Genomic DNA, 60,950 nt, shown 5'->3' on the forward strand with positions numbered 1-60,950 from the left:
TAGTTGACTCAGATTGTTAAGTTGTCAAATTGACTCATTTTCTTTGAATCTGAATTTTGTTTTCTAAATTTCAGTTTCTAGTGCAAAGTGTGACTCAATTTTTAGCATACAGTTTTGTTTCAGTTTTAGATATATTTTTTTAGTTTCTGAGAAACAGTGTGTATCATAAACGCTTTTCGGAAGAATGATTTAGTATTGAATCGCTTTCTCGGAGGGTAGTTAATGAATTGCTTTCTCAAAGAGCTATTCATATATTCATTTAACCAAAGAGTGATTCACTAATAGCTCTAACTTGATTGGAGTAGTTTAACAATAACTTAGAGTTATTTATGAATCGTTTTCTCATAGAGTGATTCATTAATCATTTTTCTCAATTACTTAGGGATAAGACTTAGTTGATTAGGCAAACGAGAGTCGCTATATGAGAAAGTGATTTTCTTATTGTACTACTTTGAAAAATACTTTGAATAATATTATAGTTTGAGAAATATATTTTACTGTACGAGTACTTTGGTCAAAAACTAGCCTAATGCATATTTAAATTATATTGGATCCCTAAAGAATAATTATATACAATTTATCTCTTAACTATTAAAAATTTAACAATTCCAACCCAACAACGGAAAGAATACAAAATTTATTGTAATCATAAAAAAAATTTATTCTATTAGTTAAATATAATTAATCATAATTAAATCTAAACTTAAACTTTGAGAAGACTATTTTGCCCTTGCAACATTGGTCCAAATAGTTTAAAAATTATCTAATATTACCCAATGTCATTTTATAGAAAGAACATCTTTTTAATAAAACAACCAATCATTGGTAAATATTTTACGACCAACTCCCGAGAAACTTTTGTATGGATTTAGTCTACCAACTAAACTTATCACCAAAGAGAGCATGAATATAAACCACTAAAAAGTTAAATATTTTTACGAACGATGAAATCGTTGAACAGTTTGACGGCTTATTTTTAGTCTCCATATAAGTGAAAAAAAAATATTTCTCACATTTCTATCTTAGTTACTCAAGAGAAACACTTTGTTTAGTGCTTTCATTACCTTCTATATAACCAACTAAGCAGTGTGAATTTCAGTTTAGCTAGCTAAAATAAACCTCTTTATAATAAGTTTAGGTGGTAGACTAGAATGACAAATAATTTGTTAAGGAGGCCAATTTTGGTCAAAAACGACTACATTTTACACTTTAAATGTTAAGAAAGAAGATTATTTTAGTTATTTATATGTCTTTATTAATTTTAACGCTAACTGCTAAGGATATTTTGTTAAAAGCTAACCTATATGTGACAATTATGATAGTTTAAAAAATATTGTAGCAATTATGATATTTTATAACTTTTAGTAGCTATTATGTCAAAAACCCTATAATATTAGGACACAGTGCATAAATGTAAAAGAATGTAATTAATATTATAACTAAGATAAAAACAATAAACTATTTTATCAAGTGGTTGTGTAGCAGATACAGTAAAATATGAGCAAAACCAATAGCATAGGTTAATGCTTGCAATCTCAAACATTTCTATACCATCAAAAGTTTTTTCTTTTCCCCTCCATTAACCACAACAGTTTGAATAATGTCATACTGTATATTTTAGAAGTCAACGTCAACCAATATTATTTCTGTTAAAGAAGATGATATATATTGTTAATCTTCTAAAAAGATGGACATGAACCTCGTTAAGCCCCATTTAATCTCTATCTTTGGAGATGCGGCGTGTCATCTTATCTATCACACTAAAGGCATGATAAAAAAGGGTACTGAATAAAGGAGTCTAGCAATCCAAACAGAACACATACATCATATGATCATAACCATTAATTATTTTATTGGTAGAAAAGGAGTCAGTCTGTGTGATACATCATACAATGCCATAGCAGCACTCCAATTTCTACTGAAGATCGAAATCTACATACTACACTCTTCCTTCACTCTTTCAGCATGTCCTGGAAGCTAGATATTAAACATCACCTTGATGGCATCACCGCCACGGGCGCTGACCTCAAAAGCTTCCTCCACCTCCTTCTGAGAGAACCCAAACCTGTGAGTTATTAATGGCTTTACGTCGATCTTTCCAGATCTGAGGAACTCAAGGCACAAAGGCCAAGTGTCTTTGTAGCGAAAGATGCCAACGATATCAACCTCTCTGTCCAAGAGAATAACAAGAGGATTCTCTAAATTATTGCATTACATCAAGATAAAAAAATTTAACTTGAAGATCAGAAAGAGAAGGTATGAAAGTAATAGAAACTTAATACCTTGCTGCAGCTGGAGTAAGGGGAACTGTCATCTCGTTGTGGCCCATTCCTACGAGGCAAACTTTACCACCAGGACTAGTAGCATTGAGAGCAGTTGACATGGTTTTGCTAAAACCAGCACAATCAAAGCTCACATCAATCTCAGCATCCATTGCTTTTTGTATATGAATGACATCCTCATCAATGTCCTACAGAATGAACTACTAAATCAACCATAATAGAATTATGTCTCTAACGATAAAGATCATCAGTGGACTAAAATAATGCAATGTTCAAGAAAAGCAGATGGACTCAGAAGTCAGAAAACAAGAATTGACCAAAGAAATTAGTACTTAATCTTGTGGGGAAAGCTTCGCCTATCACATATTTTAAACGCAAAATATTTCTGTGTGAACTTTGTAGTACTTGAATATATCTTCAGCTCTTCTGGCATACACTACCAGAGAGTTTATATATTTACATGTTGTATAGTATTTTGATTGTCTCTGATGGCTCCCAATTCTCATGAATAAACGCCAATGTCTTTTAGAATAGCACAAGTGTGTTATGCTAGTTTGAGATTTAGTTCCAATACCAAGATATGTAGTTAGACATTCCTCATACCAAAGTAATTAAGGATCTGCAGAGATATGAGGCTTAAAGTACTCATAATCAACCCAATGGCCACTTCAGCATGGATCATGCTAGAAGGCCTAAAGGTTCTGGCGTATGTACCAAAGAAATTTAAGAGGGTACGCCAAATTTTTTGTGATTCATAGAAAAGTATACTACCAAACCCAAAAGGAAAATTTACAACCTCATAAGTAGTCCAATATCATAAATTGCCTTAGCTTCTACTTAAATTGCATATGTCAAACCCTAAAACATAGAACTAAGTTAGGGAAACAATAGTTGCAAGAGATGAGGAGATCAGCATAAAGGATGCATACAGCATGCTTGGTAAGACCCCCTTGAAAGATATTTGCTGAAGATATTTCTTCACAAGGATAATTCAAAGTGAAAAAGAGAATAACTTAAATGACTTAGTAGCATGCATAATATGATAAAGCTGATTCATTTTCTTATGTTTCCTTTCTGTGACTCGCATCTCATCAAGAGAAATTTTAGTCCGATAATTTCCTTTTCACACCTAATAATTGATAGCTTCTGCAATGAGTCCATTAAAATATCCCAATAATCATTAAAAGATTGAAATGCCAGATTATTATAAACTTGGGAAGTTCCATATACAAACTAAAGAAGAAAATTGTACGCCCAAAACTTTTCATCCCTCCTGCACAACTTTGTTTAACAACAATCCTCCTTCCATGAAAATCTCTTTAGGTAATCATATTTAACAAAATGAGAGCACAAAAGGTGAGCTCCTATCCACATCTTGCATCTTTCAATGGCTTCCAATCTAGGCATAATGCTGTGCATTTTCCTTCCTATAGATTTTAATTGAACTGATTATGACCACTTTCTTTGGTTGTCTAAGATTCTACATTGGGTCTCATATCTTCTTTTGTACAGATGGCCTCATTGATTAAGTCACAAAAATGGTCAGCCTATGTGGCTACCTATATTTCTTTTGTTTATTAACATTGTCTTGACAAAAAACGAAAGTTAATATCTTCAACCCTATTCAGTCTTCCAAGCATAGAAACTCTTGAAAAGTTCACTCACAATTCCACATGCGAGTACTATGCATAAGAACAACTTCCACACCACCCCAAACACCCCCATGACCATGTCTAACCCCAAACATCCAAGTATCAGTTTCCAGTATTAATTTCTTCAATTCATAACAAATTTATGAAAAATGTAAAGATCCTGATTTACTTCTGCAAACATAAACTAATTAATTTGATGAATGTTTCAGAATAAACTTATTACTAATATTGAAATATGATTAGCCAAGGAGAGAAACATGTCCATGAGATCGTACAGGCTCACATATTTGGTTTAATTTCATTTCAAACTTTAAGTTCAAAAAGTAATTTAATGAAAAAAAGGGTTGTAGAAGTAGAACAGATAAAGTGAGGCAGTATGAAAGATGTCCCCCATTTACTGTGACAATGCATGACGTTAAAATATTAAACAGATATCTTCTGTGATAAAGCATGATGTTACAAAATTAGACAAAAGTAACTATTGATAACTAGAAGTAGTAGAACCTGCATGCTCGTGGAAACTTTAACGATGTCATCTGCACCAAGAGATTTTGCAACTGACAGTCGATACTCATCCACATCCACAATAATAATTCTCGGGGAACCAAAGGCCCGAGCTGCTAGCAGTGTGACTAAGCCTATCGGCCCAGCACCCATAATTAGCACATTCTTCTCCGGGCCAATATCAGCACGACGGCAAGCATGGATTCCAACACTAAGAGGCTCACACATCGCACCTTCCTCCAAGCTCACATTATTAGGAAGCTTAAAACATAAATCAGCAGGATGAACCACCTAGCAAAAGGAACCTACCATTAACACTCATAATGACAGGAGTATCTAAAGTTTGCCAAAATAACAGAGAGCTCTGTTGAAGTCTGAACCTATAGCAAGGTTACATCTCATTTTGGAACAATCATAAATATCATAGGCGTATGAATGAGTATCAGAAAAGAAAAGCTTAAAGTTTAAGCCTGTTAAAACCTTATACAAAATGAGACATTAAGAATGAAAGAAACAGATCTAGGAGATTATCAAGCTTGCTCTATAATTATTCAATAAACAGGTCTTGAGAAAAAAAGATGTACGAATGCAGGGTTTGATAGTTGAGCAGTGATTAAATGCATACCAAATATTAGTTGAAAAAAAAAATCCTATTTGTTGATAAACCAAAGGGTATAACAAACAACTTTTTAGGGGGACTTGATTAATCGGTTAGTAATCCAAAATTTGAGCACTTTTTCAGGGCTAATCTAGGCAATCTAGAGCTTATGATTTAAATACAATATAAATTGAAATAAGACGATATATTACATTCTTGCGGGAAGATCTGATAGAGACATCAAGATTAGGCAGCGTGGGTGAAATTGAACTCCACATAAACAAAAGTTTAAGTGAAGATATAACTCACTGCAGAGGAAATGAAGAACTTAATGAAAACACTAATGGCGTTGTAGGAAATTAGCATGGATAGTTTGTTTTAATTCACGGGATGAGGGATCCATGTGAGGTACGAGAATAGACTATCTTACCTTAGAAAGATAAGGGATAAACGGTACTTCCGGTCATATATCTAGTGTATTATAGAATCTCAATCATTGTCTTGTTAGAAAACAAAACAAGACGCTTTCTCCTTTACATTGAAAGATGATGGGTGTTTTCCTGTTCAAATTCCTTTTTGTTTTCTTCTAAAAGAGTAGCAAGATAGTAATGCCACCTAAAACAAGATAGATGCATACCAAGATGGGACGAGTTAGTAAATTGCATCTGAATTTGAAATCATGACCTGCCTTAGTTACTATATCTAGTGACCATGATATTCTGGCAAATAAAAAAAGCAAAGATTAACTAGAGAAGAAAAAATCTATATTTTCAGAAACCTGATTTGCAAGGGAACCATGAACAGGAGGAGTGGCAAAAAACTTCATCTCAGAGCAGAGGTTGTAGCGGCCACCCTTGCAGTACTTGCAGCGCCAGCAGCTGATCCCGGGTTCTAGTGCTACACGATCACCCACAACCAGTGACTTTACTTCGATGCCCACCTCTTCTACAACTCCAGCGCATTCATGCCCAATGACCATGGGCTCTTTGACGACAAAGTGGGCACACCTCATTGTCTGTCATATTAGAAAAAAGGGTTAGCCACTGAATCCAAATGAAATATCCATTGAACTATTATTGGAGAAGCAAAATGGAAAATTGATAAACAAGGAAACAACGAATAACCACTGAAAGGGGTAACAGTAGTTATTTCCCTGATCAATAATATGATCTGCACTTGATGATAGCCAAAGGTGGTGGTTACTGGCTAAGAGTATGCAGGAGAAGAAAGATAGAACCTTGAGGTAATGAACATCACTGCCGCAAATGCCAACAGCCTTCATCCTCACTCTAACGTCATGAGGGCCTACATAGAATTTAATTTCGTTCACAAGGGGTGAGTCATCAATTATGCAGAACTGAGTTGCTATAAGAAGAGTATCTAACAAATCAAGAATGCTATCATGTATGAATCCAAAAGTACGAACAGCATAGCAAATCAAATAATTCTTGATTTGAACCAAAAAAGTACAATTTTCCAAGATCTTATCTTAGCCTTAAACAGATTAAAGGGCATCAAAATCTAATCGCAGCATCTTCATCATCCTTTAAAAATCAGTTATATAAGAATAAATTTTAGAACAATATAAAAGGAGGAGGTGGTGGAGGAAAAGGGGAAGTACCAAGGGGTGGGAGTTCAAAAGGTTGGATCTTGAGGGTGTTAACGGACACCAGCCAAGCTGCCATGTTCACCTCTTTGCCATCCATTCCTCCTTCGCCACCTTTCCCCATTTCTCTGCTTCTGTAAGTGTGTGTGTGTGGGATTCTTAGGTATGGATGGCTATAGTAATATAGAAATGGAAGGGGACGGGAAGGCACTGGAACGGAGCCAAAGAAATTTATCAAGAAAATACACACAACTTGCTTTTATTATTATTTACACCCTAACGTTTCCATTCGGTTATTTCTCGTTCGACCCCCTGTGTGCTCGAAAACATTTAGTTATTTTATCCTAAGGATAGATAATATTCTATTACTTTTAAAAATAAAAAATAAAAAATAACTTAAAATACACCTTATTTTACTTTAAAAAATCTAGCTCTCCAATTTTTTTGCCCTAACCTCGAAAAACTTATTCGAGAATATTAAGAACATTTCTGAAATGTTTTAAGCAAAACACTGGGTCCAATAATAAATATCATGAAGGTAAGGGTGTGAATGATAATCAGAGAAAATGTATGGTGTTTTTTTATGAAATTTCCAAAAGAATTATTCCCCTTATCCGTGAGAGTAGATTATGTGGAGCACGATAGGAACTAGGAGGAACTTCCTAACCGTAGCTTCAAATGATGGAGAAGCATCCAATTACACCAAGCACTTAGCTAAAATTCGTGCAACCGTGGTTGTAGGTTAAGGATACAAGGTCTAAATGTCGAAAAATGATACCAGGACAAATAGTACCAACCATAAAATTAGTAGGTACCTTCCTCACGACTAAGGAGGTCATAGATTTGACTCCAACCTCAAATAATATTATGGAGAAATTGTTTAATGATTTGGTAGCTTGGCTTGCTTCATTTAATGGCTCAGCAGTACGGTTAACTTAAAAAAAAACAGTTCGGCAGTGCGACGGCTTGAAATAAATTTCGGCGACATTTGATTCAAAGTAATTGTTTCACGACGCATATGACTTGAAACCTAAACTAAATAGCTAAAAATTTAGTAGAGTCTAAATATCTTTGTATCTAAATAGGGTTGACTCTTTATCTAGCCCATATCTAATATTTAGGCTCATGAATAATAAAGAAAAAAAAAAACGAGGACAAAGGTTTTTGAAATGGAACCATGAATTTTTTTTTTTTTGTTGAAATGAACCTTTTTGTCCTAGACTTTTTTTTATTATATATATATATTAAAAAACGAGAACAAACGATTCCATTGAAAAAAAGAAAATAAAAGAGACAGGACATATGACTCATAATAAAACTTCATAATAAAATAAGAAATCTTAAAGTATTGAAAGAAATATAAAAGATGAAATATGTCTTTATTGATGGAAGCAATGACTCATCCAGCTTTGTGGATGCCCATAAGTATAATTGTAAGGATGAGTCATTGATTCTATCCAGATAGTGTACAATGTGGTTGCAAAGGGTTTGTAGATCTTTTTTTTTTTTAATTTTTTTTTATCGCTAATCTCAGTGATGCTTTGAGAGTTGCCACGCCAACCCCTGGCAAGGCAAGGCACTCTGTCAAGATGTTGGACCGACCATGAAGCCAACTCCTCTTGGTTCATTCTATTTAGTAAAGGAGTTTCTGTGTTGACTTTTAGCCATTTCAATGGTAATGACTCCCATCTAACCAGAACATTAGAGTGCAGTGATCCATAGGCATCACATACATCTCCTCAAAGTAATCATACATTAGATACAAGGCTTTGTCCCAAACCTACCATAAGAGCTCTCAAGAGAGTCCTCTTGCTGTTAGGGAGGGTACTGTCGACTTGAATCCAATTAAACAGAGCCTATTTATCGACTACGAGTGGTGACAAAACTACTCGTTGGTGACACCACATACTGGAGAGAGTGAGTTAGAACCATTGTGAAAGCTAGAGAGAACCAACATACCTTCTAATGGAACAATATGATTTTGGGCTCCACACATCCTCATCATCTATTGATTGCATGATATTTCGTCTAAGGTAATAGAATACCATTTTGGCAAAGGTAATGATGACACCACTAATTTTGGTTTATAATTAATTAAACACTCATGGCTTGTTTGGTTAGATGCGCTTCTAGGTGTTGCATCAATAGTTAACTCAAAATTATTATTTGGCTTGGTATACCCTACTCAAAAAGCAACGTCTTAAAATCTAATCTCACTTAGATGCAGCATTTTGACACTCAATTAAAGTGGATGTAAAAAGACTTCATCCGGCTAAGCTTTTACCAAAACCTAGCGGTTTTTGTCCCCAAGCCAAACCCAAAACCAAACCCATCTCCCTTCTCATCTTTTCTCATCTAGTCTCTTCTTATAACCTCCTCTTCTCTCCTCCATCATCGCGGCTCTGAGTGCTCGCCTTCTCCTCTTCACCGTCGTATCGCCGAGGTAACTGATCTCACTCTCACCCTCTATTAATAGCTTCTGTCCTTGGGTTTTTTGTTTGATTAATGATTAGGAAGGGATTTGGGCGTTTGAATTTTACTTTGTTTTCTTTTATTTGCTTCACTTGCTCTTATAATCTCTATCAACTTTGGTGGTGGTGGTAGTGGTAATGGAGGGCAATGGGTTTGATGGGATTAGTGCTAGTGGTGGTGGTGGAAAGCAATGGGTTTGGTGGTAGTGGTGGTGAGCAGTGAGATATTTGCTTGGTTAAAAATGGGATTTGGGTATTTGATTCTTGTTTTATTTTCTTTAAATTGCTCTTCTTTTCTCGTAATGTTGCTCCGACTTTGATAGAGCTGAGGTGTTTGCTTTTACTCTGCACAGCCTGTGTAGGTCAACATCTGATTAACAATATCTATCTGCTCAGACTTAGTTGAAGCTCCAATCTCTACTTTTGGATCTAATTTGGGTCAAAAACTAAAAAAGTCCAAATTCTATTGACCAACCTTGGAATCGTTGCTTAAGTTTTCTCTTGATTGCTCGATGGAGGAGGAAGAGGAAGAGTATCGGTCACCAAGAGGAAGAAGAAGAACTAGTGATCTTTTTTTTTTCTTTCTGAACCGTTGGTTATTTGAAGAGGGTTAGCGTGTAAAGAGAGTAGTGTTTGGAATTCGTGGTCGATGAAAATGGTGTATTTATGAGGGTAGGTCGATTGTATTGAGAGAAATGAGTAATGGAGGGTATAATTTGTATTAATGAGGGTGACTCCCATGAGTCATGTACTCATGTGTTCAACATTTAAGAGGGTTTTTGTACTATATATATACTTTTGAGCTTATGGAGCCTAGGCTAATGAGCTAGCTTCGGCTTAGGCTTATCTCGAAATTAATTTTGAACCCTATTTCTTACTTAGGCTCAGCTCAGCTCAATATGAGCCAAGCTTGGGCTGAGCCTCAACTGAGCCGAGCTTGACCCGAACTTAAGTAGCTCATTTATTTTGATAGTCCTAAATTTAAGTAATGTCAAGAGTAAAATTGGAATCATCTTGAATTTATATTGAAATCTTTATTCTATTTTCTTTTTATTTATAGAGGAGCAAACTTGTTTAAAAGTAAAAAAATGATAAAAAGATGTTTAGTTACTTGGCTAGGAGTCCCTCCCCTCAACTCAAAGCAAACAAGGTTAAAGAGATTGAGCAAGTACTTGGAGGAAGCTCTCTACAAGCGTCTTGTTAACGGTTGGAGACTAGGAGCTTCAAGCATGGAAGCCAAATGTAGACACGGTGAGGTCCCACATTTGATCCTTTCTATTTTTGAAATCACTCTTGAATAAAGGAACAAAGAGTTGGAATTTGACGAGATTTGCTTTTACCTTGCCAGGTATGTCAGCTTCCCTCGTTCTTCATATCGTTTCGTCTCATGATTTTGGACATTTATCATCTATCTAGAGAATGACATCTCACTTGAGCCTGTGATGCCATGACAACTTCTGAGGTATCTTTGCTTGATCATTGGAAAAGATTGGTTCCCTAGACAAAGTCCACCTCATTGATCTAGTAGATGAAACCCATATGAATTCGAATTAATATTAAATATGACTAGTTTGACTTGAGGGAGGTGTTGGCAGAGTTGTTTAGATAGTGGAGAAATTGGAATTTCAATTGTGGGTTGTAGTCTCTGACCTCAGTCTCAAGGGTTATCTTAATCTTGAACTTTCACTTGGTGAGTGGAATGTGATTACAATATATATTGCTCCTTTATCCCTAATTTCTGCAAAAAGATTGCTGCCACTTCTCTCTCGAGGAATCTCAATAAGTTTTTATAAATCGAAGAACATTTCTTATGCTATATTTTGCAGTGATTTTCATTATTTAAATATCTGACTTTTATATCTTTTTTTGGGAGCATGTTATAGAAATGCCAACCCATTCAACTAAATTAGAAACCATTGGAACCTCCAAAATTTTCAATTGTACAGAAGCTAAAACTGAAATGCTGAACATTGGAAATAGGCTAAAACTGATATATTACAAATGGAAACCAATCAGAAAAAAACTTCACTTTTGGGGATATCAATCTATTTGATGAGTTTGAGTGGGTTTTGGTTGATAATAATGAGTTTTCTTTGAGTCTCAGTAAATATTCTTGAACTTCTATGCATTATCTGAAGTAGTTTTTGTTGCGATTTGAGAATTATGCTGTCCTTTGTGAGTTTTAATTTGTGACTGTGGATGTGCAGAAATGCACTTCTCTAGCTGAAAACTATTGATGCATATTTACAACATTTCAATCCATACCTCTTACTCTGATTAAACACTTGATTTTTTGTTCTCTTTGTTTTTAAGTTACCTGTAGTTTTCCCCTCTATTCCAAATGTTCTCGAAAGTTATGTATATATGGCATGTTTCTTAGCCATTGTACCACACAAGTGTCAGAATTGAATGCAAATGCTTATTCTATTCTCTGTTTGGTTAGAGGAAGAAACCAGAATAACATGCCATATAGAATTTTATGTCAGAGTTGACTTCCTTTTGCTTTTACTATGATACAGTGTACAATTGGGGAAGATGAAATTTGATGAACTTTTGCTTCATCTACATAATTAGCAAGTTAATTCTTTCAATATTAAATGCAATTTGACTGACTTGATTCTGTGTTCAGAAGGTTGTGCTATGAGCCTATGAGCATGCAAATTTTACAGTGACATGATTTTTAACATAGACTATGGAAGCATCATATTTTTAGTTGGATTTGATTACTTCAAAAGCAAAGTTGTTATCAGAATCATATCTTATTAATGAATAAGCTAGCATATTTTTCAAAATCATATATCACATTCTGTTGTTTTTTTTATTCCTCCAACCATTTTAGATGTTATTATTGACAGTTTATTGTGGCACCTTACCCATAGTTTTGATCCATCATAAGTGTCCACACATGGGTAGCACTCAAGTGGCACTTTGGTGTTATTATGTGACAAATCCTCCATCAGATTATTCTGAGGGAAGAAAATTGGTTTTGAGTGCTCTTTCTATTACACCTGCATTGCAAGTAAACTGCATGATCTACTTTCCTTGGCTTCTCTTGATCATTCTAACTAAGGCAATTTAAGAATGTCTTGTATATAGAGAATTCACTCACCAATACATGCATGCTTTCATTTACATGCAATTGTACAATATGGGGCTCAAGATTCTCTATTACAACCTGCTATTTTCTCTCTGGCATGATTTTGAGAAACTCTAAAGTAGAATTGATTTACAAAATTTGCTGGTATTGGGGAATTTCCCAACAGGCTTAACTGTATGTGGTGCTAGAGTTGCTTCAAGTGTTCAGTAACCACATATCCATTGGTTTAAAAGTTTCTATGCAACTTCTGCTCATTGTCAAATCAAATATTGTGATGTTGAAGTGCTATGTACTGTTGATATTTAATGTTATTACAAGATCCAAGTCTACATCTGGGCAATATTTCCACAGACTTGAGTTTAAGCTTGTAACACTTATAATTTACCTTGCAGATTTCCGTAAGGAGGGCTTTGATTTTACTCTGAGCTATGCTAAGTGAGTTCATTTCAGTAAATAGCTATAGTCAACAACATAATATACTGAAAAATACCAATGGATCAACTAGGATAAGAGACTAGGGTGGTTCTTGGACTTAAAACCAATGTAGACATTGTCTAGACATGGGTGATGGTTCTTCCATTTTGACAACTGAATTTGATCAGTATACGGTACCTTCTTGTTGCATTTCTTCAGTTATTCTGTTTTTATCTCACAAGTTTGTACTTGCTTTTTGATATTAGGGTTGTCTATTACTTCTGTTGTTTCACATTGCTGGTAGTGTTGTCTATTTATTGTTTTCTTATCCACTATATCACCATAATTCATGGTGTTATATACAATTCTACCTCCTGTTGGCCATGTAGGTAAAATGCAAAAAATTGTAAGTAGATCATTAACTAATAGATTAAGATGGAATGTTTGAACTACAGCAGAATGTACTACCATGTCTTCATGTAATTACTGTAGGCTTTTTCTTTCCTCTCTCTTATTTGAAGTTATCTGGTAACAAGTCTTCTTGGCCTAATGACTATCTTTTTCACTATAGCTTTCAGAAATTATGGCCAGAAGAGACATGAGTCCAACAGTGAGTGAAGATATGATAAACCGAGTGACAAAGACAACAAAATTAAATCCCACGTTTGTTTAGCAAACATACAATGCATGAAGATATGATAAATATCGTCCACATCCTCACCACGAATATCACATATTGGGCCATTACATAAGCCAATAGTTAATAAACAATATTTAGTAGGGAGCTTATCTATCATAATATCATGAACTTAACGTTTTTGAGCATTTTGACAAGTTTGCGACACTTTAACTTCTTTACAAGATGAAGTAAGTCTCGAAGTAAAGTAAAAAATGGAGAAAGTTTTCACTAGAGAAAGTAAAAAGAGAAATTTTTCACTAACACTTAGAGAGACAATATTGATGAAGATAAACTTCTATTTCATTTACTCAAATTTTAAATAAAATACAAATAATGGTTTAAGTCCATTATATAGGTAAAAAAATTTAGCTACTAACTTACACTAATAAATATCTTTCATAGATATTTAGAAGGGAAAAGATAAGATCGATGAGGTGTCATCCTTTTGTCTTTATATATCCAGCAGTGGATAAACTTGAGGCATGCCTAGTAATGAGATAAGATTGAGTTGCTGAATTACTGTAGTGTCCATGGGGTCTAGTTTAACCATTTGTATTGCATATGCCTTTAGCACTGCAATTTCGACCAACTTTGATGGGGCATAACAAGGAGCTTCCATAAAAAATATTTTATACGAGAGGCAATATAGAGGCCCCAAATCATATTCCACTTCTTATCCACAATCGAGAGATCCTTGAGTTGCCTTCCAAAATAAAATTATAGGCAGACTTCACAGTAATCTTACCATTAGGATCATACCTCCATGCCCAGCTGTCCTTCACCTCACACATAGGCAGGTAAATTTCAGCAATTTGCTCTTCTAAGTTAGGCCCAAATCCAAGAACAAGTTCATCATCATTTCAATTTCCGTCTTTTATCAATCTAGCCACTTTCTTGGTTCCCATCCTAATTTCCATGTTGAGATAAGTGGGTTTCCAAGACAAAGTCATGGTGAAAATCCATGGGTCATTAATGACCTAGTTATCTCTATTTCAAACTGTTTACCTATTTACTACAGTTTTTTTGCCACGTTAGTAATCACGTAATTTCTTAAATAAATTGCTTCAGAAACTGGCTTATGGAGTCAGCCCACTCGACAGCCCACTCAATTTTCTTTTAAGGACTATGAAATATTCTTATTAAAATGACTGTTTTCTAAGATATACTACTGCATTAGTATTTGACTATCCCACTTGTATGTGATTGTTATATAATGCAATTATGGTACGTTGATAAAATAATTTAAAATTATAGTAAAATAATTAATTAACTTTTAGCAAGCTTAATTGGTACCGAATCCCCTTTTTTAAAATAAATAAAAAAATAATCTTTTATCATGATATTATTGGTAGGAACACACGCAGGTGGGCATAGCAAATGAGTTTTTTTCTAGATCTTTGCACTAAATATTATACAAATAAGTGTTATGATCTGACTACATGTGTTAAGTCGACTCAAGTTAATTAGTTAGCTTTATCTTATTGTTTAAATTTTAAATTAATCGGATAATTCGCTTGTGGATCTGATCTGTTAGAAATTTTTACTTCTATAAATAAGAGTGGATATCATTGAATGGAAATTTGTATTTAGCTAAGTTATTATTTTCGTCTTTATCTTTTATCATAACCGTTAGATCATCGTTATCTTTCTAGAAATAGATCATAACCATAAAAGCATCGCAACCTTTTAAACTCTAGCCATCTTCCTCCTCTAGCAGCCACCCTACCATATGACTATCCACCACCACCCTTAGTCGTACGCCACCCTCCGACGACCACCGCAATATTGAATATTTACCATTCTGATATTGCTCCATTATTTTAACCATAACTTTTCATTTAGATCTCTGATCGACTCCATTCCAAATCCATTAGAACCTTAACTTTAGATATTACTATCCCTTAAAATCTTAGGATCATCCAACGGACGAATCATTCCAAATCTGGTACATAATATTAGTATTGGAGCCAACATTCCTCGGATGATAGTTAACATGCGATCCAAGACGAACGAGAAAGGAGTGACCAAGGAGGGTCAGGAACTCATCTCCGTTCCTATAAGAGTATCTCTGACATCCCCTCCACCGTGAGCAACTATCGACGATGAGTCACTGGTGTGGGCAAAAGTATTTTTTTTAATAATTTTTGGCTGAGTCGAAGGAGAACGCGAAGGAGATCCAAACTGCCCTCAAGGACTCTATCTAGGCCTTGACAAAGGCCTTACTAGCCGCCCTCCACCGACTTGTGCCACCGGTGTCGCTGGCCACAATGGAATCCGGCCAACCGCGGCTAGAAAACTCAAACTGTGAGGGTGGTCGAGGAGCCCCAAACCGCGGCAACCACGACTCCTTTGACCGCGAGGGAGGCCCATCCATCATTGCAAGCACCCACTGCCTCCGGTGTCATGTTAGATATGCCGCTAGTGCAAGGGCCGCGGTCATCTTCCTCGCATGCGGTGGAAGCTAGGGCTGAAAACCCTAGCTTCCCACCATCGGAGATCCAGCCCCCACCGGCCCCAACTGCCACGTCTACTCGCTTCATCAGACCAACCGCACTCGAGACGTGGCCTCCATTCACGCCAACAGCTGCCGGAAGATCGCCGACAATAACGACTATCGCTGTAGCAAACTTGCGGCCGGTGGTTGTGGGTTTGACACTCCCACGACCATCGGCGGCCACGACTGGCTTCCTTGGGCCGACCGCCAGCCAGCGGTGGCCACCGTAGCCGCCGCCGACCATCGAGTGGTCGAACCCGACAACCAGGACCGTAGGAAGCTACCCTTATGTCGGGGTTGCTTCGCTGCGACTACACCCATGTAGTGGGGCCACGGGCTCCTTCCGTAGCCGCCGGGGGTCGGTGGACCCACCGACAATATGCCATGGCCACCATTGCAGCCACTTGAACCCAAGCTTGATAATTGGTTTCCACTATCGCTTGCAACTATTTTGCCGTCGCGAGGACCAACCAAGAGCCGACTGCTGGCGACCTACGACTGAACCCAACCGTCGCCACGCCATATGTAACCTATGGCGGCACCCCTAAGCTAAATTTTAAATTTAGCCCTAGGGTTAGGATTACGTTATTTGAATGAAGGTGATGAAGTGCACGATTTCTGAGGCATGCCAAATTTTCGCGAACCGGTTCAACCACCTTATGTGAACTAGTTTGGAACATATGAACATGACTCCAAGCACGAGTACGAGCCCGAGGATGAATAATGGAATGATTCGGTGGGCCCGTGTCAATAGACTAAGCCGAACCCTTGTACAGCTTGGGTGCGACATGAGCCAAACTCGTGGGCCTATGACCCACGAGACCAGCCTCTACCTTGAGGTCACTTCGTCTGCGATGACAGATTACATTTTGGGATCCAAGCTTGGACCGTCAAGCTTGATTTTCCAAAATTATTTAAAGGAGACTTGCTAGATTGGACCTATCTAGTGGAGCAGTTTTTCACATACCATGGCACGCCCGACAACCAGAAGGTCCAGCTAGTCTCATTCCACTTGGAGGGCATGGCGATTAGGTAATACCAGTTGGCTGAGCGGAATTGACCATTCGAGTCTTGGCAGAACTTTGCAGATGCGATTTGTGCTCGATTCGGTTCGACCCATTACGAGGACTTTCGGGCTATGTTGACTAAGCTGACCCAGTCAACCACAGTTCGAGCTTACCAAAAGGAGTACAAGCGGATATGCAACCGACTCACTAACTGGTCTGGCTCGGCCTTGAAGAGTACCTTTATTAGTGGGTTTAGGCTTGACATTCAGGCTAAGGTCAAGGCTTTGAGGCCCACTACTTTTGACGATACCTTCTCCTTAGCTGTTCTGATGGAATCTAAGTTGGATCAGTTGAACCAGATCTGCAAGGAGAGAAGAAAGACGATCCAAGCCCACGGTCCACTAGAGACAGCATTTGCCTCGACTCAACCTGCACCTTCGGCTTAGCCTAACCGACAGATGATCACGCGCCGCTTTGTATCCAAGAAAAGACTTGTGTTTTTATTGTGATGACCGATTTACCCCCGATCATAAATGCAAGCACCAACCAACCCACGTCATGTTTCTAGGTAGACTCGAGGAAGACGAACTTGAATCCACTGATTGGCACGACAAGTTGTATAAGGACATGAAAGACTAGTCACCTTGAGGACAATGTGTCAAAAACGTGGTAGATTGTTACGATTCGACTACATGGGTTAAGTCGAGTCAAGTTGAGTCAAGTCGAGTCAAATTAGTTAGTTAGTTTTATCTTATTGTTTGAATTTCAAATAAATCGAATAATCCGCATATGGATCTGATTCGCTAGGAATTTTTACTCCTATAAATAGGAGTGGACATATGTCAATAATTATCATTGAAGGGAATCCGAGTTTAGCCAATATCATATCCATTAGATTGTCGTTATCTTTCTAGGAGTAGATTATAATCGTAGAAGCATCTCAACCTTCTAAACTCTAGCCTCCAGCAGCCACCCTACCCTATGGCCGTCCACCACCACTCTGTCACTCTCTGATGACTGCCGCAATATCGAATATTTATCGTTCTGCTTCGTTCTGACATTGCTCTACTATTTTAATCATAACTTTTCATTTGAATATCTAATTGATTTCATTCCAAATCCATTAGAACCTTAATTTTCGAGATTACTTAAAATCTTAGGATCATCCAACAGACGGATTGTTCGAGATGGGGTACAATAACAATAGGCAAGTTATAAATTTATTTATTTGATTAAATGACTTTTAATCCATATAAGAAGAATCGATTTTTGAGATAGTATTTTTGTTCAATAAAATTTGTTAACTCGATGAGTGATCTTTTATGATCCTAGCAAGTTAAAGATTTTCTTTTGGAAGTAAAAATTAAAGATTAGTAGCTAATCCGTGAAGCGATTTACTATCTTTCTATCTATGCATATCTAATCCATGGAGCGATTAACTCAGCCAATGGTTTTTGCACACGTGTATTATTATCTTACCCACCGTACGTACACTATCAAAACTTAATTAATTCCTATAAATTGGCTCAATTTCACAAAACTAGTAATTAACCGTATTGACTAAAGGTACAATTTATTATTATTTTATTATATTTAATTAAATTAGATATTATATTTAAATATCCTCGTTAGAGATAAAATTAGAGAGACATCTAAAATAAATTCAAATCATATTTTATTTATTAAATTTTGTTAATAGATATAATTTTAAATACGTTTATAATCCTCTGTAACTTTGTATCCAGTTATTTAAATTCGACCTCTAATTTAATTAAATATAATAAAAAATTTTGTTTTACAAATTATATTTTATATTCTATAGAATTTATAATTCGACTTCTTATTTTTTCTATAATTCTAATTTAACACTCTAATATTATTTTTAACTAACGTCAACTAAATTATTAAAATATTATTATAATTTTTTCTCATTTGTTATATCAATCTATTATTTTTTTTTCATCTATCTTCTCTATCGTTGCGGAGAATAAAAAAAAAAGGATGAACTAAAAATTGAGTTACAATTACCTACGAAACTTTTTGTAAAATATAGTTTTATTAAAAAAATAAAAAATTCTCCTCAATGCAAATCCCGATGCAGAGCATGAGGACGAGTAGCATGTCAGAGTGGAAGCATAAGGCGACGACACCGAGGGAGACGTATGACAGCGAGGGTAAGAGATTTGACATCAACATGTGGGCCCACCAGTCAATCCAGATTACATCATGAGTCTTTGACCAAAATAGCCTCCTCACAAACTTATATACCCCAAGTAGTCCATCACCAAAAGGTGCGACACGTCACCTGCCACCTGGTAGTCTTCGATTTTTTTTTTTTAAAATAATTCAACAGTGTGTTATTTCATTAATAATTTGTGCTCAAGTACATTGACTCGCTCCTTATTTTACGATATTTCCCTCAATTATTGGATGAGCAAAAGGAGAGGGAAAGAAAGAAATCCACACTAGAAGAATTAGTTATAAGAATGTCATTCTCGTACCATTGCTATCAACCTCTTTAAAACCCACTATTAATAGATTTAGTCCATAAATTTTTTGACCAAAGTTTGTGATACGGATTGGCACGAAATTCCTGTCAAAGAGGGTCGAATTTGGCCACTAAGGCTTATTTTGATTGGCGGACAACTGACGTTATGTTTATCCCCAAGTTCAAGTTCATAGTTTGTTGAGATATGAATAATTCAAAAAAATAATATATTTTATTTTTATATATACTTGTATATTATTTTTAATGTATTTTAAAATGATGGTGTAATAATTAACTTTGATGTAATATAAAATGAAGGGAAAGATTTGAAAAAGATATATTATATGGATGTCTTTGGAGATAGATATCAAGGGTAAATTAGTAATTTAGTTGATATGCAGTATAAAATATAATTGCGATGAATAATATTTGTATTATAGAAATAGATTATTATGATGTAGATGTATCTCGGAAAAAAAAATTATTTCTAAAAACACAGTGAGAATAGTTCTATTAAAGAATTAGTTACAATACTTAAATTCTTGTTAATATCCTTAAAAAAGTTCTAATGCCAAGGGAACATAAAATCAGAATCATATTTTAAGATAAGGAAGGATTATTTTAGGTATTTAAATTTTTTATTTGCAAGAGTAATTAAGAGAATAGGTTAACTAAATGAGAGTGTTTTGAGATATTAAAAATAAAATATATTTATATGTATTTAATACATTTCCCTAAAAATTTTCCTTATATTAAAAGGGAGATTGTTTGGCTATATGTTTAATGTTTGTTGACCCTAATTGTTGATAAAATTATAAAAATTTAGTCCTAAAGGCAAAAGAATGGGGTAGGTGCAGGTTCCATTTCCCTCCTTCCTCACAATATACTCATGTAATATGTGATACTAATTGTTCATATGAATATTACATTCATATTTGACTATTTAACTAGAATCATAAGACATGCTACATAAAATATATAACTAGGTGTTACCTGATAAAATACTGAACTGATCAGGGTTTTACTTTGAGCTAAGTTAGAGCAGATAAAAATGCTTAACAGTTTAGTATTTTATTTAGAGCTATAGTAAAATAGAGATATACCTTTTAATATTAAGTTTAGAGTCCAAGCCATTTTGGTAAAAAAAAAAAAAAAAGATAATAAAAAACTGGGATAGTTTGGTTAAAAAATAAAAACTCGCACTGGAGAAATCCAAAACTGGGATGAAGGATTGATTAACCAGCAAAGCCTCCAAAATAGAACAGAAAAAGAAGCACTTGCACGACAACTACTAAGTAGCAACAAATCTGGATCAAAACGCGAGGATATAAATAGAGACACCCAAAGCCACCGCCTCTCTCCTAGCCCAACGTTCTCACCTATTTTTGTGGCTCTCTCTCTCTCTCTCTCTTGTTCACGGGTGGATTTTGCGAATCAATTCGTTCCGGTTCTTGCTTTCGTATCTCTCGGTAGTTTTGGTTCAGTCCAATCGGAAGATATTTTGGCCTTCTCACTTATCTCTCTCATTGATCCGACGAGAGAAGCGAGCGGGGAGAAGCATCAAGAGCTCGGGCTACTAAGGATTCCTCGCCGGTAAGGACTCCTCTTCTTCATAGGTTATGTAGATGGATGCTTGTGTATTTTCTTTTGGCGTGAGAACTGGTTACTAGACCGGATTTGGTTTGTTAGGGAGCAATTCTTTTTTTTTTTTATAGCTTTTCTAATGTTTATGAAGGATTTGTGCCTTCATACTCGATATATCGTTTGAGTAGGCAATGTGGGAGTTTGATCACTGACGTCGTTTTGGTTGGCCGATTTGGGTGTTCTATAGTTCTACTAATTATCTGCTGACATAGTTTTATGTTTTTTGTCTGCTGCTCTTGCCGATGGGATGATAGAAATATATTTACATAAATTTCCGAATTGTAATCTCATTTTATTGTCTAGTGGGCAAGTTGGATAATTTTTCTACAAAAATTGGATCTGTGCATACCTTCACTAGAGATTAAAAGACTACACGTGCTTTTTTATCCTTGACATTTTTTTATTCCTCGATAGCAAGAAGGGGAGTTGTGTATGGTGGACAATTTTTTAATGTTGGAGCGTTCTTAGGATGGTCTCTGTTTTGCAATAGGCCTAACGCTACCTTTGTAGCGCAAGAGGATAATTGTATCAGCCTGAAGAAGTGATGGAAAGATTCTTAATTTTCAATATTTCTTCAGGTGCTTCTTCTAGCTGTCCTGCATGGACTCTAGTTGCATGTAGATAAATCTTTTTTATTCTATTATGAGGGAGACATATGAGATTGAATGTCACCTGAACTTGAGATGGTGAAGCAATTACCTATTATTTTCTTCACTTGTGAAGTTGGATGCTGCATAAGTTTCATGAGAAAGTGGGCATCCATTGTATGTGCAATATGAAGTAGCAGTTCTGATAGTTTGATACTGGTCATGTATGTATATTCTTGTAACTTAATGCCGGCAGGAAAATGGTTGACCACATGACTGACTGATATAATTTTATGTCACGTCTTTCGAATCCAATTGATCCTACACTATTATTTTATAAAATAATTTAACTTATCTCTAACTACTGCAGAATTCTCCTGTTCGTTGAATTCATTAGCATACTGAATTCTTTCCTTTGAGATTACTGACAAAAAATTCCAGTGATAGGATTGTCATTGTAGCCTCCATTGGGAATTACCTATTAACCAAGTTATTGGAATCATTTTAGTCCAGATGCTCTATCATCTAGTTTAGGAGTTCATGGAATAGAAAGAGATCTTCTATTGTGCTAGTGATATATTTTGCATTTCAATACACTTTTTATGCTTTGTCATGCTTTATTATCTCTGATGTAACTTTGCATCAACTTGATATCAAAATGATTTGCATCTAAAGCATTTTAGAAAGAAATGATTCTGAGGAATGATGATAATGTTGTATGCTGCATCATGCTGTCTATTGCTCCACTAGTTTCTTGCATCCACCTGCTCTTCTACCTAAACCGATAATGCATTAGACATAAATATTTTGCACAATGATTAGCTCTTGTTCAAAACTAATATATTTTTATTGTTTGTTTTGCAGAAAATATTCAAAGCCAAGATGGTTAATTTTGGAAAGAAGTTAATGGCCGACCAGGTTCAAGAATGGAAAGGGTATGCTTTTTTCGTACTTCCAGAAGTTATATTATATAATTTAGAGTACAATTTACATTAGCAACTCTTTTAGCCAAAATAATTACCTCAAATCCAAATTACTTACTATGGATCTATATATATGTATATAGGTATGGTATATACTCCCCATTCTTTTGCACCATTCCGTGCTTTTCAAGATCTGCCTTATTCATATTTCTGTATCATGTTCTATCCATATGCCATATCTATGTCCTTGCTTCATAGATAATAACCTTCTACATATATCTGTCATTAGTGGATCTGTCTGACTTTGTTTTTCCAAAATATTCCATGGCCCTTTGAGAAGAAATAGAACATAAAGAAAATAAGAAAGAAGAAATATGAATATCTTTAGTAAAGAATGGGACATGAAGGCAGAGAAAGGGAAAACAATTTGACAATGTGGGAATTTGTACGGTTAGAATATGTAACCAATCATGCCAAACTGTAATTGATAGCTTAGTTAGAATATGTAGAGTTGGAACTTGGAAGAGGAAACTACAGTTAGAATAAGCGAAAATGGTCAAAGATACCCTAACAATTGATAGCTTAGTTATTACATTACCGTAGTGAATTTAGACTGGTTAGGGATCATAGAATTGATTCAAATTGCATCAGTAAAACTGTGACTGACTGCATCTCATCATGTTCATTAACAGCATGTTGATCATTGCTGGTTTGGGATTTTGTACAATTTCATAGGAAGGCAACATTTATACAAATATTTAAGCCTCAGGTATCATGTTAAAGAGTAAAGACCCATTTTATGCTCCTTCATTCATTATTTTCATACTTAAAATTTTGAAAACTTCCTTGATTTCTGTTTTCCACACTTGATCAATTCTTTTGTCCAAACTCCAAATATTATGGATCAATGTTAGGTTTTAAGGTTGTCTCTTATTTATGTACACTTGTTGAAGGAGGATTCTTTCAGTGAACAATTGCCCGTCCTAACCCCTCCTTGAGGAGAATTTCCTCTGATTCATATTTTTGGGGCAACAAACAATTTTCAATTTTCTGTGAGTCTGAATTTCCTATCCACAAATTGCTTTTCAGGTTTCATAATGAAAGTCCTCTCTTGCCTTATTTTTTCCTATGGTTAAAAATTAAAAGATCTTTAAGATAATTTATAAAGACCAAAGGGTTGTTTTTTTTATTGTGCCCTATCATTTCAAGTCTTCTAAACTAAAAAGATTATATCGGGTAGCTTCAATCAACATAAGACCTATTAATTATGATGTTGCTTAGATTGATAGAAGACCTTTCTTTATCTTGTTTGGTGTCCGGGGGATAGAGAGCTTGGGTTAGATTTGCTACTTGAAGATGCAGATTTTATCTTCATCCAAGGGTGAATTTCTTTACGAAAAAAATGTAAGGTAGTAAGGTCATAGAGTGAACAGAGGAAATGGATTGATGTATAGGAATCAAATACTTGGGAATTAAGCTTGCTTATGGTTATCACTTTTGCGACTTTGATTTTGAGCCTTTATGATGATGGATTGATGGTACTATCAACTGTTTGGTTATTCATGCGTTTGCTATTATATGGTGGTCATAACAGACGTTCAAGTTGGACAGTTGGCTTTTGGGATGTTTATTGTTGTTCTTTACTACTCTCAGTTTTCATGCAAGTAATCTTTTCTTGTCTTTATATACAGTTACTATATTAACTACAAACTGATGAAGAAGAGAGTAAGGCAATATGCCCAACAAATTCAACAAGGTGTAAAAGATCGGCGTCAAGTTCTCAAAGACTTTTCAAAAATGCTTGATGACCAGGTACTTCGAAATATTCCTTCAATTTGATATAAGATAGATGATGATGGTGATTTAATCCTGTGCAAGCTTATAGCTGCTTGCATGCATGCATGGGTTGAGCTGCTTAATTTGCTGTCGTGTTCATTCATTTTTATGATATGTAAGAGTAGTAAGAAATAGTTGATATATGTTTGTTTCCATGTGTACACATACAAAGTCTCTTGCTTTCAGTTATAGTCAGATCTTAGAGCTCACATAAATTCTGGTTTAGCAATTTCTTTTCTAATTAGCAAAATGTTGATGAGTTAATAATTTAATATATATTCAACATAACTCTCAAATATTTTTAGGTGGTATTTCATAAAAGTTATGCCTTATATAGAGTTATAGACTACTGTCTACTGGTTTCCTTCAACTAAATCTTGTCGTGTTTTAAAGTTTTATTAAAATAAATTAATTTCAGCCTAAATACATCATTTTCAGTCAGAAGGCTGTTCTAAATCAAGACCAAGAACAGTCTTGTTGGTTTCAATCTTGAATAGCGAGTTTCAGCCATAAGAGTACCATTTTGCGCCAATATATGGGCAAAATAGACCCAAAACTTGAAGTGGTTTTTCCATGTTCCTGGATATACATAACCTGGTCACTTGCCTGCTAAACCTTCAGATGCTGATTATATAGTCCACCATCTAGTCTCCAACATAAAGGCATACATCCAATGTTGCAATGCTAATCTCTCTCTTTCACACATGCATATAAACATGATTATTCCCATTTGATCTCCATTCACTGATCGATTACCAATATTTGTATCATCCATTATTGGTTTGGCTATCTGGAATTTCCTACTGTTGTTACTGTGTTTATTAAACCTTCACTTTTCTGGTATTGTCTGGATTTTTTTTTAATATTAAAAAAGGCTAAAGCCAAAGCTGAAATAGGGAAAATGTCAGGAACTCGAAAATAATTTTTCTTTTTTTACCTAGGATTGAAATCAAAATCCAAACCAAACTTTGTATCATTGTTCCAATTTGTTGACTTTTACTGTCAGCCTCAGTTAATGATCCCACTAGCAAAGAGCTTTTACATTCTTAATTGTTTATGGTTTAGGGAAATGAAGAGGGAGATGTGAATGGGTTTTGCCTAGCACACCTCGTGCCTCTTGGCACACCTTGTGCTGTGACAAGGGAGAGAGATGTGAAAGGGAAGTGGAAGAGAGGTGGATCTGAAGGGGAAGTCAAAAGGAGAGGGGCAGATTACTGCGAAGGCGGAGAGAGAAGGCAACTTGAGAGGGATAGACAAGGGTGATGGCGTTTAGACGGCAGTAGAGAAGTATAGGTTGAAACATGTGGAAATAAGCAGAGAAGCAAACTTTTAGATGGATTTGGTCTAAGTATGTGTGATTTTCAGCCTACTAAAGGCATTTTTTATTAAGATATAAGCTGTAAGCTGTACCTGAAATAATCTATTTGATTCTGGAATTTTTCAACAAGATAATTAAATATTTGTTTCTCTTTTTCTAAAGCCTTCACAAAATTAGACTCTTATTTGACACAGATATTTGAAGAACAATACCCGCTTCAATATAATAAACAATAGTTGTTAGTGAGTTTTCGACATATTACCCTGTTGCTACTTGTTAGAAGCAATACTGGGTTCATTTTCATTTGAATGGATAAGAGTATTAAGGTGCCCCTCTTAATGCTGGAAGCCTCCTCCCACTCTTTCTTTTTCTTTGCTTCCGACATAATTCTTGTTCTATTTTAGCCTGCGATACTGTTAATCACACTGTTTCATTCTTCTCTTTCATCCTTATTGAAACTTAATTGCTAACTACATTGACCCACATTATTGCTGTCATTGTTGTCTTTTCTTGCTGCTCCTGTCATCAGCATCCTATATTCCTTAATCAGCCACATTGAATTCTACGTCTGGGAATGGGCTTACGCCCACTTGCATACATTCCTACGTCTCAAATGTTTCAGTGTTGCCAGCCAACATTTCTGTCTTTCCTCTGTGCTTCCTCAATTCTATTTATCTTACTATTTCTAGTCTATCAAAAATCTTTGACCTATTATGTAGGTCCTTATAATGACTACATAATTTTGCCCCTCCCTCTCCTACTTCTTCCATGCTGTCGGGAGGAACAACAAGTTCACAATGACTAATGTCCTGATTGTTGACTTGATTTTGATGATATGTTATATTTTAATCAGCTCTTTCCAAGAAGCAGCTCAAGATCCTTATTGGCCGCCATGTGATCTCGAGTTTGCCTCCGTGTTTTCAATGTTTACTACTGTGTGCCCTCTGAGATTGGAAAGTCTATGATCTTCCTTGTTATTTCGTAAACCTTGAAGGAATTGCTTTTGATCAAGAATTGCTGTGTCAGTCGATACACATCCGATTGGCACGATGCATGTTGATATGGTATCGACACATGGCACAAGGTGTGCTATACCCCCTACCATTAATTATTGAACTTGAATTGAGAAAAAAATAATGAAAGAAATGGAGCTTAATTATCATCAGATATTAGTAGATTTGATCTCGACCAATTGCAATTATAAATTGAAATTTTACCAGTAAATGCAAATTTTGGGTTTTCCAAAATTTCTGCCCTAATTTTAATGTTTTGTAATGAGAAAAATAGGAAGATAATCAAATTGGATTCTAAATGATGTAGAATCTAAAATGATCTTCTCCATATGGGTTATTTTCAACTACAGATATGTGGTTAAAATTTCAGTATAACTAACAAAATAAATGTTTTCCCTAGTGTTTTGCCACAACTTAGACAAATCTTAGAAAGAAATTTAAAGAAAACCATCAAATTGAACACTAATTAGTAATTATTATATGATACAAGTATATCTGCCTTCAAGCCATTTACCTACATCAAATTTTAATAATTTTGTCCTCTAACTTGAATTAAGCATGTATGCCGTTTATTCTAATTTTTACACATTGGATGTTTGATGGCAATATCTAGGGCTGGAAGATTTCCTTTTAGCTATTAAAAGTCATTTTATTCTAAAAAACCTAATTATCTATATGTGAGGTGAGCTTATACTCGAATGTGTCATCGGCATGACAATTCTTGGTACTTTTGATGAGTTTGTTGTCCTTAAAGTTCTTAACAACTTTTGATTAGGGATTGAAGGGGAGAGTAAAGGGTTTTTTGCAGCAGCTATAGGTTGATGAGAATTATAGAGAAAGTGACGAGGATTAGAAAAATAAACATGTTATATCAACAAGAAATTATCAGTAGTTATTTCAGGTACTATGGAATTCCAGAGGGAGGATGGTGATGTTAAATAGGATGCAGAAAGGGGGAGGATTGATAGCATGAGTGGTAGCTAAAGATGGAGAAATGGAGGTGAGATTCCCAGTGGGTGAAAAGAGAGAAGGTATATTATTGGATTGTTTTCCTTTCCTTTTTCTTCTCCTGTGTTGTGGGGGGGTGGGGGTGGTGGTGGTGGTGGTGGTGGTGGTGGTGGTGGTGGTGGTGGTGTGTGTGTGTGTGTGTGTTGATTAAACATAATTAATTAATGTCTTGAAAAGGATTAAAGGTAAAATGGATCATAAAAAATTGAAACAACTTTATGACAGGTAATGCAGTTGAGACTAATATGTAGGAGGTTTCGCTTTGAGGAGTATTTACAATGGGGAAATATGAATTTACCTACTTCTACAGGGGTTAAATGCAGAAGAATGCAGAAGGCAATAAAGTATTATATTTCTTTCTGGATCTGGATTTGCAAGAAATATAATACTCCACAAGAAATATCTTACTGGATTCGGATTCACAAGAAATATTAGGCAAAAAGAAACTTAAGTTCTGAATCCGCAACTTAAGTTTTATTCAAAATCGACCTGACTTGACCCACTCGAGTTATCTTCGTCCTCGAGCCAAGGGCTAGGGCATCCACGTGAGAGCGATCTATGCATTCATCGGCGACCTTAGGCCTGCAAGTGACGGGCGATGATGAGGTCGACGGTGATAGCGAGCGGCAACGACGACGATAAAGAGTGAAACGCTGCTAGTCTCCCTTTTCTTTTTCTTTCTCCCTCTTGCGCATGGCCAGTAAATGCTGTGGCACGTGTCATGCCGTGCCGGCCGGTAGTTGGCATGGGCCGTTGCATGGGACGACCATTCTTGGTTAGATATCTATAACTTAATGTTAATGCTTTGCATTGAATATCTGATAGACACACTTTTTAATTGTTGAGAAATTTTTATATGTTTGAAATGGCTATGAATTTAGGTTCATAACTTCATATATTGTGATATCTTTTTGAAAGATGCTTTCCTTACTAGAATTCATCTATGATCTATCGGAATTGGATGATTTTAGTCTCCCCTTTTAAAACTAAAATAAACTATACTTGTGATTTTAATGACATGTGGTTTTAAGGTAGAAAGAGGAATTCCTTTAGGTGTTCTTTTAAGGCCAATCATGTTGAACTGGATTCCTAGTGTTGATATTACAGATATATTGTTAACTACTTGTTAAGAAGATTTCATTCTTGTTCTCTGTTTTAGTTCAGATCGAGAAGATTGTCCTTTTTCTTTTGGAGCAACAAGGGCTTCTGGCAAGCAAGATAGAGAAGTTGGGAAAGCAGCGTGCGATTCTTTCAGAGCAACCGGATATATCTCGCATATCAGAGCTGCGAGAAGCTTATAGGGCAGTTGGGCAGGATCTTGTAAAGCTACTTAGATTCGTCGATCTAAATGCCACTGCTATTCGGAAGATTTTGAAGAAGTTTGATAAACGCTTCGGATATAGGTTTACTGATTATTATGTTACTAGTAGATCCAATCATCCATATTCTCAGCTGCAGCAGGTCTTCAAACATGTGGTAATGTGATTTCCATCGTGGTGTAAATGTCAGATGTTTTTACAGATTTAGGATTATAAAGGCTTGTTTAGTGTCTTCTCTTTGTTTCTATTTGTGGTCATATTTTTTGGTTCATATTTATTTTCATTCTTCTGTATGGATATTTGGTCACTCAGATTAACTTCATATTCTAAGACATTTTCTTTCCACAAACAGGGACTAGGGGCTGTTGTTGGGGCCTTGTCGCGCAACCTTGCAGATCTTCAAGAACGTCAAGGGAGCTATTTTTCCATTTATGATCAGCCATCTGCTGCTCCAAAGGTCTTATTTTGTTCATCATTAATTTTTCTGTTGGTTAACCTAAGACATCTATGAAGAATTTTCTGTCAACTATATTGTTTTGCATCTATTGCAGGACCCTGTTATTGAAATGATAAATGCTTCAATAGACAAGTTAACACATTCAACAAACTTCCTTCAATTTTTAGGACAACATGCCCTCATTACCCAAGAAGAGGTTCCAAGTGCTGTAGAGGAACAAATACAGGAGGAAAGATACCATTTTATGTCTCTGATTTTGAACTTGGTAAATACATTCCTATATATGGTCAACACGTACATTGTTGTGCCAACTGCGGATGACTACTCAGTGAGTCTTGGGGCTGCTGCCACAGTTTGTGGTGTTATTATTGGATCAATGGCTGTTGCACAAGTGTTCTCTTCAGTTTATTTTAGTGCATGGTCAAATAAGTCATACTTCAGACCACTTGTATTTAGTAGTGTTGCGCTTTTCTTGGGCAACATCTTATATGCTTCGGCGTATGATCTTAACTCCATTGCAGTTCTTCTTATTGGTCGTCTATTATGTGGGTAAGTCTTAATGACATTTCTAATATTTGGCATATTTTTTTAGTCGCCAACTCATGTTCCATTTCTGTTATTTTGTTTTGAATATCTTGTCATATTTTTATATACAAGTATCATATATACCTTTTCTTGTGCAGGAGGTCCATTATAGAACATTGTCCTTCTGGATCCATTAACAGTTATCATTAATAATTTTTTAACATATATCTGAAAGTTTCCATTGTACAAGTTACAAATGCCATACGATTGTCCTTCTGGATCCATGCAAAATTGTAATGTAAATGCACCACAAACCAGATGAATTAACGAGATCAGATGTTAGTTACTGTAATTGTTGGTTGTGACAGTGCTTGTTAAAATTCTTATTTTTGGATAAAATCTTAATTGTTTATTAAACATTTTGGTAAAACTGGTATACAATAGGAGACTTCTGTTATTGGCGATTGCTGTACTTGTTGGTATCTTCGATATTATAGAACAGCTTACTGATGAATGATTGGTTGTGAAATCTCAAGCAAGACGCATTCAATGGATAAAGAAGTGTTAAATCTACAAAAAAATTAGCATAATGTTTGGAGTCTTTTGTTGTGGTTATACTTAGTGAAAACTGGTGGCTGTATTGGTAGTGAAATAATGGAGGACAAATCCAAGATGCTTTTTTGAGCTTTTCATTATATCAATGTGTGATAGATGTATCACAAAGAGAGAAATAGTTCATATGCGATGTTTTCTATTTGCATCCCTAAATGAAAATTTAAGGGTTAAACTCTATTTGACTCTCTGCTTAACTGTGGTTCTAAGACAAAATCCTTGAAAGAATAAGTATCATGCTTTCTCCTTTATCTGGATTCCTTTCTTGTCCTTTTCAAAAGATTTAACATAAAGTTTGTCATTTGGACCTATTGCTATTTCTATTCTTTAGAGTTTGGATCATCCACCATGACGGTAAATGATGGCTACTTTGACCACGATGTTAAGGGACAAACCTAGAATTTTTTTTCTTGTTTATATCAATATGTGATATTTGTCATCTGCAAGATTTTTCAATTTATAACCCTAAATCACAATCTTAGGGTTAACCTTCAGCTGACTCTAGTTATCTTTTCTCTGGTGAAGAAATAATTAGCATAGTCCAACCTTATTAATACTCTTTTCTTGTTTGGAGACTGTTTGGGTTTTTCCTAGTTCACTAGCCCAAAGGCCCTAAACTGCAACAAGGAGCTAGTTAATCTTGACGTGAATCGGGTTAGATTAGATTGCATCATGAGGATATTGAGCTCAATAATTGAGTTTATTTATCTTTTAATTAATTCAAGTTTATCTCTTATGTAAACCCTTAAGACAAGTCTAGTTAAGTCATATAAGTCTTTAAGATAAGTTCAATTAAATCATGTAAACGACAAGTTCAATTAAGTTATATAAGTTTCTAAGGTAAGTCTTAGTTTGAGCCATATAAGCATTTAGGGCTAAGTTCGAGTATGACTCGTTATAATCGACCTCTATATATAAAGGAGATAAGCTTCTTTATTTATTAATCCAATCCAAGCATTGAGAATCAATTAAGTTTAGTTATTTTCTTATTATCATATTTATCATTTTATCGTAACCGTTAGATTGTCTTTACCTTTTTAGGAATAGATCATAGCCGTAGAACCTCCAAAGCTTTCAAACCCTAGTCATCACCTTCCTCCTCCAGCAGTCACCCTACTATACGGTTGTTCACCACCACCTTTAGCCGTTTGCCATCCTCCGACGACTACCACAATGTCAAATATTTATCGTTCTACCTCATTTTGACTTTGCTCCACTTTTTTATTAATATATTTTCATCCTGACCTCCGATTTATAACCCTAACTCACGAGGCTTCCACCACCTAAATTTTCATCATTTTCTTACATCCGGATCGGTCCAGATTTGGTTCGTAACAAATCTACTACGAATTGCTCCTGTATTCTTATAAAAGTTCTGCTATGTTTGATTTTTCTTTGTTTAGTAATTTGTACTAATTTCTGTTTCTGTTGTATATGAAGGTACTACTACATCATCTTTCAATGTTTTTCTTGATCTTTGACCTGAATAATACGTATTGGTTCTGTTTACACGTGGGCATGTTTTTAATGTTATAATTCATCATGAATCATGTTTATATGATCAATTATACTGGAATGTAGGATGGGTTCTGCGCGGGCAGTCAATCGCAGGTACATCAGTGATTGTGTTCCTGCTAAAATCCGGATGCAAGCTTCTGCAGGATTCGTTAGTGCAAGTGCTCTTGGCATGGCTTGTGGTCCTGCACTTGCTGGATTACTTCAATCTAATTTCAAGCTATATGTTTTTACTATTAATGCAAACACTTTACCTGGTTGGGTAATGGCTTTTGCTTGGCTTGCGTATTTAATTTGGTTGTGGATTTCATTCAAAGAGCCAGTTCGTGATAGTGAAGTGAACAATGTTGCAGAGGATTCAGCTTCTGGTATGTATAATTTACTATAACTATTCCGTTTCACTTTGCAGTATTCATGACTTGGGTTAATCAAAACTTGTGCTATCTTTCAATGTTAGATATAAAAGGAATCGATTTATGGTGTTTGATCTCCGAATCAAAAATCTTATACTCATGTCATCACTCATGCCTGTAGAAAAGAACAAAGAAATGGTTTTCCTAATGGTCAAGGCCATCATTCACTTACTCTTGTTAGTAATGGAATTCTCTTAGTATGCATTTCCTCTTTATATTTGTGTTCTATTTGTGCAAGATGCCGAACTTGTTTCTTATATAGGCTATACTGGTGTCATTCTTGTTGTGAATATTAGCTACTTCAAATTACAAGACATATCATATGGATGATCATCATGGCTCTAACTGATCATCTAAGTAGACCTGGGAGTACGTTCTTGGCTGCATAACATTTTAATGAGACTGATATGCTGTATATGCTGCATATACAGCATAACACATTTATCTTAGTCCTGTATAAATATAATTTGGTTAGTGAGCATTAAGTATATGATAAATGGAAGTCACCTTGATCAGTTCCCATAAACTATGGTGGCTACTCAAATTTGTGGAATTTGTACTTTGGTTCTCTTGATAAATGTATCTCTTATTGTTATCAAGGTTGTGAATGTGGCTGATAAGTCCCCGGACAGAGTTTTCCATCAACTTCCTAGACACTTATAGGCATTTAGGAATAACACTAAATGACTTATGCTTGTCGTCAAACTATCTAAAAGCAAACTTTGGAACAATTTCAGGAGCATAAATGAAGACCTTTTGTTTACCCAAATGGCCAAATCAATTATATAGTTACAAGTAATAATGATATGATGAACATAGCAACAATGGCCGTGCTGTGTCACCATCGGCATGTCACACCCCACGCATTTCTAATATTTATAATAAATTTTTAGGATATTTAGAGATGCTTTTGGATTTTCGATATGTCAATCTTTGGTTTATGGCTTAAATATATGTATTAAAATCTACATAATAGTACTTTATCTTTAGATTATTTTTGTAAATTATCTATTTTATTTAAGATAAAATAAAAGTTAAATATAAATATTATTCAACACATAATATGATTGAATACATTCATTAAAACTAATATTAATGATTGAACACTTTATAATATAATTAAATACTTTATTATATAATTGAACACATAATAATACTCAACACATAATATTAATTGATAATAGTTCAATAATTAAAATTAATATCTAGATATAGAATGATGAGGAGGATTAAAGACTTCATTTGTCGGTACAAGAATAACACGAGAATATTATATTAAATACTATCGATATTCTTCAAAACTCATCTACTGATAATATTGTTCATTATAATGTCACATAGTATTCATATAAATAAAAATTCTGTATTTCTCCTATGATATGATATGAATATTGAACATGCATGGGAACAACTGGCACCAGCACAAGTACATGTACATCGTAAGTATATGCAGATTGTGGATATAAAGTATAGTAAATATGTGGTTGATATGACGGTAATGATGATGAACTCATATTAACTCATATGAAATAAATCTAATATGTTCTTGTACTAATTCTCATCCAATTTCAATGAATTTGACATTAATTTGGATTTTTAAAATTTGGGAAAATCTAATTATGCAGAAATTTTAGCTAAATTTGTAAAATTTTGGTTCAAACCAACTAATATAGAGTTAATATAATCAAGGATGACCGTGCTGGTCGGCACTTGCCGTGCCGGCGGTGTACCGGCACGTGGCACTTCCTAATGCATCACCGCTCACCATCAACCTTGTCGTCGATCGCTACCCGCTGCTCGCCGCTCGCCGATCGCAACTTAAGTTTTTAACCCTCTCCCGATCTCTCTCTCTCTCTCGATCTCTCTGTCTCGATCTCTCTTCTCTCTTGGGGGCTAGGGCACGAAGCAGGCGGCGATCGGCGATCGGTGAACGATGGCGACGGCGACTACAATGGCAAAGGTGAGTATATCTTTCTCTCATTCTCTTACGGCACGGCCACGGCCACGGCCATCGTTGAATCTAATATGTTTCTACATCAATTTTGACCAATGAAAGACTAGGCTGCAGGTCAGCCTACAGCCCACAACTTACTATTAAAAGGTCGGGTCAGGTCTGCAATCCAGACCCGATCTCGAGAGAAGAAAAGGTTGGGCTCAGGTTGACCTGATGAGATCGATGAGGGAGAAAGAAGTATAAACATCAACAACTTTGAATTGGACCAGGAAGAGAGGGAGGAAAGGGAAGGGAGAGAGAAAATTGCCGGCGATCACTGTCGTTGGCAGTTTGCTGACCTCACCAAAGCCCTCCTCGTGACTATGCCGACTCCACGAGGTGGAGGAGAAGCCACCAGCGATGACCAACGGCCTAATTCCTTGGCCGGTGGCAATCTGAGCCATGAGAGCTCTCTATGAAGGTAGCAATGGCACGAGGCCATCGATGTGGAGCTCCTGTGCACGAGCGACAATGACCCGAGGCTACCGGTTGACCCGATTAGCCGATGAAGCTGCGATCTTGTAAGTTAGGTATTTCTATTTTAACCTATTAAACTTAAATTAAATTTGAGGGGTGGGAGAGGGCTTACCGAGGAGTCACGTGGTGGTCTCTGATTGCTCTGACGACGCTCTGGCAGTCTGATTCCACGACGACGATTCCGACGGGAAGAGGAGAGAGAGAGAGAGCAACGTATACTAGGGTTAGGGTTTTAATTTATAGTATATGTTTTTAAACCTATACTTGAGATCAAATTCGGATTTGGAGTGGCCAAAATCTGTTGGCCACTCCTTCGTCGCATAACTGTGAAGGAGAAGTGAGATGGTGTGCATTGTACGTGTGACCCCTTTTTTTTCTGTTCTTACATGTCCATTGCCTTGGCACTCATAACATTTGACTTGTTCTCCTCGAAGTTTGAAATTTGATTTAGGAGTAGGTGTAGTGGAGGAGTCATTTGAATTCTTTCCTTTTTAAGTGTGTTTTCCTTTTGTGTGACTTGCACTTAAATTAGAATTCTTAAAAACTTCTTAAATTTCTTCACTTTCAAGATCAATTTCATCTTCAAAATTTAAGCTTTCGTTTATGAGAAGAAAGAGACCTTTTATCGTTTTAGAAAGTCGTAGACTCTTAAGTTTGCAAATTATCTACCAATTGTTCTACTTGTATGGAGTTGACGTCTTGCTTTCTTCAATAGCCGTTACATCAATAGTCGTTACATTCTAATTGTTCATTGAGCTCTAGTTTCTAGCAATTAAACACACGCTTAGTGAAAGTAGATTGCCCTTAATTCGGCATGGATCACTCACTGAAAATAGTAGACATGTCCAATGATGTTTAGGCTCCTGCGCTGTTTCAATACATAGATGTCAATCTCCAAGCAATGGACAAAAGAAAACTTTCCTAAACGGTAGAAAATAAACTCTTTGAGGAAAGTAGAACTCTCAAATAATTGATCTTTGAACCTTTGAGTTTCTTTGAGTTGTTCTAGCCTCTGATATCCTTTTATAATTGTGGAAGAATATCTCTATTTCATAGTAGGAGAATCACCAAAAGAAACAACCAAGTTTTATAGATTTCAAATTTTCTATAGTTGTTCTGCATAATCAGTTCTAACCGAACTGAAGTTCTTCAGCAGTTCTGAATGAAATATATCGATTTGATCCTATTATGCAAAACTGTTGAATTTAACTTGATTTTAAATATGTTCTTTGATATCTTTGCATGTACAAGTCTTCCATAAATAGTATGAGTTGATTGTATATAAAATCTTAGATTGTATATCATATTCACTAGTGTTTTGTGTTCATGAATTTGCCATTACAAAATATTGCACTTCCAAATTCCAATGGGTAACTAGTTCCGTTATGCCTTGATATAAAAAAGTATGAGGGTCTGATGAGTCTTTACGCATGACTGGTCTAATTCCAAGTTTGCTTTGGAATCCCTTTCCTTTATTCATTGGATCATCCTCTTTTTCCTTGTAACTTTGCTCTTCTTTCTAGAGATATGATCAAACAAAATGTTTACTAATTGAACCTTAGAATCTATAAAGAAAGAGATGTTTTGGCCAAAGCACTCTTTTGCTCCTACGCAGCTAGCACAGCAGCCCTGCCTCATTATTCTATAAAAGAGATGCTTATTGTTATGTTGGGCTACTCATGACTGCCAGATTTAAGTCGATCCATTCTCATCATCAGGAGTTACTGTTGATGGTTAAAAGTGGAGTATTTTATTGTGGAATCCTTGGATCTTTGAATAGAGCATCACTTAGTGTGGCAGTACAGCTTGTCCCTTGCATCTAAGAGGTCATGGTTGAAGTCAGAAAACGACCTTCTTGGGAATAATGCTAAGGCTGCGTACATCTTCTCTTTGACAACCCTAGTTATGCACTAGCCTCATGTGCTGAGGCATCCTCTGATCTTAGAACCATACATTGATGCCAATCAACACGATCAGCATGGGGTAATACATCTTGTGCTAGTGAGTTAACAGCACCATTATAGGGGGAGCATCTCGATACTCTCTCATCCCCATGGCCATCCATGTCGGTGTGTGCCACTAGAAATTGAGCATATCTTATTTCAAACAATTCTACTTTGAGGTCTCTTTCATTCTTTTTGATACTCTTTGTACAAAGTAACAAGTGGAGAAATAAGTCAATAACCGAAGAATATTTACAACATACTACAGTGGAATCCTTACATTTTTTTACATATATATTTTACCATATAATAAAATTTCGATGAACATATGATTAGATTACCTTATTTATGTCACTACCCTACCTTAGTTGATCTAGTTTTTATGAAAGCTATTATACTGTGAAATTGATATAAATGAAAGTTCAACTTAAGATAGATATGTATTTATAGTATATGACTTCGATGAGAAAATGTAGGCAAGTGATGTTAATCAATTTTATTATTCAGCATCCTCATATGTGGCTAGGCAATGAACATTGCAATCAAACTAGTGGAATGGAAAAGTAATCTCATAAATACTATTATGCAAATATGTAGCAAGCATAATTGGTTGATCGTTGAGTTGATGCGAGATGTTTTGGTTTCTTGCATTATCTAGGAGCTTGTTAGAATTTAATCAAAATGTCAAATAAGCAATGTGGGATAAGCTTTCAGAATATGATGTTGTTCATCAGCGTTGTTAACATTCAGTAGTAGTATTATTCTTGGTAAATTATTTTGAGATGATAATAAGTTAGTGATGCTTTAGTAATGATATTTAGATGCCTAATCAAGTTGGCCCTACTTTGAAATAAACAGGACAAGCTGAAAATGAGGAACTCGAAAATGGTCTCGTGCAGCCTTTGCTCTTGACTTCAAAAAATAAACAGAATGAGGATGAAGACCAAGATTGTGATGATAGTGAAGAAGCCTCAGAAGACTCACGCAAACCTGCAACTTCAATTAGCTCAGCCTACAGATTGCTTACACCATCAGTAAAGGTTTGAGATGCTACCTTAAGCACGAGTGAATGGATTGACATATGATTTTGTGTAAGCAATGTATAGTACATCTAATTGTTGCGCATTGGGTAGATATTCCAGAGTGCAAAAATTTGGATAATGGCTTGGACGTCAATGAGAACCAAACCTTTAGTCCCAACTATTTTTGGCCCATCTGCTTACGATCTTAATACTGTTCCAATTTAAATATAATGATCATCCCTACTTGAGATTGAAGCTACTGTAGAGTAACAATGCAGAACTTCTAAATGTCATCTCTAATCTATGCAGATTAAAGTTATATTTCAATTCCTAAATTTTTCACTTACTATTACATGTTCTATAATCAAGAATTAGAAAATTTCTGATCTCCCAAACCATTCTAGGAGGCTCTTCCAAATTCTGATGCCTTATGCTGATTATCTTATTTGTTGCTTTTAATAACATTTAATGTAAAATATGGACGATATCATTTATCTGGACCAAATTTGTTGGGTTTCTGGAACGCTTCAACTATCGAGGCAATGATTGCATTTACAACAAAATATCCTTATTTCTCTCTCTCTCTCTCTCTCACTCTCTCTCTTACCTGTATCACTGTCAAATTTGTTTTTATCTTTTTGATTATATGACAATTCTCATGCAGCAAGTTGTCGGCATGATATGTGCAACCCAGCATGCAATGGCTTATCAGGCAGAGAATTAGCTATATATTATGCATGTTTTTACAAGTATTGCTTCAACTTGTATTAAACCTACTTGTATTAGTTCCGCAGACATCCAATATCCATATTTCTGTGGTGGTAGGACTTAGGATTAGGAAGAATTTATGATTTCTTTCTTAAATGTATTGAACAAGCTTTTTGGGTTCTTCCACTTGTTTGAGCTCATTCTACATGGGAAAAAGAAGAATGACAAGAGTTCCAATCTTCATTTGCCTTTCAAAATTATCAAGTACCCAGTCTCATTATTTTTCAACTTGGTAATAGTTTCTCTTATTCATTCAAGTTAATAAAATTTTCTTTAATAAATGTTTGTAATTTATTTTAACCTATTATTTTGGGTTAATAAATCTTACAAGGCCTCAAATTCTATTAGCTAAGTTTAAATAAATTAAAGTTTAAAGCTTCTTTATTGAACTTAGTAGATTTAAATTTCCTTGGGTGGTTAATGTGATAGTTGCAAGTGGAAATGCTTATATTGTAAATTTTCTTGGACATGTTCTTTTGAACTTCATAAAATTGGAGATATTCTTCTCATTCAAGTAGATTAGCAGACTTCTGTTAAGATATTTCTTAGAAAAAGGAAAGAACAGTCTAGAAAACTGTGCTATGAACTTGAAAAGGGGCACAGTTATCCTTGGGCCCATGAGTATCATTTTGTGAGCTTTGATGTAAGTTCTTTTATTATTTGAATGAGATGGTATTCTAAACAAAATGTGCCATCTTGTGAACGACATGGGCCTATATTCAATTTGAGAAATCTTTAACTGTGCACATCATCAGTTCAGTAAATGATAAGCTAACTCCCATTATGTGCATATGTGAATGGGACTTGTGTGATTCTGTACACACAATGTATTCAACTTCTATAGCCAGCTAGTTGAACTTTGCAATAACAATATGGTAGTTGATGATAACATCATGGTCAAGCACAAGATTGCAATCTGCCTGTTCTTAATTTTCTGATTCCTATTTTGTGAGGTAATTTTTGTTCTAGGATGAAAAACAGTTCTGTTTTACTACATCTTAACTGTTGTAGCAAGAAGTTAGCAACCTTTTTCCTTTGTGTGGTTTATCAAATTAATTTCTTTCACTCTTTTAGGTCCAGCTGTTAATATATTTCATGCTCAAATATGCCATGGAGATTTTACTTTCTGAATCAAGTGTCATTACCACCTACTACTTCAATTGGACTACAAGTTCAGTGGCTATATTTCTAGCAATTCTTGGGCTAACAGTTCTTCCTGTTAATGCTGTTGTTGGAACTTACATCAGCAACATGTTTGAGGATAGGTAGGAAACATGTTATACTTCTTTACTGCTACTAAGATAATAATCTTTTTACATTTTTAAATGACCATTATAATCACTGTTTGGTTTACTGTTGTTTTAGACATATTTTGAAGTATACCTTCTTTCAAATGTTTGCATAAGGTAGTCTAGTCAGATACAGCCTCCTATTTCTCGTTCTTACTTTTGTTAACAGAATATACTCCATAAAACTGTATCACTGCATATGTAAATTCTTCTCTTCCTGTAAGGTGTACGCAACCTATTGAGAATCTCAAATCGATGCTATTAGAAAAAAGATACATATACTTGGCTTATCCCACTTAAGTTGTGCACATCAAGATATCTTTTGAGAATTTTATTCTCTCTTACATGACAGGGTATGACTTCTACATTTCTCAAAACATATGTCAGTAGAAAATCTCCTCGACATTAATTTCTGAGTCTTTTGTATGAAATCTATTGTCTTCAAACCGAATGATTGTTTTTCAGTCACCAAGATCTAAGAGCCTTTTGCAACTGTATGGAGTAATAGTACAAGTGAATTATCTCATATAGCTTGCACACCAGTGAGGACTGGCATTTGGTGATTGGTATAAATGTTAAAACTAGTTTATAACTTTATATGTTTTAGACTCAGTCAAAAGCTGGTAGCCTTCTACCTAATGCTAGAGGAAATCATGCCTTTGGAAACTTTTAGCATCTTTTAAGAACTTTATGTCTAACTGTCTTTCTTACTTCCAAAGTTCTCCCATTTGGCCTGAGAAAATGAAAAATCTTGGTTTCCTAAATAGACTTGTTAAATATTGTTGAAACATAACACTTAGGTTAGGGGGCACAAAAGTGGTTTGATATTATCTTTAATTAGTTTAGCTGTTTAAGAAGCAAGAAAACAATTGATTAGTTAATTTCCTGCAAGTGAGGATTTTGAGGTTGTCTTGGGCACTAATTTATAGATTCTAGATAGATGGTTATCACAAGTCACAACATGATATCGAAGCCAGATATCTAGAGGCAGTAGGTTAAATACTCTTGGTAGTCAGAGAACTATCAAATTTTCAAGGATCACATGGTTTTATCCTTAATGCCATAACCCAAGAGAAGAAACAGGCTTCTTGTTATGTCTTTAAACCATCCTTTCTTAGATAGGGATTGTGTCTTATTTATTATACCATCCTACAATATCTCATGTCTAAAATGGATAGTCACACATTAATTTTGCACCATATGTGGAAAAGATTTGGACAACTGTTTTGAGCTATTTTATGCTGCTATATTCCCATTAATTAAGCATCTAATTCAAAAAATATATTGGACATTATTTCTTCCCATTTTAATTCAATATACTCTCCGACATTGTAATGAACCTTGTAGCTTTTGATAACTTGTTGTATTTCACAATATCTATAGGAGTAGTTCTTGCTTGCTTTCACTTCTGATCAATATTTTGCAGGCAAATATTGCTAGCATCTGAGATACTGGTCCTAGTTGGAATTGTCTTAAGCTTTCGCGTAACAAGCTCATACACAGTTCCACAGTATGTTTCCTCGGCGCTTATTACATTTGTATCTGCTGAAGTTCTTGAAGGTAAACTGTGAATGCTTTGGTATTCATAAAATTGTACCTTTCCATGTCTAGGTTTGACTGCTGAACTGTCTTTTCTTCCTTTTTGTTGTGTAAGTTTATAACTAGGAATTTTACTGCCTATTTCCTTTGTTGCTGATTTACTATAAATAGGAAGACCACTAGACATGTATCTTCTAACAATCAACAAAGCTTGACAACAGTGGTTCTAGATAGCATGGATGGCCGTGCTGGTCAGCACACATTGTGTCGAGCCATACTGAATCATGCCGACTGGCACAGGTGTGTGCCATTCCGCACACATGCCGTGTTGAGCCATGCCGGACTGGCGCAGCCGTGTGTCGTCCAGCACGGCTGTGTGCCAATCATTGTGCCATGTAGAGCTATTTTTATAATTTTTTTTATATTTTTATCAATCATTATCAATTATTATCAAATTAACTGATGAATAGATCATTTAGAAGGGTTAGATAAAATTGATAATAATGAAACTAGAGATAATAATGATGATGGTGATGGTAATGGTAATAATAACGAGACTTAGTTTGGTGGCGGTGATAATAGAGATGAGACATGCATCCATATTACACAACATTCTTAAGAGGTATTATTTTTATAAAGGAATTGAGTTTATAGGTAGTAGGACATCAGGAGATGTGCACCCACACGATGATATGAGTTTATTATAATTACCATCATATCAATCACACTCATCAGAGCCAAAACACCATTATTACACTCTATATCCATAATTTGTATATGCTTATGGTGTGTCTATGTTTGTGCTGGTGCTATTCGTTCCATGTATGTTCAATATCCGTATCATATCATAGGAGAATTATAAAATTTTTATTCGTATGAAGGCTATGTGAGACTTTAGAATGAATGAGTTTTGAAAAATATTGGCAATATTTAATACAACATTCTCATATTATTTTTGTGCCGGCAAATAAAGTCTTTGATCATTCTCATCATTTTATATTCAACTAGATATTACTTTTAATTATTAAACTATTATCAATTAACATTATATGTTCAATTATATTATAGAGTGTTTAATCATTAATATTAGTTTTAATGAATGTCTTCAATCATAGTATGTGTTGAATAATATTTATATTTAACTGTTATCTAATCTTTAATAAAATATGTCATTTACAAAAAATAATTTAAAGATAAAATATTATAATGTAGGTTGTAAACTATTAGTATATATTTTAAATCAAACTAAAAATTGCCATATCGAAGACCAAAAAATATCTTTAAATATCCTAAAAAGTTTATTAAAAATATTATAAATGTGTGCTAGTGGCACGGCATGACTCATGCCACTAGCACGGCCATCGTTGCTAGATAGTATGGTTGTCTTTCTTTGTTTGAAGATGTGAGATAAGTGATATTTCTCTATTATTAGAAGAAAACGCTCTTTTTTTATTCATTTCTATATCATTCTTTAGATATCATAAGTTATAACTAACAGAAGAAATTTGGAGCCTAGTGGAAGGGTTTATTCATTACTAGAAAGGATCGCGTGCTTTGAGAAACTTGACTATAGAAGTAGATAAATTGAGTAAAGAACAATCTTTCTTGATCTAATCATTGCCAATTATGCACAATAAGACCTTTTGGTCTTTTTGACTTTGTAAGACCACAAGGTTTTCTTACATTGAAAAAAAAAGGAAGTGATGTGGCCTATGGACATGAATATATTCCGATATAGGAAAACATAAGGAGGTACCATGATTCGTCCCAAGAAAAAATGATAGGGCATCTATGAATCTCTTTATCTATCCAAGTAACTTTTTCTTTATCTGTCCAAGTAACTTTTTCATACTAGCATAGCTAGATAGATAGGAAAGATAGAAAATAACCCATCAAATCGTAGATGCACCTAAATTGTGGTGGCAGAGGGGGTGTGGTATCTACTACAAAAGAGAGGAGAGGAAATAGGAGAAAAAGAGGAAGCAGAATGGAAAGAGGGATAAATATGGAATCCTCCACAACAATATCATTTCTCAATTTTTCATTTTTTATTGGATTCCCATCATCTCTATATATAGAGATGGCGAGATTACATCAAATTACAAATTGATCTTATTCCAGTCTATCCTAATATAATATATAAATAAACTAGGACTCTTTTAATTTAAAAAATAATCAAATCTTAACAAAACCTACATCAAAACAAACCAACAATCAAATCTTCTAGATTTTTAGGAATTTGAACTAAATTAGGCACTCTAAACTCAAATCTAGTTTTTAGATAGTAGTACATTCAAAAATAAAAAAATAAGTAAAAATCTAATTCCCATAATTTGATTCTGTTGCACCAATCTTATCTTGAGATTATCTTCACAATTTGCATTTTTGGATCTTTCTTCATAAGATTATTAGATTATTATGTACTCAATTTTTATATTTGTGAATTAGATTTCCTTCATGATCGGTTCCGTCGAATATAAACTTGCTCTGAACTAAATTGATGTGGACTAAGGGGGAGAAACCATGCCAATACGAAAAAAGGTAGAAGGTACCTAGATTCACCCTAACTAGAAAAGATAGGCCTTTGTAAATGTTTTTATCTGCCTCCAAGTACTGTTTTTATAATAGCATAGCTAAATGGATAGGAAAGATAGAAGATAATCTACTAAGTCATGGAGGAAAGAAGATTAAACTCACCTAGATTGGAAAAGCAAGTGTGGTATCCACCACGAAAGAGAGGAGAGGAGGGGAATATAGATAATTGTGAATACTCCACAAAAAATTTATTCTCAAAATTTGCAAAATTTTTCTGTGTTTTTTGGAATTCTCATCACCTCTGTTTATAGAGACAAGGAGATTACGTCAAATCATAAGTTGATCTTATTCAGATATTTCTTAATCTAATATATAACTATTCTAAGATTATTTTAATTGAAAAATTAATCAAATCATAATAAAACCTCAAAATAAGCTAATAATCAAATCACCTAGATTTTTAGGAGTTTTAACCAAATTAGACACCCTAAACTCAAATCTAGTTTTTAGATAAAAGTACATCTGAAAATAAAAAATAAAATCTAATTGCCATCAGGAAGAAGTTGATGCATTCTAGAGGTGCTTATTCACTTGAGAGGAAAATATTTTATACATCAACTGAAAATCTCTTTTTCCAAAGCAAATCAACTTCCATTCTTCTATGATCCACAAAATTTCTAGTTCTATTGTAACTGAAACGAGAAGTAATTGAAACCCAAAATAGGTTTGAAGAGAAGAGAGGATTTTGGTGAAAATATTTTCCTTGAAAACGATAAAGGACCTTAGCCCTATTTATACAAGTCATCATATATGTAAATAAATAAATGAAATATAACATAATAACTATAATACCCCCTTCAAACTCAAGGCAGATCATAAATCGAGAGTTTGCTAACTAGATACTTAAAATGCGAAACAGGAAGCGGCTTTGTGAAGAAGTCGGCAATTTGCTCCTTAGTGCTGCGGCGATGAAAAGAAATGATGTCAGCTCAGTACTCCTGGAGAGTGTAGTGTATATTGACCTTAATGTGCTTCGTTCTTTCATAAAAAATAAGATGTTCAACGAGCTTTTTAGCACTATCATTGTAGACATAAAGATGAGTTGAGAAGATCAAAGGAACACCCATATCACTAAGGAGGCGATGGAGCCAAACAATCTCCTTAGTCACTGCACATATTGTAGATACTCTGACTCAATATTGGAGAGAAACACCACATTCTACTTCTTGTAGTGCTAGAAAATTAGAGTCTCCCAGAAAAATGCAGAAGCTAGTAGTAGACTTTCAATCAGATTTATCACCAGTATAGTTTGCATTGAAATAAGCCCGCAGAGCCAAGATGAAAGTCGATAGTATGAAGAAAAAGTGGGTGATGATGTCACGAAGATATCAAAGAATACGCATAAGAGCAACATAATGGGTAGTTTGAGGAGCCTGTATGAACTGAGTGACAAGACCAATTGCATTAAAGATATTAGGTCGATTAATGGTCAAGAAGATGAGTGCCCCAACTAGCTAACGATGTCGCATCTGGAAGCAGCTGATCGTCATCGAGCTGAAGCTTTACATGAAGCTCAACTGAATTAGCAACTAGGACAGCAAAAAGACCACGGGATAACTGAGCAACTTCGATACAAAAGAGAACCAAGGTTCTTCATCTCAAACTGACTTTAAAGATGCTGCTGAAGGGAGCGGATCTGGACCATGTCAGCTTTGGTAATAATCATATCATCGACATACAAAATGAGGACCCAAACCTAAGCAGAAGATCGTAGAAATATAGATAGCTCAGAGGATAGACTGTGAGAAGACTACAAAATTGATCAAATTAAGCATGAGAGCCTGCTTGAGCCCATAGATAGCTTATCGCAATCGACAAATATGACCTGAGGGAAGAGAAAAATCGGGTGGAGGATCCATATACACTTCCTCATCAAGAAGACCATAAAGAATCGCATTCTTTACATCCATATGATGAAGTAGTGACTAAAAGCAACAGTAAGAATAGTACGAATAGAGGTTATCCAAGTAACAGGAGCAGAAGTCTCCTCATAGTCTATCCTATATTCCTAAGTAAAATCCTGAGCAATCAAACGAGCTTTGTATTTAGCAATGGATCCATCAAGTTGATGCTTGACCTTGAAGATCCATTTGCAACTAACAGACATGATGCTGGGTAGGCAAGGGACAACATCCTAAATATGCATCTATTCAAGGGCCTGAAGCTCATCTGCCATAGCCTGCTGCTACTCTAGAACCTGAACGGCCTCACGAGATGACTTTGGTTGGGGGATAGAGTGGATGGCTACAATGAATGTGTGAAACTAGTGAGAGTATGTGGCGTAAGACATAAGAAAATCATATCAGTCGAAAGGGTGACGTTCACACTCTGGATAACAAGGAGCAGGTGCAAGAGCCGTCATAATAGATGATGGGATGGTCGGAGGAATACTACTAGTATAAGAAGGCTCAGAAGTAGGAAGAGGATACAACTTGTGAGTGTAGAAATATGACAAGGTTATCATGGGAAAGGTACTCCTCTAGAAGAGCTAGAAACTTAGTGAGAGAATAGTCTGGAGGGGCAGAGGGAATTGATAGTAAATGAGTGTCCATGGATAGAGGAGTATTAAGCAAGTGGAGGGCAGATGGTCGGGCTGAGGTAGAGATATCTAAGGGGATGAAAGATAGGATAGGTGTAGGAAGATCCAAAAAGGATAAACTTGAGGGAAGTAGTATCTTTTTCAGAAAAGTGACATAGTGTGATATCCTAAGACGATGAGTAGATGCATCATAGTAACGATAGCCTTTATACTCATGACTATACCAGAAAGACACACTTAGCTTCTCAATCAGACAACTTGTTACGTTCACCAGAAAGAAGAAGAACAAAGAAAGTGCACTTAGAGACACAAAGATGACCATAAAATGGTGATCTACCAAAGATATGCTCGTACGGGGTCACACCATCAATGACTAATAATGGAGTTCGATTAATGAGGTAGAGAGCAATAAGAAGGGCCACAGCTCAATAAGAGCAAGGAACATAGGCCTCAAACAAAATAGCATGAGTTGTCTTAAGAAGATGACAATGCTTTTGTTTGGCAATTCCATTCTAAGCAGGGGTATAGGGATACGAGTGCTGAGGTAGGGTACCGATAGAGGCATGAATGGAACGAAACTCAGAGGAAAGGTATTCATGAGCACCATTCGACCGGAAGACCTTAATGGATCGACCAAACCGAGTTCGAACCATAGAAGAGAAATCACGATAGATCTGACATACCTCCAAGCATTGACGCATGAGGTAAACCTAAGTGAAATAAGAGAAACCATCAATATAACAAACATAATAGAGAAAACTAAAATTTGAAGATAGAGGAGCAAGGCTGCAAATATCAAAGTACACAAGGTGAAAGGGGGAATTAAAGATATTCTCACTAAGAGAAAAAGAAAAGGCTTGATGTTTTGCCAATTTACAGTTAGTACAAGGAGGCAAAATAGAAAAACAATTACTGCCAAAGCACCCAAACCGGGACAAGGTCTTGAGATGCTGACTCGATACATGACCTAGATGTGATGCCAAATATTTGGAGAGAGAGGGGTGACTGGACAAGCACTAGGGCGAGGTGACAAAAGGTGAATTTGATCCAGGTAGTAAAGCTCATGAATCCTACTAATCCTGATCCTCTAGCCTGTAGATGGGTCTTGCACAACATAAGTAGAAGAGAAAGATATAGTGTAACTAGAGTTAGAAAGTTGAGTAATAGAAATAAAACTCATAGTTATACGAGAACAAACCAGGCATCAAATAAAGTAAGTCGACTCGTGGGGTCTATAATGGGTAATTTGACCAATATGAGAGATGGCGTAATGAGTCTCATCTACTGTGTGAATATGAGGAAGAGCAAGAGGGGCAGAGGTGAGGCTAGAAAAAATGGAGGAGTCAACAGTCATATAATGTGAGGCGCTAGAATAAAAAAATTTGGGTTTAATCATACCAGGGACAATAGAGGCAGAAGTAGAGGTGCTAGTAAAGCTAAGAGCGCTATGAATAAGCTGCTGAATCTATTGTAGTTGTGCACTGCTGAATGTGGAATTGGTAGAGTGATCAAATAGATTAGTACTCGGGACAACAGTTGAGGAAGTGAAGTGACGACTCTTGTCCTTGCTTGATCCCTCTTTGTCGAAGTTGGGAACAAGCTCAAAATGAAGTCAATAGCAGTGAGCGACAAAATGACCAGGACGATCGCAATGAATGCACATAGGGCGCGATGAGTGATGGTCTCGTCCAGACACGAGTGGTGTGAACAATAGTTGAAATATCAAGTGTGACTGATATAAGAGCAGGGGCAGCATTGAGTACACTCTCTATGGCAAAAAAAGATGGTGTAGCGGTGGCCTGCTGAGAGGATAAGAGACGCTGCCTAAGCTCCTCAACTTGTAGCTTAGCAACAGCACTGTCTAGACTTGGGTGAGTGGAGCCATACAATAGATGATGAGTCAAATCCCTTAACTTTGGACTTAAAGTAGCTAGAAAGTCTATTAATCGATCCTCGTCACGGTGCGCTAAGCAATTGCCGAGTTAGAGGGAGAGAAAATAGGCTCCATTGACGTGAACTCATGCCATATGTCAGTCATGCGAACATAGAAGTTCTGGATAGATAACTAACCCGGTCTAGCCTCTTGAGCGTCACGACGAAGTTGAAAATGATGCATCAAACTTGACTGAACAAATCGACAATCGAGGTGATCCTAGACAGCCTAGGCTAAAAAATAATGTCGGAAGCTGAGGTCGAAATGATCGGTCGACCTGCGATATAAAATAAGTGCAGATCTCTATGTTCTGCAAAGCCCACTCGACATATTCAGGAGAAGGGACCTCAAACTGAATAGCTTTGGGCGTGCTAGACTTAGTAGAGGTTACAGTGGTAGTATGAATGACTGTGTGAGGGGGAGCACACCCTATAAAGATGCCGTCAATGTGCCCAACGAAACGTCGCCCGTGAAGAACTATCTTGATAGAAGATGTCCAAGTGATCCAATCACTCTGGGTGACAAGTAGAAAATCAACCAAAGACACTCTCATGACCAACCGAAACATAAGACGTCATTGGAGAAGATGTCAATTTGACAAACACCTTGAGGGCATTTTGAGAAGGACAAAGAAAATTTTCTCAAACCTTTTGGCAAACAGAGCAGAGTCTTAATTTTCAATGAGGCTTTTTGTTGAACAGCATGTGAGCCGCTCAAAGCTATAAGATGATTCTTGGCAGAGAAAGGGGCACTCGACCTCTTCGGTATAGTGGTGAAGAGAAGAGGAGTCGCAGTAGAAAAGCTCAAAGGCTTGGCAACCAGCGACAATCGAAGAGCTTGGGGATGGCGATCGATGAAGAAGCTCATGACAACTGGATTGACGCTGTGGTGAGAGAAGCTCACCAGGGAAAGCAGCGGAGTGTTTAGGCGTGGGTGCAGCAACAAAGGTTGAAGCCCAAGCGGAGTGCTCGTAGGAAGCTCTCTGTGCTGCCCAAACCGGGAGACGAGCACGGCACGGCGAAGATAGGAAGAAGAGTGTGGCTGAGGAAGACGAGGAAGCTCAACGCTCCTCTCTAATGGTGGCGCTCTCGATTGGAAGGGGCATGCGACAGGAGAGAATCCGTTGACAACTCAGGAAAAGGAGAGAAGGCAGAGATGTTGACAGGGACACGACGCAGCGAGCTAGAGAGGAGTTTCCGGTGACTCGATGGAGCTGGCGAGACGTCTCAGCCACAGAGAGATTTGGGAGGGAGAATGAGCAGGGAAGGTGGAAGATGAAGGCGATCCAGTGGCTGAGAAAGAATCCTAGAAATTGGATGGCTCTAATACCATAAAACGAGAAGAGATCCAAACCCAAAATAGGTTTGAATAGATGAGATGATTCTAGTGAAAAGTGTTTTCCTTGAAAATGATAGGGGACCTTGGCCCTATTTACTTAAGTCATCATTTATGTAAATAAACAAATGAAATATAACATAATAACTCTAAATAGTAACAAAAGGCCCAAATGAGTAATTACAATTACTCTCTATTCTTGTCACTTGCAGCAAAAACATTATTCGCCTGAAGGTTAAAAAAAGAGAATGTGGAGAGCTAGAGAGAGGGAGAGTCACAAAATTCAGCTCTATTTATCTAACATCTTCATACTTAACAAGAGAGAGAGAGACTTCATGAAATTTGCCATCTCAGGGTCAAGAACTCATCGCAAGGGTGAGAAAAGTATGAGTACTTTCTCTTTCTCTCTATCCTGGGTTGAACATTTTTGAATCTTAAAGACATATTAAGGGTACTGAGGTGCTAAAATTTGTTCAGAGGTTTAATGCAAAGTTTGTAATCCAATCCATGCTGCAAGTTCTGGGAGTTGCATAAAACTGCTTCAAACTTTGAGAGCATATAAGCAACTCACTTTTCTATACATGAAAAAGAGATGTTTTCAGAGATATTTAATTCTTATTCTGGATGCTCACGTTGAATTCTTTCTTTTTCTCAAGTAAATCACTTGTTGAATTTATTATTTGGACAGGTACTAAGTACGATTCTTCTTTTCCTCTGTTCTTTTCTTTTCTTCCTTGAGAAAAAGAAACACTATTTCCTCTCCTCTGTTCTTGGAAATATAATTGGTTGGCTTATGCAGGTGTAAACCTTTCACTTCTTTCAACTGTCATGTCCTCCCGCCTCGCACGTGGAACCTACAACGGCGGGCTTCTCTCGACGGAAGCTGGAACCTTGGCACGAGTGGTTGCGGATGGCACGATTACTCTGGCTGGTTACTTGGGTGAAGACAAGCTCCTCAATGTCACTTTGCTCCCTTCTCTGCTTATCTGTCTAACATCGATTGCCGCCACAATCCTTACCTACAACTCACTTTTTTAATAGAGCTGTCTATCTCTCTAGTTGGTGGATACGCTCAATTAAATTTATTCATGTCCAATGAAAGTTCAAATTAACATTTCCTACCTCTGTCGAGGAACTCTCTCTCCTAGTGTTTATTCTTTTGTAGAATTTATACATGATTGAATTGTGAAATAATCAATTCTCTCTTTTGACTCGTCATCTAGGAGCTGTGACAGACTCATAAGCAAGTTGCTGCTGGCTAGCTTGGATGTGAGTATTGTATTAGTAATTTTTTTCCCAATTTCCGTACTATTTTCTTGATGTTGTCAGAGAGTTGAATAAAAGATATAGTCCTTCACCTTTTCGCATCCAAATTTGATTATCGACCAGCTATCGGTCGTTAGAGCTCAATTAGTTAAATGGGCTTATTTATTCGAATCTTAGTAGTATCAATATATAATATTTAGTTGGACACTATTATGTTTTTTCTTATTTCAAGAAAAAAAGAGAAATTCGAATCAACATAAGAGGACCTTATTTGTTGGAGAAGAGTAAAGAGTTAATGACTAGGATGACAACTAATTAATATGCTAGAAAAACGAGCAGAGTCCGCAACGAGTTAAAAGGAAAAATTTTATTTGTTCATCAATCTCTTTAATGAAATCATTATTGGTGTAGATTCATAGATAGCGAAGAAAATTAAAATTTGGCTTCAAGGTGCATTCCCATTCACCTTCTTTAAAATCAAGATATTTGATGGTTTTTTGTGCATATAAACTCATATCTAAAATACCTCTCCCACATGGACAGAGATTAACCCTAAAAGTTGTCATATATCGAGATATAGCATGTTCGAGAAGGTGGTATATATGTCTAACGAATATTTTCTAATGCTTTAACCTGCACACTCCAAAATTCTCGTTTCTTTTATAAAAAAATAAATAAAAGTACACTTTAACTATGATACATGCTCCATCTATTGTTTAAAGATATATATATATATATATATATATATATATATATATATAATTTATTTTTTAGAAGAAAGAGTTGAACCCAGTTATATTAATAAGAACTAATTATAAGTTGGAGTATTGAGATTCTCTTTTTGACATGAAACACTATATTTAGATAGATGAATTACAAATTTATTTACATATGTCAAGAAGAATCAATGTCGGATATAGTAATTTTGCTCAATAAAAATTGCTAACTAGATAGAACGATTTTTGGCACGCTTAGCCAATTAAAGATTTGTTATAGAATCTACTGAACGATTTATATGGCAAATTAAGTTTTTATTTTCTCTAACTTTTAGGAAGCAGGAGGCCCACGTCGTTTCCATGTAGGAGGGGTCAAGGACGTCCGCTTGAAATGCCCAAAAGCGAGCATGAGATAGGAATATTACGACAGGATATGCCACCTTGAGACCCCTCTCACCTGCCACCTTTCTCCTTTACAAAGGAGAGATCTGGGAGATTAGAGCATATATTTCTCCTCTTCTACCCCTCCTCTCCCTTCTCAAGGTCAAGATCATGCTAAGAGGAATCACATACCATGGGAGGGGTCAGCTTTTGGAAGAGACCATAGAGGAAAAAGGTGAGTTGAAGATTTATTGAGAGGAGGATATCCATGGTATAACCCCTTGTCAACTCAAGTGGGATATCAGCATATGCCATATTGCCATGGCTTCATGGGCTTGTGCTACCTATCTTTCTGGCCCAAGAAGTCGCATTATAAGAAGCTCTAGAGGTAGTGAGAAGAGATCAGCAAGCAGGTGCATGGAAATTTCGAGGAGAAGTGGCGACGCGTCGCCGGCTTTCGGTTAAGCTGCGCAGTCGTAGGGCTCCTCCTCCTTTGGCAGGTGGTGGAGAGAGAGAGAGAGAGAGATGCAGTGGTTGTGTGCATAATTTGCTCACTCTCAAGTGGCCTGCCAAAGGAGAGTTGCCCTACGAATGTCTTCAGCTTAAAAAACATCATCTCACAGTAGCACAGCAGAAATAATAAGGTAATAAACCGTTTTGGTGATCTTGGAAATGTCTAAGTTTCTATCTGGAACTTGGGATTTAATCTGTCTGTTCTGAATTTATAACATCTTCTATAGCTACTTCAAGCTTTTCTGTTTCTTTTTATACTCTTCATGTTTTCTATTTTGTCAAATTAGGTTGCATCATTAGTTCTTTCTTATAGAGACCTCTGTAATCCAACAATGAAAAATATCTATCATGACAAGATTTGAAGATGGTATTTCTTTTCTTCTGAATTTTGAGTATTCTAATTCTTAATATATTTTTGCGTGGTCTTTGCACTAAATAATTAAACAAAACATACAAGGTTGAGGAGAGGAAGAATAAAGGTAATAAAAGATATCATATAGCTTAATGGTGCCTGCACTGGGCCTAATGTTGCCTCTTTGCTGCTTAGTTCTTGGTGATCAGAAGTGAGAAGAAGAAGAGGAAGGGAAGGATGAGGGGGGAAGATATATACAAGGACAAGTATGTAAATGAATCCTTTGTATCTTATTTCTAAGACAAGAAGGAAATTTTTGGAGTGCTTTTTACTGTCTTTTTAGATGCTAATCAGGAGTAAAATATCCTATGACTATGAGTAATAATGAGTAAGATGAGCAAAATTTGTAACAGACTGTAGATGCATCAAATATTGGATAATAAATTTAAAATTTTCCCACTACATATATCATTGAATTATTCTCATACATCTGCAGATTAGGAATTAGAACATAATCTCCATTCTACCACATCTAACCGATCAAGATCCCAATCAACTATGTTAGGCATTAGCATATCCTGCAAGATCTCAAGCAATTCAAACCTGTGCTTCGGTCACTAGCTATACTTATGAGTCAAACTTGAGCGAGCTAGTTCTAGCTCAGTCTTGACTCAACTCAACTCGACCTGAGCTCGAGCTCGAGCTCGAGCTGAGCTAGACTAAGCCCAACCCGAGCCCAAGCCCAAGTCTAAGCCTAATTAGGGGGGGAGGAGGAGGAGGATAAAGTGGTGGTGGCTTGCCAATGGAGATGGAGGATGTCGATGGAGGAGGAGGAGGAGGAGGTTGGTCGAACAGATGTGTAAATGAGCTAGACCAAGCCTAAGCCCAAGCCTAAGCCCAAGCCGAACTCGAGCCCGAGTCTAAGCCTAATTGGACAAGGAGGAGGTGGTGGTGGCTTGCCGATGGAGAAGGAGGATGTTGATGGAGGAGGTTGATGGAAGAGGAAGAGGAGGAGAAGGAGGCCGATGGAATAGAGGAGGAAGAGGCTAAAAGAGGTGGAGGCAGTCAAAAGAGGTCACTGAAGGAGGTCGGAGGAGGAGGTGAACGAGGAGGTCCGTAGTGGAGGAGGAGGATGTTGATTTTGTTAGGGAGAATATTATTAGACTTAGGTTTAAATTGAAATCGGAGCAACTAGATCATATCAACATCTAAATGTTCTTATGACTTTGTGGAGACTTCTATTTGTAGGAAGGCAGACTGATTGCCACTTATCAAGTCTAATAGGACATTTTTCAATATCTTGCAAGATTCCAAAAAGATATTTTATTTCTTGACATAATATCTCTCATACTATCATATACGATCAATTAAGATTTCAAACAAAAATGTTAGGCATTAGAATATATGGTAAGATTCCTAAGCAAATTGTTTATGCCTTAAAATATCCTACTAATCAAGATCCCAATCAAGTGTTCTACTCCTTGTTTAGATATTTATTACTGATATCAATGCTCTCATAACGATCATACTTGTCTGTATATAAATATGTCATATAAAGCTTAATAGTTAAATACAATATAATTTCTATCTCATTTATATTAGTCATGGTATCAGAGCAATTTTTCATGCTGTTGTCCTCCCGGTTTTTTTTTCCAAGTGCTTCTTCTTCCATGTTTTTCTGAGTATTTTCACTCTTTCCTGCAATCATTTAACATTTGCTTGAAGAGTTGAAGTGATAGAGGGACTGTTATAATTTCATAAATTTGTGTTTTTATATTAATTGATTTAAATATAAATTTGGAAAATTGAGCTGAGCAAAAATTGATTTTTGAGACATGCATATAACTCATATTGTTAAGTGATATCTAATTGGACTTTTGAGCACTTGTTATTCTATAATGTGGTTGGGCGGTCCGGTGTAAGTCTTATTGGATTCAATGCAAGCTCATAATGAGTGGGCCCATTGATTTATTATATATATAAGAGAAATTTGTATACGTCACCCTACTTTATAATGTAATTATAGTTTACACTCTATATTTTTACTATTTATAAATCGAGTTATATGATTTAGTAAATATGTGTAAAAAAATACCATATATTATATTTGAACTAACAGCGTGAGAATATTCCGTTAAGTAGATACATTTTATTTCTAAATGACTAAAATGACCTTAGTATGACTTGGTTGAGGGTATTTTCATAATTATTTTAGTATAGTTAATTTCGATTTATAAATAATAAAAATGTATGGTATAAATTATAATTTTATTAAAAAATAAGGTATTATATATAAATTTTCCTATCAATATAAAGGCTAGGTCCCCTCACCACTCTATAACCTAATATTTTTGCCGTGTTGAAAGTCGTCTGTTGAACTGGAGTAGGAAAGGAAGACTTACCTAATCATCTATCTATAGGTTAGAAGGTGAACAAAGATGAACCATACATGTATGATTCTTATTTTAATCTGTATTCTAGATTTTGTATAGAAATTGATCCAGATTTTATCCAACACCGACCATATGATCAGTGACATCGAAATTTATATCAAAAGAAGAAGAAGGAGAAGAAGAAAGGTATACGCGTAGGCTATGGTTGTGGTGATAAAATACTACATGCATGATTAGCCGGGACCTGAGAGAGAGCATTAAGTTGTTGAAATTGCTCTTGGGTAATTGAAAGTTGTGGAGGATCATAAGGGAATAACCTTTGGTGTGGTAGCCTGGGGGATAACTACGAAATTTATATGGTATTTGTCAGTATTGTCACTAAATCCTAATGGTGAATCTGCATCTATTCGACTACATAGGCACTATATGCCTATCAAATTCTCTTTTTTCTTTCTATATGATATTTTTCTATTTCATGTCGTCTCATATTTTTACTTGACCACTGCTTCATTTAAGACCTTTCGACATGGAGGATAATTGGGATGAGTAAAAAATTTAGTGGGCTTTACCACTTGCTACATAACTCAACTAACCCAAACGGTAGAGTTGCTTCTATAGTTTCTACATCTCCAAACATCTGGCATTGCCGTCTTGCCATCTTTCACTCTCTTGTCTGGACTTGTTGACGCATTCTAATTCTACTATTTCGATTGCTCCCATGATTATATTTGTTTGCCCTTTGATTGTTGACTTTTTCTAGTATGTTTTGTTAAATCAAAACATGCTTTGATTTAAATCATGTTGACATTTTATGGTCGTTTTCTATCGCTTCCCATGATGGCTTTTAAAATTTTCCAACCACTGTGGATGGTCGTTTTCTATTCTTTAATCATTTTGTATACTTATTTATACTAAATTTAATTTGAATATCAAACAAGTGCACAGTGATAATGGCTATGAATTTAATATGCGAGATTTCTTTGATGAAAAGAAGATATTCATCAACAGCGCTGAGCTGCCTCAACACCCCAAACTAAAAAATAGTTTTGAATGCCAACACTAGTATATTCTCAACATTGCATGCTCTCTTCACTTCTAAGATAACATTTATCTTCATTTTTTGGGTGACTCCACTCTCACAGCTACATACCTTATTAGTCGCATCCTAACTCCTATTCTCTAAGGTAAGATATCTTATAACCTTTATTTTTTCCTCCAAACTATCTTATACTTATTTGCAGTATTTGGGTGTTTATGTTATGCTTCCACAAATACACAAAATAATTTCAAATTGATATCATGCTAGGCATGGTTATTTTTTTATGTTATATATATCCTTATGGTGTGAAAGGCTATAAATTCTTAACATGATATCTTCTTTATGATGTATCTTTATCTCTGATATGATTGTCTATCTTCTGTTCACCATGCTATTGCTCTAGTTATATCTTTCTCATGTCAAACATCACACGTTTAAGTAGGCCATCAAACATATGATCACTAGCATTGAAGTCATGATAACTGATTTAGATCATGATATATATATATACCAATTTCTCTATACGAGGAATTCTTCTATGCTCTAGTTTAAGACTTGAACCCAAAACTCTGCTTGTCATATAGTAATGCTTTATATAAAAATTTTCATCTGAAATCTAATTAGTATTACTTTACATGCATTAAAAAATTTATATATCTTCTACAATTTTGTCTAAGAATCTTTAAATTCAACTATTATATTAATAAAATATTATTGAAAAAAGTTTATTATTGCACTTTAGTCCATATCATAATAATATGTATAAGTATTTAGATTGAAAAACATATCCTTAGTCACACTTCTTCCTACACGGGCTATTCTGCTCATAAGTCCATCTAGAAGCTTGGTCTTATTTGTTTTGAGTTCAAGAAGGTTTTGAACTTGGTCGGAGACTCCTAATCTAGTTCAGTAATTAAATATTAAATTAAATTTTTTTCTTAATTATATTATGTCCTTAAATAAACAATAATATATAAAATTTAATATTCTTTCAAATTAATTTTATTTTTATTTTTAATAGTCTTGCCTGTCTCTTCTCTATTCTCTCCTCTCTTTTTTAAAATATTTATATTTTATATTATAAAATATGTCATGTTATATAGATATATCAAATCATATCCATTCGAATCACTTCTCTCTCCTCTCCTCTCTCTGCATTCACTAAGGACCTAAATTATTTTAAATATAATACACTTAAGCTCATAAATGTCTATTATAGACACCATATAAGCTAATAAATTTTTTCAAATATGCACTTAAGGTAGCAAATGCTTATTATAATATTATAATATTATAATATTCATATATTGTACTATCATAATATTCATAATATTTGTATATTATAAGATATCATATAATATTCACATATTATAATAATGACCGCCGTTTCCACATGAAAAATATATTTTCATAAATCAAATTTATGTATCATCCATTTCCCTCTAAAATAAATATTTTTTTACTTTTTCACATCACAAATAATAAATATATTTTTAACCTAACTCAAAATAAAATACCAAATTATTTTAGATTAGTTCAAGATACATAAATCAAGATTAAAAAATTATGTCAGCTAATCTAGTTAAAAGCTTAATCTCAAACCTCTACATTACCGATTTAGGAAAGGATATGTGAGTTTTTGACTATTTTAAGTTTCCTTATCAAACATTATACCAAAGTAAGTGAGTTCTAAACTTATTTATAGAACTAAGTGGCTATTAGTCCATGAAAATACCACGTAAGATAATTTTGACATTTATACAAAAATTGATATGGGTTAGTAATTGTATTTAAAAAAAAAATCTCTATGAACAACTTTAAATAGACAAATAAATTGCTTTTACATCGATATCTATTTTACTACGAGGGTAATAAAAATTGCTCATCTAGTTAGCTATAACAAAACTACTATCACGTACGTGACATCTATATAGACTAGAAGTCATAGTCTTACAGATATGTTTGAAATAGTTGCTTGATATATAGCATAACTAAAATGGTCTTGAATAATTCTCTCCACCTCTATCTCTCTTTCTTTCGAGATCAAGCTAAATGAGAATTAAAAACATAATAAATTAATGCCAACTCCAACGTCACATTGATTAAAACGAACTCAGAAATCAAGCAAGTTGTTATCCCTACGCATCTAACGAAATCTCTATAATTGCATGTCAGGTTACGTACTGTAGATGCTCTACTTTTTATCACTTTGGCCAGACTCAATCATCAGACTAATTATTTTATCTCCCTCTCATAAGTTCGAGTTGGGTGGTTGATACGCATCGCAATCTAGAATAGTTGATTGAGCTATTTCCGTGCATAAATTTGAGACAAAGAACACACACGCAAAAAATAATAATAATAATAATAACTTAACTCATTATTGACTATTTGGCATGGTTGTACGTCCTATGATAAAAACTATTAACACAACGGAGGATCCAGCTCAGGGTGGTCCAAATTTTATAATGAGTGAGAAGAGAGTAAGGAGGGCAAAATCTAACATTATTCTCCCTACTAGTGTAACATATACGTAAACTACGGTGAGAGTTTGTAGTACTCACAGCTACTACCTCCAATATATCCGATTGAGTAGTGCATGAGCCTGGCATCACTGTGCAAAACATCTCCATTACTCCCCTCCTGGACAACCATAAATAGCGGACTAATCCGCTTCTTGCCAAAGAGGAGGACATTCCAAGACTTCTATGAACAAAATTGGCTCAAGGGACCCGATATAATTATTATTATGGAGAACCCGCATGGCCCAACAATTTTTTGTATATTTTTTAATAGTAATTCTAAATACTATTGAATGCAATGTCGGTTTATCGGTTCTAGAACAATCAATGATTGATGAACTGGCGGATCCATTTCTCAAACAGTAGCAAGAAAAAGGCTACAATAGATTCATAGAATATTTCTAATTGCAGGCAGCTGAAATTAACACACACAAACATGTTAAATATATATATATATATGACTAAATTATTTATTATCATTAAAATAGACAGTGTTAAAAATATTTGTCAGTGATTTTCTTTTCTTGTACTATGAAACTAATAATTTTAGACAGTTTTTGAACCATTTTAGTTGTTCTTTTCTCATCTAAATTAATATTTGCTCGTATTTAGTTTTGTTTAGAATGACATTTTTAAAAGAACTCAATAATTTTGTCGGTAATTATAATATTAAAAAACATATGTAATAGTAAATGTTGTATTTTGAAACTATTTCCTTTTATCATGAAATGAACTGAGCACTTCGAATTTAGTAATATATGAATGTATCATACCCTCACCTACATTTTATTCTCTCTCAGGATTGGTCTGGTAGATTTGCAGAGAGTTATGTGATGGTCTACAATCCTTTCAATAGAAAGTATATATATATATATATATATGTTAACCATCAGGCAATATAACTTTTTAATTAGTTGCCACCTAAAAGGGAGAGTCGTTCTTTTGACCTAGCTAAAAAGGAAGAAAAAAATGATCGAAGGATTAGAAATATCATTAACTGCGATAATGAGAGAATGGCCACTGTTCTACTGCCTAGTTGCATGCCGAGTGATTAGTAGTTTACTTATCAATTAGGAATACATTAATTTATTACGGCTAGGGAAAGGATTTCTTGGAAAGGGAGAGCTTTTGATCTATCTATTAAGGAGGTTGTCATTTTGTTTCAACTTTCAAAGCAATGGATAGGATCATGCTTCTTATAATATCATAATTAATAGTCCATTTCTTTTCTCATTTTACACCTGCAGTATAGTTAACTTAACCACATGTTTAGTAAAGTTTAACTAATAAATCTAATAACTTAACCCACATATTTTCTGTATATATTTATTAAATTATGAAGCTCAATTTGTAAATAGTAAAAATATAATTGTAAACCGTAATTTTATTAAATGATAAGGTGTTATATACAAATTTCTCTTTTTTTTACATATAGATGCCTCTCAAATCTAATAAACTATTAAAATTTTATCAATTTAATTATAAAAAATTAAAAATATTTGTACTATTATTCGCTTACACAAGTACTTAAGGAACTTTGAAAGGATATACATGCAAAAAAATTCTGTTTTTAATTCAACTCTTGCAATTTAGTAAAGTGCGACATAAAATCACATAGGGCAAAGTTTTTTTTTTCCTGCAGTTATATAAAGGTTGAATTAAAAATAATCAAAGATCAGGTGTAAACTGCAAGAAGCATAGATGCAGTGTGTGAAATGGAAAAACCCCACCAATCAAATGTGTTTTCTTGTAATGAATTACAGTTCATTCCTCTCTAATTTGGTCTGGTCTTAACTTATCTGATTATATTTAAGCTTAAGTACTTAATCATTATTAAGGGGATATAAAATATTTAATTACCTCTATTAAAATA

At 35.3% G+C, this 60,950-nt stretch overlaps 2 protein-coding genes and 2 long non-coding RNA genes across 5 annotated transcripts; 3 read left to right on the plus strand and 1 right to left on the minus strand.

The window, feature by feature from the left end:
• Positions 1 to 1,829: 1,829 nt before the first annotated feature.
• LOC140788256 (sorbitol dehydrogenase) lies at positions 1,830 to 6,870 on the minus strand. The gene is made up of 6 exons (XM_073137436.1): positions 6,658 to 6,870; positions 6,274 to 6,341; positions 5,815 to 6,051; positions 4,439 to 4,729; positions 2,283 to 2,470; positions 1,830 to 2,170 (listed from the first exon to the last, which is right to left on the minus strand). Exons 1-6 carry the CDS (start codon positions 6,764 to 6,766, stop codon positions 1,978 to 1,980), a joined length of 1,086 nt encoding a protein of 361 aa, XP_072993537.1. The 5' UTR covers positions 6,767 to 6,870; the 3' UTR covers positions 1,830 to 1,977.
• Positions 6,871 to 8,946: 2,076 nt separating this feature from the next.
• Positions 8,947 to 10,929, plus strand: LOC140788568 (uncharacterized). The gene is made up of 3 exons (XR_012109036.1): positions 8,947 to 9,085; positions 10,221 to 10,364; positions 10,462 to 10,929. It is a non-coding gene; the product is annotated as an uncharacterized lncRNA (long non-coding RNA).
• Positions 10,930 to 20,506: 9,577 nt separating this feature from the next.
• LOC140788569 (SPX domain-containing membrane protein OsI_21475-like) lies at positions 20,507 to 51,268 on the plus strand. Of its 2 annotated transcripts, XM_073137852.1 has the most exons (11): positions 20,507 to 20,885; positions 22,388 to 22,458; positions 24,138 to 24,258; positions 28,786 to 29,097; positions 29,293 to 29,397; positions 29,492 to 29,946; positions 32,116 to 32,417; positions 37,734 to 37,915; positions 39,740 to 39,930; positions 41,381 to 41,514; positions 50,695 to 51,268. In XM_073137852.1, exons 2-11 carry the CDS (start codon positions 22,406 to 22,408, stop codon positions 50,931 to 50,933), a joined length of 2,094 nt encoding a protein of 697 aa, XP_072993953.1. In that variant the 5' UTR covers positions 20,507 to 20,885; positions 22,388 to 22,405; the 3' UTR covers positions 50,934 to 51,268. The 2 variants fall into 2 exon arrangements, with proteins under 2 accessions (XP_072993953.1, XP_072993954.1); XM_073137853.1 differs by lacking the exons at positions 20,507 to 20,885; positions 22,388 to 22,458 and adding an exon at positions 23,197 to 23,215.
• A 1,394-nt stretch (positions 51,269 to 52,662) lies between these two features.
• Positions 52,663 to 53,585, plus strand: LOC140789363 (uncharacterized). Its single transcript, XR_012109157.1, has 2 exons — positions 52,663 to 52,902; positions 53,319 to 53,585. It is a non-coding gene; the product is annotated as an uncharacterized lncRNA (long non-coding RNA).
• The last annotated feature ends 7,365 nt before the right edge of the window (positions 53,586 to 60,950 follow it).

This window comes from Typha latifolia, chromosome 5 (genome assembly GCF_019914945.1).
Source record: "Typha latifolia isolate L0001 chromosome 5, TyphaL0001v2, whole genome shotgun sequence".
Classification (NCBI taxonomy): domain Eukaryota; kingdom Viridiplantae; phylum Streptophyta; class Magnoliopsida; order Poales; family Typhaceae; genus Typha; species Typha latifolia.

Coding starts and splice junctions, on each gene's coding strand:
- LOC140788256 (XM_073137436.1), bottom strand. CDS start 6,766: ATGGGGAAAGGTGGCGAAGGAGGAATGGATGGCAAAGAGGTGAACATG. Junction 2,471..4,438: donor AAGTTTCCACGAGCATGCAG/GTTCTACTACTT, acceptor TTCATTCTGTAG/GACATTGATGAGGATGTCAT. Junction 2,171..2,282: donor CTTACTCCAGCTGCAGCAAG/GTATTAAGTTTC, acceptor TCTCTTGGACAG/AGAGGTTGATATCGTTGGCA.
- LOC140788569 (XM_073137852.1), top strand. CDS start 22,406: ATGGTTAATTTTGGAAAGAAGTTAATGGCCGACCAGGTTCAAGAATGG. Junction 29,398..29,491: donor AGCCATCTGCTGCTCCAAAG/GTCTTATTTTGT, acceptor CATCTATTGCAG/GACCCTGTTATTGAAATGAT. Junction 32,418..37,733: donor TGCAGAGGATTCAGCTTCTG/GTATGTATAATT, acceptor TGAAATAAACAG/GACAAGCTGAAAATGAGGAA.